The following is a 60,948-nucleotide window of genomic DNA, read 5'->3' on the forward strand; positions in this document are numbered from 1 at the left end:
AAGGTGTTGAAGATAATATGAAAAAACTTTGACAAAACACTACCCTAAAATGCAACGAAAAAACCATGTGGTTTTCAATACTTATTTGTGCAACGAAGTTCGTGGTCAATTGCAAGAAATAAAAAAAAATGGAAAATTTTATACAAATAACCAAATAGTTTATAAAATTAGGTAAGTGAAAATAATAAATGAAATAAAACTTTAAGGAAGTCACGAAATGTATATCTCTTTGCAGAAAACTGAAATTATGGATTCTACGTTCTTGAAAACATTAAAAAGCTGGCCGATGAAAAAATTGTGGACAATTAACTGGAACTGCTTCAAATAATTTATAATAATTGGTACGTCAATATGAAAAATTAAATCAACACTTTAGAGAAGTCACTAAATTTAAATCTCTTTGCAGAAAACTAAAATCTTTGGATGCTACATTCTTGCAAACATTAAGAAGCTGACCAAAAATGAGTGGCTTATCGACAAGAAAAAGTTTCCAGAAACATTACAAGTGCAACCTATTAAAATTGTTAAAAACAACAAATTGTTGAAATCAACAACTTCTGGATGAACATGTGCATCACATCGTCAGTTTAATTCATATGCTATTATCAGTTTAAAATGGATATTTTGTGAATTCCTTCTGCTGGAAATCAATTCTAACACGCGGTCCAGTACGTTCCTAATTTCAAATTGCCCGCATGTTAATAAATGTTAATGCTGTTTTATGACACCAAAAGGAAGGAAATCGAATTATCAATGCAAAAGTGTTTACTAATTTAAGATATTTAATGTTTTGTTGTTTGTTTTTTTTTTTTGTTCTTATTTGTTGATATGTTTAATAAGATTATTATTTATCAATTGGTAATGCAGTGTATTATGTAGTGTAGTGTATTATTATATAATTTATTTTGATGAAAATTAATAAATTATACAAAATTCATAGAATTTTGGCTTTGACTTTCAATTTGAAGTGGGGATATCATTCATACAAATTTAGGTTGAAAAGTATTTGCAGCGATGTTAATTTTGAATTTGACTCGCATCGAAAATTGTTTGACAAATTATTGAGTAGCGATGCAATTCAATTTGAGGATAACACTTGAGATATTATTGCTAATGTGTTGAATTTCACTGTTGAGGGTAATGTCTGTTTTTTGTTGAGAACGCGATTTTCTCAACAATTTCTCAACTTGAATATTACCCTAATCCTTTGAAAAAATGTTTGAAAAATTGTTGAAATTTAACATTTTTCAAACGTTTGTGTTTATTGGGCAGTAAATATTTATTACTAATTGGAGTATTTCATACATTAAAATGCAAGATTTCACTTCTTTTCTGTGATTGTTTTTAAACAGCTGATGACTGTGTTGCATATTTTTGGAGATGTATTGGATAAACGAGTACTCTGTTTTCTTTTAGTCCTTAAAGGTGTGTACTATGTTCCTTTTTCGAGTTGAAAACCACCTTATTTTCGCGATTACTTTTCCTTAAATAATCAATATTATAAATTAAAACAAACTTATTCCTGTAAAGTCTTGCCGAAATCTAGAGGAACAAGAAACTGTGCATAAATTGAGTTAATTTATCTGATTTATATTGAACTGTTTTAATAAAGTAACCGCGAAAATTTCAACGCGAAAAGCGAACATAGTACTTACCTTAAGGCCGGTATGCACCTCCAGCGAAATTTTCGGTAGCAAAAATTTATTTAAGTCTACAACAGAAAAACAGGGCTGTGTACACAAATTGTAAAGCAGCTAATCGCTTTTAAAAATTGTTAATATATGTTCCAAATATTCCTCAAATAAATTGTTTATTATTTACAGACCTTTTAAAACTTTTACGCACACAATGATTGTAATAAATTAAACGTTTGCTGCCAAAATATGCTTTTGACAACCCTGTTATTTTCATTAGAGGTGCGTACCAGCTTACGAAATTGAACGCTACCGAAAATTTCGTTAGCATAAATAGCAATGCATTTCTTATGGGAATGAAATTTTTCGCTAGAGGTGCATACCGGCCTTTACGAAATTGAACGCTACCGAAAATTTCGTTAGCATAAATAGCAATGCATTTCTTATGGGAATGAAATTTTTCGCTAGAGGTGCATACCGGCCTTTAACGGCTTAGCATATCCAGTGCTAAAAGAAAACAACCCTAGTGTTCGCGTCGAACATCCCAATAAACACAAACGTTTGAAAAATGCTAAATTTCAACAATTTTTCAAACATTTTTTCAAAGTATTAGGGTAATATTCAAGTTGAAAAATAGTTTAGAAAATCGCTTTCTCAACAAAAAACAGACAGTACCCTCAACAGTGAAATTCAACACATTAGCAATAATATCTCAAGTGTTATCCTCAAATTGAAATGCATCGCTACTCAGTAATTTGTCAAACAATTTGCGATGCGAGTCAAATTCAAAATTAACATCGTTGCAAATACTTTTCAACCTAAATTTGTATGAATGATATAGCCACTTCAAATGGAAAGTCAAAGCCAAAATTCTATGAATTTTGTATAATTTATTCATTTTCATCAAAATAAAATATATAATAATACACTACACTACATAATCCACTACAATACCAATTGATATATAATAATCTTATTAAACATATCAACAAATAAGAACAAAACAAAAAACAAACAACAAAACTTTAAATATCTTAAACATTATTAGTAAACACTTTTGCATTGATAATTCGATTTCCTTCCTTTTGGTGTCATAAAACAGCATTAAAATTTATTAACATGGGGGCAATTTGAAATTAGGAACGTACTGGACCGCGTGTTAGAATTGATTTCCAGCAAAATATCCATTTAAACTTTTAATAGCATATGAATTAAACTGACGTTGTGATGCACATTTTCATCCAGAAGTTGTTGATTTCAACAATTTGTTGTTTTTAACAATTTTAATTGGTTGCACTTATATATATATATATATATATATATATATATATATATATATATATATATATATATATATATATATATATATATATATATATATATATATATATATATGTATGTGAGACGCATACTTTGGCGACAGTAAAAATTTTACATTTTTATTACATACATGCGTAGACAAGAATATGTATCATACATGTATTTCCGATTTTGGTCCGATTTGCATGATTTTCTTTCATATATTCTACTTCTTATATGGAACGCATACTTTGAAACACATATTATGTTTTGCGCACATTTTGGCGACAATCCGTTACTTGGTTGTGTTGCCACATGTTCACATTTCGTTCCGTATTTTCACCCGTTTTCACAGGGTGTTTCATACATTTTTATTCCACTTTCTATACAGGACGGTTCATACGCTCCTTTTTTCGTATTGGTTTGATGTGGAAGTAATGAATTTCGACGCCAGTTTTGGAAGTAATGAATTTCGACGTCAGTTTTTTTTATTGAGACAAAACATCAAGTACTTGTCTCCATTAAGAAAATTTCGTCTAAAATTATTTCAAATATATATTTATACTTCATTTTTTATTTATAGGGTGGTACTTTGTTCTGTTTTGGCTCTTTTTCTAAAGATTACCTATCAATTTTTAAATATTAAATTGAGCGTAATCAATGGTTTAGATCATTTCCATGCAAGCCATGCTAAAAATATACTCATTGTCATACATACTTTTTGCAGGATTACTTACGAGTTGTGGTGAAAAAATCGAATACACAAAAAAAAATTATGATTAAATCAGGAAAATAATTGATCTAATTAGTTTTTTAATTGAAATGTCTTTAATCAAGGAAATGATAGTATCAAATTTATTGTTTTAAATAAATTTTTATTTAAAAATTAAAAAAAAAAAATGTTCCATTACTTTCTGGCGAGTTTTTTTTTTAATTTAATTTTTAATTAAAAATTTAAAAGCTTTCAAACATTGGCATATTTAACTTAATGTTTTCATCTTGATTGAAAAGTTAAGTGTTACAATTAATTTATTAATTGAAAATTTCAACTTCTACTAATTTTCTATTGGACAAATTTTGATGATATTTTTTTCTGTATAGAAGTGAGTACTATGTTCGGTTTTTTCACCAAAACACTAAATTAAAAGTACAAATATATTTATGTAGACGATTATATTTTGATCGAGTCTTGCCAAATAATGGATGGAAAAGATCCAAGCAATTGATTGCAAATAATTTTATATTTCTAAATTAGTTAATTAAAAAAAGTACCCGTGAAAACAAGCTAGTTTTCAGCTTGAAAACTGAACATAGTACTCAGCTCAATACCAAAAATAAGGCCAATACTAAGATCGTGTTTCTAAACCCAAATTACAGGTGCAAAAAAATATTTTCTAATCAAAACAAAACATCGAAGAAATTGTCCAAACTATCAAGTCCAAAAATTTTTTCCCTACAACATAACATACACTAAGCGAAAAATAGTCGAGCTATTAACTATTTTTATCTTTAATAATGGACCGATGTTGTAATTCGTTAATACAACGACTGTAAATGTTCTTTCCTTTACTCAATGAATACCAATTGTAAATATTGCGAATATTTTTATATTAACCTGCGAAACACCGATTAGAACATTTTATTTATTATTTAAAATAATTAATTCTAAACTAAATTTTACTCAATTAATGCGTGCGTTTGTATCCAACTTTAACAGGAATACGTAAATTCTCGATAATACTACACAGAAAAATGGTAAACTATATTATAGGTAGAATTTAATATCCTGGAGTACTTTTTAACTGCACTTCACGAAATTACATCCTCTCATAGAAGACAAATTAACTAATCTCAACGAACAAAAATCATTGGCGCCAAATCACGACCTTTATAACCATAAAGTAGTTCGTTCTTACTAGTTTTGGGAATCACATGAAAATTTTCTTCTGAGTTAGTTCATATTGAACTTATATGTACGGTCAATGAACTATATACCTACGATTAGTTCATAAAATATTTGAGACAAAAACGGAAAATTTCATTGGGCTGTGGAAAATTTCGAAAAAAATTATACAATTTAATTACAAATATTTTTGGGCAATAAAAATAAGTTAAATTTAGCGTTAGTTTTACTATGTAATTTTTTAATGTGTAATAATTCAATTCTTTAGTGTATGTCCATACTAAACTTTTAATGTGCATTATTTTGAAGCCCACGTTTTTAATATAAATTAAATAAGAAGGAATCACCCTGTAATTGGTGAATCTAATTCTACTTCTTGGAGATATGTGCCTTTGAAACTATTCTATAAATAGAACACATTGTATGTATTTGTGTACAAATACACATAATTATGTATGAATGGTAAACAATGGTAAACCGTATTTGGTTGGCATTAACCATGTTGGTAGTGTGGCTCGGTGGCTAATTCATTCATTTTGTAAACTGATGGTACGTGGTTCGATCCTCCGTCCGGTCGAAATCTTAAATTTTTTGAATATTTCTAAATTCTAGTTAATATTTCTAAATTGTTTGTTATTGTAGAAGATAAAGTGCAAAATAGGTCATTGGTCTTCCCCCCATGCGCGGTGAATTACTTTTGACTCACTTTTAGTGTGTCATACCAATGGCCAAGGATCACATATAATAATTAATTTCTATATACACTGAAAAAAATATGCAAATTTTGCTTAGCACAGAAGACGCATTTCTCTAATAAGTTTTTTCCTTGTCCAAAAGTCAATAAACTTTTCAATAAAGTCGTATTGTCCTTATAATTAAGTGATTTCACTTAAAAAAATGTTGGGGCTAAGGTCAACTTGACTTTAATAATTCGGATAAAATTCTTCAAACTTAATAAAATTGTCTTTAAATTTGTGGCCTTTTGGTATCTTGTCTACAAAGCAAAAACTCGTTCAAATATAGGACATGTTTTTCAACACTTTATTTTAAAGACGTTTTTTACTTGAAACATTGCATAATTTCTACTGGAAGTCGAGTCTTAATTTGGAAAATAAAATTGTCATCAACTCGTTTTTAAAGGTCTTTGGTAGTATATGAATAAAAAAGCTGAAAAAGCGGAAAATTAAAATTTGCTTCCAAGAAGCAAGGACACAAAAACGCAATTTTAAAAGAGAATTGTGTCTTAAAAGTATCCTTATTGTATTCTCCGCTTCTTTGTATTCTCCGCTTCTTTGACTCGGAATCAATACCAAAATTTTTAAAGTAAAGACAAAATCTTTGGAACCTGGCATGCTTTTTTTCAGTGTAATGAGACATATTTCATATATAAGTTAAAGTTCTGTGGCTAACCAAGCTGAATTTAGAATTTGCAAATTTATAAGAAGCATTTTCCTTTGAATTCTAGAGAAATTATAAAATTCTAATCTAAGTGTTCAAGAATATTATCGATCTTAATTCTGCAAATTTTTTATCGAATTACGCATTAAAAGTAAAATTTAGCAATTTTACTTCTAGTTTCAGGCAATTTGCGATATTTGCGCCTATTATGCCCGTAGAAGTCATATCGGAAGGTGTACACTGACACGATATTGACGTGACTCACGAAAATTTTCGTGAATCACGCATGAGTCACACTAATGGCAACGGCGTGAGTGTGATTAACAAACCAAATGTCGTGTGTGAGCGTGAGTCACGAATATAATTTCTTCGTGAGTGTGCGTGAAGAACGAATTTCAAAATACGCTCACGAAAAAAATCCCGCTCACGGCCATAAAACGCTCATGGTGTCAAACACCATGATTATTCGTGAGTCACGACATTTTCGTGCTTGAGTACAAAGTTTATTTTTGTGAGTGTACGTGAGTCCCACCAAACAACATCGTGCATGAGTAAGATTTTTCCGTTGTGAGTGAGCGTGAGTAAAATATTACTCACGTGCACACCTAATATAGACCGATCTATACCAATGAACAGGTTTTTATTACACTGCGCCACACTGCGGAACAAGAGGGCTAAATTTGATTGAAATCGTTAAAGAGTTAGATATAGCTGCCATAATAATGTTTTTCCGAATTGCATTTATATAGCTAAAATACCTCCATATTCCTTGTAAATCGCCACTGCAAATGTAAATCAAATTTGAGTAAAAATCAAAATTGCCTATACCTCTAATACATAAATTGTAAATGATGTTTTACGAAATTGCATAAAAATATCTGTAGATTAAAAATTTTCCAATTTTTTACTAACATTGTGCTTCGCTCCAGGACATTAGTCGATTTGAATTCTAAGCCATGAGATCTTGCAGAAGTCCAAAAAATTTTGGGAATATAAACTTTAGATATAAAACACAACTAACTGGAAGGATTTGAGATGGTATCGAAAATATGAATGCACAAAGTGGTTCAATGCAAACTTTAGACTTTACTTTTTTGTTATGGATTAAAAAATACTTTTAGATTTCAAAATTTAGGCAAATGGGATAAAAGTTGCGGCTTTTATGTCATCAAATCGGGATATTTGGCTACATGGGGCAATATAAAAACATGTACCGATATAAACCAATACTTCCATATTTCAAATTTGCGGCAAATCGGAGATTGGGCTACTTGGCAAATCGGATGAGAATTTCGGCATCTATACTCTTAACAAGTCAAATCGAGAGTATCGGTCTATTTGGTGGATAGGTCTATATGGAACCATACACACCATATTTGACATATCTTTCTTCATTTAAAATTTCAGGCGAAACTTTGGGGTATATGACTTCAGGAAGTCAAGTCGGGAGATCTGTCTATATAGAGGATTTGTCAAAGCATGGAAAGATACCAAAATTATCTTTCTCGTTTCCGATATCTTAACAAACATATTCATACAGAGATACAGACATTGTGTATGTGGCAATAAGGTTTAGGGCCGACCACTGAGTCGATGGCTAGATCGTCTGACTGTGAACACATTTTTGTGATCAAAGTCTAGGTCGCATTTTAAGTCCAATCGACTTCAAATTTCGCACAAGTTTGATTTGAAAGAAACCGCCTCAATATAGCTTCGATATATCTTTCGCCCCAGAAGGTAAGTTTTTGCCGTGTGTCAAATTTGGTTGAAATCAGTTCAGATTTAGACATAGCTCCAACATATATCTTTCGCTGGAGGTACACCCATATGAGTACATAGGTCTAAGTTTTACAACGATTTACATAGAATTTTACACAGGGTGAATAATTCTTACAGTTAGATATAGCTTTCATATGTATATTTGACCCGATTTATACTCATATGAACACCGTAGGTTAGGTTAAGTTAGGTTAAAGTGACAGCCCGATTAAGTTTCAGGCTCACTTCGACTATGCAGTCCATTGTGATTCCACTTTTAACTAAAAGTAACTTTACATATGGGCACTTCTAGTTTTATCCACTGAACCTTCTCTATTATTTTCATTTGTTGAACGAACCAGATTGTTCCAAATACATTAACAGACTGCTTAAGTTAACGTTTTCTAGGTTCGCCAGTAATCTAAAGCTACACTGAAACAAAAGCATGTCCGGTTCCAAAGATTTTCTCTTTACTTTAAAAATTTAGGTATTTATTCCGAGCCAAAGAAGCGGAGAATTAATGTAGGGATACTTTTAAGACTTTTAAATTTGGGTTTTGTGTACTTGATTCTAGGAAGCAAATTTTAATTGTTCGCTTTTTCAGCTTTTTTTCTTCATATGCTACCAAAGTCCTTTAAAAACGAGTTAACGACAACTTTATTTTCCAAATTCAGACTCTACTTACAGTACAAATTATGCAATGTTTCAAGTAAAAAACGTCTTTAAAATAAAGTGTTGGAAAACATGTCCTATATTTGAACGATTTTTTTCTTTGTAGTCAAGATGCAAAAAAAGAACAAATTTAAATACAATTTCATTAATTTTAAAGATTTTTTTCTGAATTATTAAAGTCAAGTTGACCTTTCCCAAAAAAAATGTTCTTTCATGTTATGATACCCATTTTTAATTCAAATTATAAGGACAATACGACTTCATTGTAAAGTTTATCGACTTTTGGACAAGGAAAACAACTTTATATTAGAGAAATGCGTCTTCTATGCTAAGCAAAATTTGCATACGTATTTTTAGGACATGAAATCATTTATTCTAATAATATCCCTCACATTCTTAGATTTACTAATTCGGTCTTTCTAGTTTACTCACTTGTTTGTTAATAATAAAGAACTACTCGAGTAGTTAGAATATTATGCCTTGATGTCGTAATGCGAACATATCACAAATCTCGCAATTGAAGTTTGTGGTTCAGTGTATTATGGCGTTCTTTTGTCGTTCCAGCAGGCCTAGAATTCTTCTATTTTCTAATTCTAAAAATTAGATAGTTGTTGTTTTTTTATTTTTTACTAAAGACATCAAGACGAAATAAGAAATAAATAATCATCAAAATTACCATTTCATGGATACACCACCACCCAGGAACGTAAGGGTTGGTGTACATCATCTAGAGCGCGAAAATCCAGCGCTACAAAAAAAAAGAATTTTTAGATCAAGCAGCGTACCAGGCTGGTTTAGCAGGATTCCTGAGCATACTGTAGCTGAAGCGGTGAGAAGCTACAAGGTCAATCCAGTTATCGGAGACCGACTACCGCCCATAGCACCGGAGGAAAGAGAACTCCCACGGCTGATAATTTTAGCCCAATTAAGATCTGGCTAGTGCTGCCGCCTCAATTCCTACACTGAAAAAAATATTGTCGTGAGGCCAAAGATTTCATGTCCTTAAAATACGAATGCAAATTTTGCTTAGCATAAAAGACGCATTTTTCTGATAAAAAGTTTTTTTCTTTGTCCAAAAGTCGATAAACTTTTCAATGAAGTCGCATTGTCCTTATAATTAAGTGAGTAATAGTTTACTCACGCTCACACACACTCACGACTGAAAAATCATACTCACGGAAAATATTGTTTGGTAGGACTCACGCTCACGCACACACATTAAAAGAAAATTTGTACTCACGCACGAAAACGTCGTGACTCACGAAAAATACCGTGACTCGCAAAAAATATCGTGACTCACGAATAATTTTATGAGTAATTTACCTTACCGAAGTGTCTGAAAACATGAGCATTATTAAAATCGAGAGTGCTACTAAAATTGTAATTGTGTCACTAAAATTGTAATTGAATTTAACTCTTAAGCGTTTTATGTTGGTGAGCAGGATTATTTTCGTGAGCGTAATTCGTTACTCACGCACACTCACGAAGATATTATTTTCGTGACTCACGCTCACGCACGACATTTTGCTTTGTTAATCACGCTCACGCACACTAATGCCGTTGTCATGAGCTTGACTCAGGACTCACGCACGAATCACGAAAATTTTCGTGAGTAACGACAATTTCGTGTCACGTGCACACCTCTAAACCAAACACGCTAAATTCTCAAAGATACCATATACTTACACAATGTGCACAATTTCAACTGAGTCGGATGAAATTTTGCTCCGTATACCACTTCAAACAGATCGGAAAAAATTTGAACCTCCAGGAAGCTCCGGAAATCAACTGTCCGGAAAAGAATTGTATCGGTGATAAAAGTGGTCAGTTTTTGGACATTTCTGCGATTTTGAGCATGAAAATGAAAATTTTCCGTACTAATGTATTCAGCATATTTGTTGGCCGTTCAAGGGCTACAACTTTGCTAAATACATCAAACACGAATTCATAGCTTTTTTCGAGATATGGCCATACAAAATTGCAAAAAAAGTGCTCAAAATTGAATTTGGCGACTAAATTTTAGAGGCTCATAAACGTGAACTGCAAAATCCTTTTGCGCTGCTGTTGAAGTTGTACTCTGGTAGTTGATTTGAATGAAGAAATAAAAAATTGTCTAATTTTTACAATTTGAAAAAGTTTTCCAATCCAACCGAGGGTCGAACCCGGGTCTGAAGGCACTTTAACACAAAGCCTTAACATACCGAAACGTCAACTCAAATGTAACAGGTTGGCTGATTTTTTGTTCGTTTTTATTATTCAACATAGTGCCCTTCAAGAGCGATACAACGATTATAACGACCTTCCAATTTTTTGATACCTTCGGTTTTGCCTCAAAATAGGCCTCAGTTTCGGCGATCACCTCTTCATTGCAGCCAAATTTTTTACCTGCGAGCATCCTTTTGAGGTCTGAGAACAAGAAAAAGTCGCTGTGGACCAGATCTGGAGAATACGATGGGTGGGGAAGCAATCCGAAGCCCAATTCATGAATTTTTGCCATCGTTCTCAATTACTTGTGGCACGGTGCGTTGTCTTGGTGGACCAACACTTTTTCTTCTTCATATGGGACCGTTTTGCCGCGATTTCGACCTTCAAACGCTCCAATAACGCCATATAATAGTCACTGTTGATGGTTTTTCCCTTCTCAAGATAATCGATAAAAATTATTCCATGCGCATCCCAAAAAACAGAGGCCATTACTTTGCCAGCGGACTTTTGAGTCTTTCCACGCTTCGGAGACGTTTCACCGGTCGCTGTCCACTCAGCCGGCTGTTGATTGGACTCAGGAGTGTAGTGATGGAGCCATGTTTGATCCATTGTCACATATCGATGGAAAAACTAGGGTGTATTACCAGTTAACAGCTGCAAACACCGCTCAGAATCATCAACACGTTGTTGTTTTTGGTCAAATGTGAGCTCGCGCGGCACGTTCCTTTGATATCTTCAAGGCCTCTGCTATCTTGATCAACTTCATTTTACGGTCATTCAAAATCATTTTGTGGATTTTTTTGATGTTTTCGTCGGTAACCACCTCTTTCGGGCGTCCACTGCGCTCACCGTCCTCCGTGCTCATTTCACCACGCTTGAATTTTGCATACCAATCAATTATTGTTGATTTCCCTGGGGCAGAGTCCGGAGTCATTTTACGGTCATTCAAAATCATTTTGTGGATTTTTTTGATGTTTTCGTCGGTAACCACCTCTTTCGGGCGTCCACTGCGCTCACCGTCCTCCGTGCTCATTTCACCACGCTTGAATTTTGCATACCAATCAATTATTGTTGATTTCCCTGGGGCAGAGTCCGGAAACTCATTATAAAGCCAAGTTTTTGCTTCCACCGTATTTTTTCTCTTCAGAAAATAGTATTTTATCAAAAAACGAAATTACTTTTTTTCACAATAACAAAAGTTGCTTCACAGAAGACGCTCTATCCCACAAACTAATTGACTTACAAACGTCAAATTTTGACACGAATCATTTGAAGGTTGGTACTATATAAAAATAACATGCATTTAATACTAGCGACGCCATCTATGTGTCAGACCGGGGACTTATCAGCCAACCTGTTATGTAGTATGTTCGCATTACGGCATCAAGGCATAATGTTATAACTACTTCTCCAGAAGTTCTTTATTATTATGAACAAATATACGGTTCTTAGGGCCAAATTCTGCAAAATCGGCAGAACCATTTGTACATTTCTAAGTCTAAATCAACGATATTTTGAATTTTTTGTTGATAGCACAAAAGATTGCGATCTGCCAAATTTGTGATCAGTTAATAAAAAAGGGAGCTATATGTAAATCTGAACCGATTTCAATGAAATTTTGTACACTTGAAAAGTATTTTGAGTTAAATCTCGCGACGATCGGTTAGAAAATAAGCGTTTGTTGAAATCGGGCAATACATATACATGGGAGCTATATGTAAAAAGTAAACAGCAATCAATAGAGCCAAGAAAACACCATGTACCGAATTTAATCAAAATCGATTAAAAATTGCAACCGGAATCCTACAACATGACGGACAGATATCAAGGGTTTGATCGACTCAGGAGGTGATTCTGAGTCTATCGGATATATTTGCAATATCTCTGGCAGGACAGATCAAAGTTATTAAACCCTGACCACTATGTGGGCTAGGGCATAAAAATTAAAGAACGCAGGTTCAATTCTCATGTTATTACACTAGTTTACAAAAAAAATCATATAGATTTGGATTCAGCGTAATCTTAAAAATGATATTCCATTCTTAATCAACAGAACCGTAACAAAAATAAACTCATTACATGCAATAAACTTATTACCTATTAGAAAATATTATTTTTGTATGGAAATCAATTCAGTAAATCGTGAATAAAATCAAAAGTTGTGCACCGATTGTAATGAAATAAAGCTCATTTTATTGGAAATATATTTAACTAACTGTTTTTGGAATAAAACTGTGATTTTTGACCCATTTTTATTTTTTAGGATTTTTTTTAAATCAAAAAACAATTTTTTTTGTTAAAAATTTTATTTTTTTCTCTCTAAAACTACTTAGAAAATTGAAAAACAATGTATAGACGGCTTAAAGAGTTTATTGTAAGGAATTTTCTGAATTTGTTTTTATTTAATAAGTTGAACCGTTTTCAAGTTATTCCAATATATGTGGCGGAAGTGCCTTAATTTTGAAAATAACAGTATATCTCGAAAAATCGAGCTGATAGAAAAAAAACCAAGAGCAGATTTGGATTCAGATTTGGTAAAAATTTCAAATCAACACGAAAAAAGTTCAATTTTGTTCCCCTGTGTTATTGTATAAATACACTCAAAAAACAGTTTTCTGTTCTGAGGAACGATGTTTTAGACAAGCAAATTTTTTTAAATGCAATTAAAAAGTATTGGAGACTATGGGTGAATCGCATATCATAAATATGGGTTTGTTTCGTCTAAAGGAAAATACTTGACAATATTGCAATTAAACAATTAAGTGATACAATTAACTTTTTAATCAAATTAAAATATAATAGAATTTAAAAACAATGAAAATTTTTACGTTAACATAGCATTACATTACAATGGTGCCACATCATGACCATTTTAACCATATAGTAGTTCATTCTTGATATTTATGATTCCCATAAATAGTAAATGTTTGTTTGCGGTAACGTGAACTAATTAAAACCAAGAGATTTCAAGTTAGCGAATATGAACTTCAGCGAATTTTAGAACAAAACATCGCCATATTCGGGAGTTTTACAGGTTCTAGCGTGATAGTCTTTTATTTGTTGTTGTTATTATCTTATATTAGTAGTATTAAAACTTAATTTAATTTCATGAATAAAAAAAAATAAAAAAAGAGATCGGAAAAATATCAGTGGGTATGGAATTATAAATCAATTTAAATTAATAATTTAAATTCACCAAAGTACATCACTAAAAAATTCCGTAGGTGTGTTTGAAACCGTATTTGGCATTGTGAATCTGCCTTTAACGTCAAATTTCATGTTTTTCAGCGTTACGGAGTAGTGAGTGTCAGAAAAATCCGTCCATGTTATGCGGTGTTTACGTTAGGTGGAGTTCACGTTACCGCGAGTGCACTGTGCTTAAAAAAATAAGATTTCATTAAGCTGCGCAAAATTTTAAAAAACAAATAATAATAATAAAATATAACTACAAACAAATATTTTTTGTAATAAAACTAAGTGGCGTTTAGCGTTAGTTTAACTATGCAATTTTTTTCCGTGTAATAATTCAATTCTTTAATGTACAGTGCACTCGTGGTAACGTGAACTAATTAATGGAATTATAAAGCAATTTAAATTAATAATAAAAATTCACGAAAAACTAGATTATTAAAAACTTCCGTAAGTGTATTTAAAATTGTATTTGGCATTGTAAATCTGACTTTAACGTCAAATTTCATGATTTTTAGCGTTAAGGTGAGTTCTATGTTCGGTTTTTTCATCAAACTACTAAATTAAAAAAAGTAAGGAAAGTCTAAAGTCGGGCGGGGCCGACTATATTATACCCTGCACCACTTTGTAGATCTAAATTTTCGATACCATCATATCACATCCGTCAAATGTGTTGGGTACTATATATAAAGGTTTGTCCCAAATACATACATTTAAATATCACTCGATCTGGACATAGTTTGATAGACTTCTACAAAATCTATAGACTCAAAATTTAAGTCGGCTAAAGGTGGAACACAATGTTAGTAAAAAACAAGTAAGGAAAGTCTAAAGTCGGGCGGGTCCGACTATATTATACCCTGCACCACCTTGTATATCTATCCGTCAAATGTGTTGGGTGCTATATATAAAGGTTTGTCCCAAATACATACATTTAAATATCACTCGATCTGGGCAGAATTTGATAGACTTCTACAAAATCTATAGACTCAAATTTTAAGTCGGCTAATGCATTAGGGTGGGACACAATGTTAGTAAAAAATAACTTATAATACCCTGTTCCACAGTGTGGCGCAGGGTATAAATATGGGAAACATTTAAATCTGAAGCAATTTTAAGGAAACTTCGCAAAAGTTTATTTATGATTTATCGCTCGATATACATATACAGTTTGTCAAGAAAGTGTTTTGACAATGGGATCAAAATTATGTTTTGTTCCAAAATTAAATATAATGAAATTTTAAAATAATATTTTATTATGTATTTTGCAAAGTATACATACGTACACAGAATTAAAAATTTAATAAAATATTTAATATTTCAATTATCTCTAGAATTTGAAATAGTTGGCAATGTCAAAAGACTTTCTTGACATACTGTATGTATTAGAAGTTTAGGAAAATTAGAGTCATTTTTACAACTTTTCGACTACGCAGTGGCGATTTTACAAGGAAAATGTTTGTATTTTGACCCTTTTTGTCGAAATCGGAAAAACATATATATGGGAGCTATATCTAAATCTGAACCGATTTCAATCAAATTTGCCACACAAGACTATATTACTAATTGTACTCCTAGTGCAAAATTTCAACCAAATTGGGAAAAAAATCTGGCTTCTGGGGCCATATAAGTCCATATCGGGCGAAATAGATATATGGAAGCTATATCTAAATCTGAACCGATTTCAATCAAATTTGGCACACATAGCTATAATGCTAATTCTACTACCTGTGCAAAATTTCAACCAAACCGGAGCAAAAAATTGGCCTCTGTTGTCATATGAGTGTAAATCGGGCGAAAGCTATATATGGGAGCTATATCTAAATCTGAACCGATTTCAATCAAATTTGGCACGCATAGCTACAATGCTAATTCTACTCCCTGTGCAAAATTTCAACTAAACCGGAGCAAAAAATTGGCCTCTGTGGTCATATGAGTGTAAATCGGGCGAAAGCTACATATGGGAGCTATATCTAAATTTGAACCGATTTCAACCAAATTTGACACGCATAGCTATAATGCTAATTCTACTCCCTGTGCAAAATTTCAACTAAATCGGAGCAAAGAATTGGCCTCTGTGGTCATATGAGTGTAAATCGGGCGAACGATATATATGGCAGCTATATCTAAATTTGAACCGATTTCAATAAAATTTGGCACACTTGTCTACACTACTAATTGTACTCCTAGTGCAAAATTTCCACCAAATTGGGGTAAAACTCTGGCTTCTGGGACCGTATTAGTCCATATCGGGCGAAAGATATATATGGGAGCTATATCTAAATCTGAACCGATTTCAATAAAATTTTTCACACTTGACTAAAGTACTATTGTTCTTCTTGTGCAAAATTTTAAGCAAATTAGGGTAAAACTCTGGCTTCTGGGGCCATATAAGTCCATATCGGGCGAAATATATATATATGGGAGCTATATCTAAATCTGAACCGATTTATTCTACACTAAATAGGGATCTATTCTGAGCCAAAACACATACTTGTGCCAAATTTGAAGTCGATTGGACTAAAACTTCGACCTAGACCTTGATTACAAAGTCTCTCAGGAGCCCACCCTGAGCATTTTTGCCAAAGACACCATGTGTCTATCTCGTCTCCTTCTGGTTGTTGCAAACATATGCAACTTATAATACCCTGTTCCACAGTGTGGCGCAGGGTATAAATATTTTCTTAATTCCGAAAATCCTAAATCCTCAAAACAAGTCAGCCTATATTTGAAGCTTAAATCTCTTAAATCTAAAGATTCAACATTTCAGTTAATTTAAGGACGATTTCTTTAAATCAAAAATGTGTTTCTTTACATTAAGGAAAAATTTTCCTTAGTTTAAAGACATGCATTTTTAACGAAGGGACGCAAATTTTCAAAATTTAATGAAAAAAATTTTTGAAGCAAAGATTATAAACTTTCTTTTAATAAAAATTTCATTATTAAAAAAAATGTCTTTAATATAATGAAATTGCGCATCCCAAAATTGAGGTTGCGTAATCTTTAATATCGCGTAAACATTTTTTTCAGTGCGTGTTCACGTTACCGCGGGTTCACTGTATATCCATACCACACTTTTAATGTGCATTTTTTCGAAGCCCACGTTTAATGTAAATTAAATAAGCAGGAATCACCCTGTAGTTGGTAAATTTAAACTTCTTGAATATATGTGTTAGTTTTTGCCTTTGAAACTATTCTATAAATAGAACACATGATTGTATGTATTGTATGCTTTTCTCCCATTTTGAGCAAAGGGCTTTCTTATTGTCTTACACGATCTTACTCGATGATTGTTGCTGAAAACTACACCCAGAAAAAAGTGAACCCACTATGAAAGAAAATTTAAATTAGAAAATTTACTAGAATATTTGAGCAATTGCAACATTGTACAAATTAGTTAATCATTTTTGTCAAATTGAAGATAATTTATTAACAATAAAACATTAACATTTTTTACGTAAACATAACTACACTGAAAAAAATATTGTCGTGAGGTCAAAGGTTTCATGTCTTTAAAATACGAATACAAATTTTGCTTAGCGTAAATAAAGTTATTTTTCTTGTCCCAAAGTCGATAAACTTTTCAATGAAGTCGTATTGTCCTTACAATTAAGTGATTTGACTTAAAAATGGGTATCTTAACATGAAAGAAAAAATTTATAGGCTAAGGTCAACTTGACTTTAATAATTCAGAAAAATTCTTTAAATTTAATGAAATTGTCTTTAAATTTGTTGTCTTTTTGCATCTTGACTACAAAGCAAAAAATCGTTCAAATATAGGACATGTTTTTCAAAACTTTATTTTAAAGAAGTTTTTTACTTGAAACATAGCATAATTTCTACTGGAAGTCGAGTCCTAATTTTGAAAATAAAGTTGCCGTTAACTCGTTTTTAAAGGACTTTGATAGCATATGAAGAAAAAAAGCTGAGAAAGCGAAAAATTAAAATTTGCTTCCTAGAAGCAAGTACACAAAACCTAAATTTAAAAGAGAATTGTGTCTTAAAAGTACCCTTACTTATATTCTCCGCTTCTTTGGCTCGGAATCAATACCAAATTTTTTAAAGTAAAGACAAAATCTTTGGAACCGAGTATGGTTTTTTTCAGTGTACCCAGCAAACAGGGCTTCCAAAATTTTACATGAGCTTGCCATAGGACGGAAGTACTCTATTGCGCTGCTGTAGAAATTGTACTCTGGTAGTTGATTTGAATGAAGAAATAAAAAAATTGTCTAATTTTTACAATTTTAAAAAGTTTTTCGATCCCACCGAGCGACAAACCCACGCATCTGCCGTCACAAATACAATTGAGACGGTTGTGATATGTTCGCATTACGTCATCAAAGCATAATATTCTAACTATTTCTTGAATAGTTTTTAATTATTATGAACAAATAAGAGAGTAAAGTAGAAAGTCTGGCGGGTCGGTTCGCATTATCATTCCCTAAACCATCCCGTCCTAATTAGTAAATTTACGAATTTATTATTAGTATTATTAAAATAAATTTGGGATATAAACTTAACATTCGATGATATTTTAGAGGTTTGGTTGGTACTGCAGAAGGTTAGATCTATTAATATACATATATTATTATATTATGGAAAAATATACGGTTATTAGGGCCAAATTCTGCAAAACTGGCCGATAATTTTTGTTTGGGAGCTATATTTAAGTCTAAACTAATTGCGATGACATTTTGCATGTTTGGTTGATACCACAAAAGATTGCGGGAGCTATTTGTAAATCTGAACAGATTACAATGAAATTGGAAATTAAAATTGAATTAAACAACAGAACCAACAAAACACCCTGTACGGAATTTCATTAAAATCGGTTAAAAATTGGAAACGGAATTCTACGAACAACAAATACATGGACGAACGAACTCAAAAGTCAGATCGACTCAGGAGGATATTCTGAGTCGATCGGTATATATTTTCAATATCTCTGGTAGGACAGATCAAAGTTATTATGCCCTGACCACAATGAGCTTCAGGGTATAAAAATAAAGAACACAGGTTCAATTCTTGGCGAAATTTGTATTAGATAGATTATCGAAAGATTGTTTTTGTATTTGTACCTACCAGAAATATTGATTATAGACCCCATAAAATATATACCGATCTACTCGGGGTCACCTCCTGAGTCGATCTAGCCCTTGCTATCCGTCCGTCTGTCCATGTATTTGTTTTTCGCAGGATTCAGGTCGCAATTAGTAACCGATTTTGATGATGATTTGGAAGAAATCGGATCATATGTATATGTATCGCTCGATTACGACAAACGGGATCACGTTGCGCTTTACTACTTACCGATCGTTGTCAAATTTGGCACAAATTAATATTTTCCATAACTTTTCAAGTCTGCAAAATTTCATCGAAATCGGTTCAGATTTAGATATAGCTCTCATATATATGTATCGCCCGATTTTCCCAAATTTGGCCATAAAACCCTGATTTATAAACCGATCTTACTCAATCTTAGCATACTATAATATTTTATAACACTAGTAATATGTGCACAAAATCATCGAGATCGGTTCAGATTTAGCTATAGCTCCCATATATATGTATCGCCCGATTTCCATAAATTTGACCATAAAACTGTTATTTATCAACCGATCATACTAAAATTTAGCACAAGGTAACCTTCTGTGCTATCAACTAAACCTGCATAATATTATCAAAATCGGTTCAGATTTAGATATAGCTTCCATGTAGCACTCGATTTTCAAAAATCCCCCCCCCCACCAATAACTTTATTTTTGACCATAGTGGCCTTATTTATTAACCGATATTAGTCAAAGTTACCACAAGGTAACCTTCTCTGGAATCAATAAAATCTGCAAAATATCATCAAAATCGATTCACATTAAGATAAAGCTCCTATATATATGCACAGCTCGATTTTCCCAAATGTGTCCATTATTCTCTTATTTTTTGACAAATGTTACTCCAATTTCAAATTTAAATGTATTGTCTGATCGAACTTAGACGTACACATAGCTCTTACATAAATATATTGCCCGATTTCACAAATTTGGCTACATTATCCACACTAATTGTGCCGATTTCCTATTTTGTTAATAATAAACTCAATATTAGTGACCTACTAACTCTGTAGTGCAATGGTTAGTATACCCACATTGCATACAAAGGGTCGTGGGTTAAAACCCATTTCGACCAAACACCAAAAACGTTTTTCAGCTGTGGATATCCTCACCTAAGCTTCTCTACACTAACAGAAAAAAATCGCGTTCACAAGAAATCAAAACGATTTCGTCCACGGGCGTTCACGATTTCATGAACAGCAATCGTTTTTCTTTGGCCATGTAAAGTCTTAAAATAATCTTTAGACGTTGTTATGACAGCTTCGCCGTTGGTGCAATGTGCTAAGGCGACTGTTAATGTGTATCGTATAGGCAACGCAGGTTCGAGTCACGGTGGCGGGGATCTTTTTTTAGTTTTGTTTACAAATTCGTAACCATTACGTTTTCAGATCATGAACGCTGGGGGCTAATCACGGCATTCGATATCGAGAACTTTTGATCGAAATCTAAATTTTTCGGATCACGGGTGTCGATATCGAGTTTTTTGGATCGACAATTTTTTCGATTGGTAAATTGCAATCGTATAACATTTTTCACTTGTTTTTTTACATTGTTTTCGCCATATAGGAATAGAAAATATATTACTTTTAGTTCGAATTGTTGCTAATTTGTAGTAAATTTACATATAATGAACATATTTTGAATATTTAGGACTAATGCAACTCCAATAAAAGTTAATCAAAACTTGGTCATAGTCGAGTCCGGGAGCGAGCATCCTAGCTTGGCAAAGAACCATATATTAAGTGCACATGCTAGATCGATATTCGATATCCAAGAGATTGTGATCAACCAAATACCGTACCATTCCGTGACAACATAACGCTTCTGGACCACCTTGTAAGAATAGTGAATTATGAAGGTTTCCACTCGCAACAAATTGTAAGACGGCAGACAATTGTAAAGTGAATTGACATGCCACCAAAAATTATTTCCCATTTGAACGCCAGCCGAAATCGTCCATTGAGGCTGCAAAAGGTGACTTTCTAACAGTGCACACCATTTCAAACCCATGTACTTACACCAATAACAATGTGCACTTTTATTCCTTATTTGTCGCTGAATTATTTTATATTCATCTCATCCTCCAATTAGGAAGGAATTCGGAGGAATGTATGGGTCCATAACATATAATGCAATACAATTTACTTTTTACTTTGAAACCTCCAAAAACATGTTTTTTCTACATTCTATTTTGTGACGCTAACTTAATTTTGTCATTTCATTTTGTTCTGCTTCGTTTTTTGCTGTTGGCAACGCTTAAGAAATTGCATCAAATTTCAATCGAATCCCGTGATCCAAACTTTTAATCGTATCGACAATTTTTTCGATACGATTATGTATTCGATATCGAATGCCGTGATTAGCCCCCTGGTTGTTGTTTTGACAACGTATGGTGTCATTTTTGCGTTGTCAGATTGACCCCATCTGTTCTCAGTTTGACAACACATGTGTGTGATTCACTTTCATGAACGGGTCGTTTCGAAATGACCACGCCGTCCATGATTTTTTTCTATGGGTATAGGTGGTTTCATTGCAATGTGGAACGTCATTTGGACTCGGCTTTCGTCACTGAGCTTAACATACAATCTGGCAGCACTCAGTGATAAGAGGGAAGTTCTAATGAGCCTGATATATCGAGCTGTATCGACCTAACCTAACTCTGTAGGTGTACAACCAAGTATAGTTCCTAATACTATACTTGGTTTAGATTGTGATGAAATTACAATAAACAAGTACTCCTTACTTTTCATAATGTTATCCCACAAATGCTTATGTTTACTAAATCAGTAGGTGTGGTTTAGGGTGTGATATAGTCGGCCCCGCTCGACTTTCTACTTTACTCACTTGTTATTTTATTATTTTCGGTATTTATTTTTGTATAACTATGTTTTTTCCATTTAAAGTCTACAAAAAATTGATAATGCACACAATTTTCAAAACTTTCCAAAAATAACATCGATTGAAGTAAAAAATTAAACGGCGGTGATGAAATTTTTATTATTTTTTACATGTTTATTGATTTTTTATTATTTTGTGAGATTTAATTAAATCGAAAACTGACGATGTTAGTCGAAATATTGGAAAAATAAATTTTATAATTAATCAAAACCAAATTATTTTTTAAAGAACCTTAAGCAGAAATAAGAAGTAAATAAACAAAACTATATATTTTTATTCTGCTTTTACATATTCAGTTTTGATTTTAGCGGCTAAGCTCGAACTTAGAAACTCAGAAAATCTCGCATTTGGTTTTCTTATATGCGTTTTTTTTCTTATAGACAATTATTGCATATAAGAAAAAAAGTTTCTTATATTCATAAATCCCGGGATTTTTATTTTGAATCCAAATTGACAAATTGAGTTAATAATCATTTATGGTACACCTTGAGTAAGAATTTATTATACGAGAGGTATACTAAACAGCACAATTTCATCAAAAATCGAAGTAAACGATAAGGCCCTTCAAATAATGAGTTCATGTGAAATGGAATTCGTGCACATAAAATAAAATAAAATAAAATAAAATAAAATAAAATAAAATAAAATAAAATAAAATAAAATAAAAAGCAATTATAAGATGGCCATCGAAAATATGACAAGATTGCGTTTAATTAAATTTGGATGCCATGATATTTTTACCTAAATTGATGAATTAAAAAAGGATTATCACAAGTATACGAAAACACGGCTAATCTAATCTAATCCTTAAAATAGTTTGCTGAGTAGGATAGCGATATAGAATGCCTTTTTTTTATTAATTTTGTCATAATATTGTTGTGTTTCTTTTCTTCACAATATTGAGTTGGACTAAGTGTTTCTTAAGTATGATAGCAATTTAAAAAGCAATTTAATATACTCTTATCTTCTTTTGTTTTTGTTAATAAAATTTAATTAAACTAACTGGTTTAATGTACAACAATTTTTTGGCGCTGTAGATTGTTATTAATTAAAATATTTAAAGAATCCCGAAATTTTTTTCAATCCCGAATCCCGAGATTTTTAGAAATCAATCCCGAATGACGGCCCTAATGCATATACATTTATAAAAGAAATACAATTTTGACAAAACTTTCTATAGTAATAAAATTTTGACAAAATTTTCTATAGAAATAAAATATTGGCAAAATTTCCTATAGAAATAAAACTTGGAAGGTTAGGTTAGGTTAAAGTGGCAGCCCGATTAAGATTCAGGCTCACTTAGACTATTCAGTCCATTGTGATACCACATTAACTAAAAGTACCTATAGCATATGGGCACTTCTAGTTTTAACCGTTGAACCTTCTCGATTATTTTCTTCTGTTGAACCAACCAGATTGTTCCAAAAACATTAGCAGACTGCTTAAGTTAACGTTTTCCAGGTCCGCCAGTAATCTGAAGCTATATGCCCCTAAAATTTGCTTACGCCTTACACAAAATGCAGGACACTCACACAAGAGGTGTTTTATTGATTCCTTTTCCTCCGCATCATGTCAGGTCATACAATAGTCATTATACTTCGCACCAATAGTTTTTGCAAAATCGCCTATCAGGCAGCGACCCGTTATAGCAGATATCAGGAGTGATACCTGGCGTCTCGAGAACACTAGCATATCTAGTGTGCGGTTTAAGTTTAAATGGGCCATATTTGCTTGGTGTCGTTACAACCCTTACAATTCTCCCATCGAACATTTGCCATCATGACAGCCTTCTCACGCAGTAAGAGCTTGCAGGTAGCCAGAGGCATACCAACAGATTCTAGTTCCCCTGGAATATGTAAGGTAGTTCCTAGCCTTGCTAGCTCATCTGCTTCGCAGTTCCTCGGTATGTTCCTATGGCCAGGCACCCATATTAGGTGAATATTGTGCTGCTCAGCCATCTCATTGAGAGATTTTCGGCAGTCGATGGCCGTTTAAAACTTGGAAAAAAATTATAGAAATAAAATTTTGACAAAGTTTTATATAGAAATACATTTTTGACATTTTCTATAGAAATAAAAATTTGACAAAACTTTCTATAGTACTAAAATTTTGACAAAATTTTCTATAGAAATAAAAATTTGACAAAACTTTCTATAGTACTAAAATTTTGACAAAATTTTCTATAGAAATAAAATATTGACAAAATTTCCCATAGAAATAAAACTTGGACAAAATTTCTCATAGAAATAAAACTTGGAAAAACAAATTGTAATAGAAATAAAATTTTGACAAAATTTTCTATATAAATAACATTTTGACAAAATTTTCTATAGAAATACAATTTTGACAAAATTTTCTGTAGAAATATAATTTTGACAAAGTTTTCTATAGAATTAAAATTTTGACAAAACTTTCTATAGTAATAAAATTTTGACAAAATTTTCTATAGAAATAAAATTTTGACAACATTTTCTGTAGAAATAAAATTTTGACAAAGTTTTCTATAGAAATAAAATTTTGACAAAACTTTCTATAGTAATAAAATTTTGACAACATTTTCTATAGAAATTAAATCTTGACAACATTTTCTGTAGAAATAAAATTTTGACAAAATTTTCTATAGAAATAAAATTTTGACAAAGTTTTCTATAGAAATAAAATTTTGACAAAGTTTTCTATAGAAATAAAATTTTGAAAAAAAATTCTTATAGAAATAAAACTTGGACAAAATTTCTTATAGAAAGAAAACTTGGAAAAAAATGTATAGAAATAAAATTTTGACAAAATTTTCTATATAAATAACATTTTGACAAAATTTTCTATAGAAATAAAATTTTGACGAAAATTTCTATAGAAATAAAATTTTGACAAAACTTTCTATAGTAATAAAATTTTGATAAAATATACTATAGAAATACAATATTGACAAAAATTTCCTATAGAAATAAAACTTGGACAAAATTTTCTATAGAAATAAAACTTGGAAAAAATGTATAGAAATAAAATTTTGACAAAATTTTCTATATAAATAACATGTTGACAAAATTTTCTATGGAAATAAAATTTTGACAACTTTCTATAGTATAAAATTTTTAAAAAATTTTCTATAGTACAAAATTTTGACATAATTTTCTATAGAAATAAAGTTTTGGTAGATTATTTTTAGCGATATGGACCAATTTTTGTGTGATTGGCCATCGGCTATATATAACTAAACACCGATAAGGACCAATTTTTGCATAGCTGTTAGCGGCCATATACTAACACAATGTACCAAATTTCAAACGAATTGTGCTCCTCCAAGAGTTTCCGGATGTCAAATCTGGGGATCGATCTATATGGCGGCTATAAGTAATTGTGGACCGGATGTATTCTGATCCTTCAAGAGGTTCTGGAGATCAAATCTGAGGGTCGGTTTATATGGGGGCTATATATAATATGGACCGATATAGACCAATTTTTGCATGGTTTTTAACACCACGTACCAAATTCCAAACTAATCGGTTGATTTTTGCTCCTCCTAGGCTCCGGAGGTCAAATCTGGGGATTCGTTTATATGGGGGCTAAAAGTGGTCCGATATGGCCATTTTCAATACCATCCGACCTACATCAATAACAACTACTTGTGAAAAGTTTCAAGACGATAGCTTGTTTCGTTCGGAAGTTAGCGTGATTTCAACAGACGGACGGACGGGCATTCTTTGATCGACTCAGAATTTCACCAATATGGACCGATATAGACCAATTTTTGCATGGTTTTTAACACCACGTACCAAATTCGAAACTAATCGGTTGATTTTTGCTCCTCCTAGGCTCCGGAGGTCAAATCTGGGGATTCGTTTATATGGGGGCTAAAAGTGGTCCGATATGGCCATTTTCAATACCATCCGACCTACATCAATAACAACTACTTGTGAAAAGTTTCAAGACGATAGCTTGTTTCGTTCGGAAGTTAGCGTGATTTCAACAGACGGACGGACGGGCATTCTTTGATCGACTCAGAATTTCACCACAACCCAGAATATATATACTTTATGGGGTCTTAGAGCAATATTTCGATGTGTTACCAACGGAATGACAAAGTTAATACACCCTATGGTGGAGGGTATAAAAATAAAATAAATTTCGTTTTTGTAAACTCTTCACAGTAATCATGTTGTGCACACTATTTTACATGTTTTAATTTTTACAATAAATTTAAAATACAAAATAATCATTTATTTATCTAAATTTATTTTCTCCACCATGACTTGAACCCGAGTATTCCGTTTTACACGTATTAGCGTTCGCCTTAGCACACTGCACCAACGACTGAGCCAACGCGATGACGTCTAACGATTGAAATAATCGTACTGTTATGATACATCCAGTATAGAATTTTACCGCCATCAGAAAATACAATTAATTTATTATGAAGCACCCTGTATTCAATATTTTAATGAAACAATGCCACATGTACGCAACAGTAGTTTCGTATTACCAGTGCAGTGAACTCAGGCAAAGTACATAATTGTCAATGTGGTAACACTGTCATGCAAATTCAAATGGAGATGTGGAATTTTTGTCTGTTTTATTTCGTAATTTTCTGAATAGTCCTTGTGTAAAATGCAAAAATGTTAACATACAAGTGAAGAGCTTGTTCAAATGTACCTAAAAACAACAATTGGTATTAAAAACTCAAAATGACCCAAAATGCAAAATGTCGCCAAAGTATGCGGTACATATACGAAAATTATGGAACCTGGTGCCAAAGTATGCAAATGTCGCCGAAGTATACATTAAATGTAAAAAATGGCGTCAAAGTATGCGCACCACATACATATATATATATATATATATATATATATATATATATATATATATATATATATATATATATATATATATATATATATATATATATATATATATATATATATATATATATATATATATATATATATATATATATATATATATATATATAGTTTCCGGTACCACGTCCTCGACGGCAAGATGCTGGATGCTATCAAGGACGATATAAGTTAATAGCAATTGCGAACCAGAGGTCTATGGATGGCTTTAAAACTGCTTGGATGCTAATTGGAGACGTTTCGGAAGGAGCCGATTTGGAGTTAGTTGATAAAAAAGGCATACCGGCTAAACCTAGGGCCCATGAATGGATACCTGCAAACACTCCTGATCCTGACTAAGGTAACGACATCAAAAAGAGGTAATCCCTCACGAAAGAGATTCAAAGAACGCAGAAATGCTTTGTTTATCCTAAAGAAGTTAGGATCAGTCGACCCAAGCATGCTGTCGGCTAAACAAAGCGATTCCTTAAAATGGGCTCAAGGAATTCTTGAGGCTGGAAAAAGGGAACGATCACCGGATGAGCTGTCATCCTCCAAAAAGGATCAAAGATCGTTTGCCTCAGTTGCTAAAGACAGCTTTGTGATGGCTATCATTAATAAAGGAGCATTGGACGGTATGGTCCCAAGGCAAAAATGGGGGAAATTGAGAATGCTCTGTCTGTCGTCTACTCACAGGTGCTGGAAAAGTTTCCCGGTCCAGATCCTCGACACCAAGAGGCTGTTTGGTATCAAGCTAGTCGCATTTGAGGACCAGAGGTCTATAGAATGTTTTAAAGCTGATCTAATACTAATTGGTGAAGTTTGGGAAGGAGCTGCTCTAGAGTTAATCGAGAAGAAAGACATACCGGCTAGACCTAGAGCATATGCGTGGATACCTGCAAACCCTTCTGACCCTGAATCTATTTTAAATAGACTGAAACGATGCAATCCAGATCTTCCAACAGCTGATTGGAAGGTTGGCCGTTTGGATGAAGTGGATGGACCAAGACGGCATGCAGTGTTTATATTGAACACTCAGTCTTTGCCACATCTAGCAAAGTCCCAGGGCAGTGTATGTTATGGCTTTCATTATATCCAAATGAAGGTATATAAAAACGATCAGCTAAAGGATTCAGAAATGGACAAGCCTCTGTCTGAATCAGACGTAAGCGGATCCTCTTTGCGAAGTCGAGGGAGATACCAAAGTTGAAGACGTGGATAGACACCGTATGCGAGAGGAGGTTTCTATTGCCTCAGAACTCACCAAAGTTGAACCTATGGTTATTGCGAGAGTCACCGAGATCTCTGAAGAGGACATTCTTGATGACTCGATTGAAGCGGCTGATGTGACGGTTGTTGAAAATCTCGATGGTCCTACGGATCCTCCAGATAAATCTTCATCATAGTAAGGCCGCATGTGCTGCCTTAAAAGTTCTCCTGATGAAAGGGGACATAGATATAGTTCTTATTCAAGAACCATATGTTTATAGAAACAAAATATGTGAATTAAGTACTCCGGGGTTCAAACTATTGCAGTATACTGGTAATGATATAAATCGAGCCTGTATAATTGCTAAAAACCAGCTCAACTTGTTTCTGCTTCCTTCAATGTGCAATGCAGATACTGTCGTTGCCAATTTAGAAATAGCCAAATGCAAATATTGGGTATCTTCTGTCTACATGGGACATGACAGGGAGATGCCTCCATGTGCCATTAAGACCTTAGTTGAGGAGTCACTGAAAACAAAGACGAAACTCATTATGGGAAGCGATGCGAATGCGCATCATAGTATATGGGGAAGTAGTGATACTAATGCAAGAGGAGAGTCGCTAATAGAGCTTATTTTGCGTACTAATCTGGTAGTCTGCAACAAGGGAGATGCCCCAACCTTTGTCACTAAAAACAGGCAAGAGGTTTTGGACATCACCTGGGCCTCGCAAGAACTGAATGAAATGATATCTGAATGGCAGGTTTTAAGTGAACACAGCTTCTCAGATCATCGCTACATCAGTTTCAAATTTGATGTTCATATCACCAAGACCATATTTCAGCCAAATGTTAGGAAAGCTGACTGGAATAGGTATAGGGAATCGTTCAATATGATGATACCGGAAAGAGACAAATATGAGAAATGTGCAAGATATCGAACACGCAGTGGAGCGGATTACTAAGGCCTTCAACATCTCACTGAAAGCTGCATGCCCTAGAGGGAAGCCAAGGGGGAAAATCGACCACCATGGTGGTCTACGGAATTAAGTAATATGAGGAAATCCTGCAGGAAGCTCTTTAACAAGGCAAAGTCCCCCAGAGCCCCTGAGGACTGGAACGCTTACAAGAAGAATCTGAGAGGATACAAGCGAGAACTGAGAAATTCTCAGCATAACTCTTGGAATGATTACTGCAGCAGTATTGAGAATACGTCCGAGGCTTCCAGACTACGGAAGGTTCTAGCATCCACCAACTCCGCTCCAGGTTTCATTAAACATCGGAGGGCAATTGGACAACGTCCAGTGAGGAGACGCTGGAGGTACTATTGGATACACATTTTCCTGGAAATCAGACGGTTTACCATGTACTGGCGTTGCCACAGTTGCTCAGCGGTCGTTTCCTGTCGAGGAAATTGTATCGGAAACTAGAATAAGATGGGCGCTAAATAGCTTTGGACCATTCAAATCCCCCGGACCTGATGGAATTACTCCGGCGGAGTTACGAGCAGTAACTGACAAAATTATCCCCTGGTTGTCGGCGATATATAAAGGATGTATTAACTTATCATATATTCCAGGAAAGTGGAGGGAAACAAAAGTCGTTTTCATACCTAAAGCGGGAAAAGCCTCTCACTCGAGGGCGAAGGATTTCCGACCAATCAGCTTATCCTCATTCCTACTTAAGACTCTGGAGAGGATGATAGATATTTATCTTAGAACTAGCATCGATTCAAGTTTGTTCTCGAAACGACAGCATGCATACTCGAATGGCAGGCCTACTGAGACCGCATTACATGAACTAGTCGGCTTTATTGAAAGCTCACTATCTGTCAAAGAATACACAATCGTGGCGTTTCTAGACATCGAAGGGCGTTCAATAATGTCCATCCGAGATCGATATTAAATGGACTGACAACTCTGAATGTTGATCCATGTATACTCAGGCTGTTAGACGAACTGCTAATGAAGAAACGTATTTCAGCCACACTAGGACAAGCAAACATACAAAGGTATGTGAACAGAGGCACTCCCCAAGGAGGAGTTCTATCACCTCTTCTTGGGAATGTTGCTATAAATAATGTTGCTGGTTACCCTAGAAAAAGGAAGGATAAAAGTGGTGGCATACGCAGATGATGTGGCTCTGGCAGTCAGGGGAAAATTTCCGTCCACAATCAGAGATATTATTCAGAGGGCCCTCCGGATGACTGAGAAGTGGGCGAAAGACAATGGTCTTGGGGTAAATCCTGCAAAGAGAGAATTAGTCATGTACTGCAAAGATCGCAAAATTCCCATGGTTAGGCCTATTCCTTAGAGGGTATTGGTGAGTGTGCAAAATAGCTTGGCGTTATTTTGGACAAGAAGCTGAACTTTAAGCTTAATATTGAAGAAAGGGCGAGAAAAGCAAAGGTAGTTTTGTACTCGTGCAAAAAAGCAATAGAAAAAAAATGTGGGGACTAAAACCAAAAATTGTGCATTGGCTATACACGGAGGTGGTTAGACCTATAATGCTATATGGTGTTGTAGTCTGGTGGCCGGCACTTCAGAAACCGACTTGTTTAGATAAAGTTCGGCGTATGGCGTGTTTGTGTATTTCAGGCGCATTCAGCAAGACAGGAACAAATTCCCTTAATGTCATGCTGCATCTATTGCCTTTAGACATTTTGGCCAAACAGTCAGCTGCAACAACGGCTGTGCGGTTGCGCGAGCTATCGCTGTGGTCGGGAAAAAGTTACGGTCACAGTTCGGTCCTCAAAATAATGCCAGATGTGCCTAACGTAGTGGATTACACTTTGGCGAGACCACTTTTCGACAAAAAGTTTGAGACTCTAATCCCCAACAGTGAGGCGTGGTGCACACAGACCCCGGGGAATAAAGAATATATAGATTTCTTCACTCATGGCTCCAAATTGGATGGACAAGTGGGGTTCGGAGTATATTCTAATGATCTGGAACTTCGAATAGCGATTACCTAATCAATGTAGTGTTTTTCAGGCTGAAATATTAGCAATAAGAGAGGTGGCGAATTGGCTGAGAAGTAATGTTCCAAAAAATGTGGGCATTAATATATACTCAGACAGTCAACCTGCAATAAAATCCTTGGACTCTGTGTTCCTCAACTCGAAAACGGCCATCGACTGCCGCAAATCTCTCAATGAGATGGCTGAGCAGTACAATATTCACCTAATATGGGTGCCTGGCCATAGGAACATACCGGGAAACTGCGAAGCGGATGACTTGGCAAGGCTAGGGACTACCTTACATATTCCAGGGGAACTAGAATCTGTTGGTATGCCCCTGGCTACCTGCAAGCTCTTACTGCGTGAGAAGGCTGTTATGATGGCCAATATTCGATGGGAGAATTGCAAGGGTTGTAACGACACCGAGCAAATATGGCCCCATTTAAACTTAAACCGCACACTAGATATGCTAATGTTCTCGAGACGTCGGATATCACTCCTGATATCTGCTATAACGGGTCGCTGCCTGATAGGCGAGTTTGCAAAAACTATTGGCGCGAATTATAATGACTATTGTATGAGCTGTCATGATGCGGAGGAAAAAGAATCAATTAAACACCTCTTGTGTGAGTGTCCTGCATTTTATGTAAAGCGCAAGCAACTTTTAGGAGCATATAGCTTCAGATTACTGGCGGATCTGGAAAACGTTAACTTAAGCAGTCTGCTAATGTTTTTGGAACAATCTGGTTGGTTCAGCGAAGAAAAATAATGGAGAAGGTTCAGCGGTTAAAACTAGAAGTGCCCATATGTTATAGGTACTTTTAGTTAATGTGGTATCACAATGGACTGAATAGTCTAAGTGAGCCTGAATATTAATCGGGCTGCCACTTTAACCTAACCTAACCTTCCATCAAGATATCCGCACTATAGAGGAGCGGTACCAGGGACACTGGAATAAGCATATGATGGCGGACTATTGCTGGAGCATTAAAAATAATCCCTCTAAACAAGATTATTTAAGAAAATCTTATAAAAGAAAATTTTTCGATGAGTTGTAATTACATTGTAATATTTGTGTATTCAAAGTTTTTATTTTTCTTAAAATTTATCTTTTTGTGTTAAATAAAAAAGTATAGTTGATAGAAATGAAAAAAAAAATCAATAGTTGTGGACCGATTATAATGAAATAAAACTAATTTTATTCGAAATATATTTAACTAACTTTTTTTGCAATATATGTACATCCTCACAAAAATCGCTTCTGTAACATATACTCCCAAACATATTTTGCTTCAAGCATATACATTTTTGGGTGTTGCCCAAACATTTATATGTTTGATCTCTTCCAATATATAATATGTTTGAAACCATATTGGTCTAAACAATATATGTTTGGGTAGTCTAAGTTCCAAACATTTTGTATTTTTGCATCCAAATTCAATAATGTTGTCTTCCAAAAAACAATATGTTATTATGTGAACATAACATAAAAATATTATATGCTTAAAAAAAATTCTCCCAAACAATATTGTGCTCAAAATTTTATTTATTTATTTATATATTTACAATCATAATGAATTATGAAAATAAACAGGTAATATAGGTGCTAACAACATAGGTTTTCGACCTGAATGCTCAAAATTTTGTTTCTGCCTAATTGTATATTCCCTCAAATCTTTCTCACTTCCACGAGAGTTTTTAGTTCTTAGCACCTTTTTCTGTAATACAAACATTGTAGAAGAAATTATTCAATTTTATAATTTTTTTTATTTTAATTTTACCTTTTGCCGGACGGGGATTCGAACAGCGGACCACACAGTTTGTAAGGATCAAAGAAGTAGCTGATCAATTGCCCAAGGGAAAATAAAATGTTAATTTTGTAATAACAAGCAACAACCACCAACATAATTCAATATCGTTCCCTGTTAAATAGCGCTCCAAGCTACTAAACACATATATGTTTATAGGCTATTTCCAAATTAATATATGTTTGCATCCAAGCTATTATATTTACAAACATTTTATGTCCCAAACATAATATGTTCTAACATATTAACATATATGTCCCAAACATGTTATGCTAGTTTATGAACATTATATGCTTGCACTCAAAAATATTGTGTTTAAAAATTTGTGTTCCAAACATATAATGTTTATAGCCAAACATATGAAAAACAGTCTTTTTCATCCGTGTAGCGGAAGTGCCTTAATTTTGAACATAACGGTATATCTCGAAAAGTCGAGCTGATAGAAAAAACCCATTTGCAGATTTGGATTCAGCGTCCCAAATGAAGGTGAGTATTAAGTTCGAGTTTAGCCGCTAAAATCGCTAAAGTGAAAACTAAATCAGTAAGAAAAATGCATGAAATTATACATAGTTGTTGCAAATTTTTTTATTTGATGGGGAAAAGCCCAAAGCAAATTTTCACAAAGTTTGTATTCCTTAAAATGGATTATTAAAGAAAAGTAATCGTGAAAAAATGACGTTTTTAGCGGTTAAACTCGATCTTAATACCCACCTTAACCTTAAAACTGATATTCCATTCTTAATCAACAGAACCGTAACAAAAATAAACTTATTACATACAAACACTTACCCATTAGAAAATGTTATTTATGTATGGAAATCGCGATTTATATCAATTCAGTAAATCGTGAATAAAATCAAAAGTTGTGCACCGATTGTAATGAAATAAAGCTCATTTTATTGGAAATTTATTTAGCTAACTGTTTCTGAAATTGTTGTTCCATTTTGATTTTTTAGGATTTTTTAAAGATAAAAAATTTTTTTTGTCAAAAAATTCTTTTGCAAAACTTGAACGATATCTCTAAAACTATTTGGAAAATTGAAAAACAATGTAAAGACAGCTTAAAGAAAATATTGTAAGGGATTTTCTCATTTTTTTAATTTAATAATTGAACCGTTTTCAAGTTATTCCAATATGTGGCGGAAGTGCCTTAATTTTGAACATAACATAAATCGAGCTGATAGAAAAAACCAACAGCAGATTTGGATTCAGCGACCCCTAATTACTAATAATTTGGTACAAATTTCAAATCAACACGAAAAAGTTCAATTTTGTTCCCCTGTGTAATCCATTTTAAGGAATAGAAACTTTATGGCAATTTGCTTTGAGCTATTCCCTATCAAGTTATAATAAAATATGCTACAAATATGTATAATTTTATGCCTTTTTTTACTGAGTTTAGCCGCTAAAGTGAAAACTATTTCACTTTAGCGGCTAAACTCGAACTTAATACCCACCTTTAGCCGCTAAAATCGTAATTTTTTCACGATAACTTTTCTTTAATAATCCATTTTAAGGAATACAAACTTTGTGAAAATTTGCTGTTGGGCTATTCCCCATCAAGTTATAATGAAACCTGCAACAAATGTGTATAATTTTATGCCTTTTTTAATGATTTAGTTTTCACTTTAAGGTGGGTATTAAGTTCGAGTTTAGCCGCTAAAATCGTCATTTTTTCACTAAAATGAAAACTAAATCAGTAAAAAAATGCATAAAATTATGCCGATTTCATGCAGATTTCATTATAACGAGATAGGGAATAGCCCAAAGCAAATTTTCACAAAGTTTGTTTTCCTTAAAATGGATTATTAAAGAAAAGTAATCGTGAAAAAATTACGATTTTAGCAATTTGATGTAATCGATTCATCAATACGATGTCATCAAATTGATAAATTGATTATTAGAAATATTTTCTACGACACTTTTAATAAAGAACCATATTGTTTTTTTATTTTAATTAAATTTAAATTTTATTTATTTGAAATATGTACAACTAACGAAGTAAAAACGTATACAAAATTTTTCATACACATCTACCAAAGCTGTTGATTTTGATAAATTGACCATCTTGACACACAAACATTCTGTTACCTTAATTAGTGTTTATATTACCAAGTTTTATGGGTTCATCCTGTGGAGTAAAAAAATAATAAAGAAGAATTTAAAAATGGAAATTTTAAATTATTGTAAAATATATTCGATATTTTTAGAACAAAATTTAACTCACTGTTTAAGTTCAAATTCGTATGGTCAAAATTTATTCGTTAAGGTAGGTACTATGTTCTGTTTTCATGTTGAAATTTTCGCGGTTACTTTATTAAAACACTTCAATATGAAGCAGATAAATTAACTCACTTGACGCGCAGATTCTTTTTCCTATAGATTTCGGCGAGACTTTACAGGAATATGTTTATTTACATTTATAATTTTGATTATATAAGGAAAAGTAATCGCGAAAATAAAGTGGTTTTCAACTCGAAAACCGAACATAGTACCCACCTTTAGATGGGGACTTAGAATATTGTAAAATGACAATTTCCCCCTCGTTAGAAAATGTACCCTAAGCTCAGGATGCAGCTGTGCTTTCAGCACAATTCGTTACATTTTTTCTAACGAGTCGCGCCATTACCTTGCGGCGTCTAAGTTTTTGTTATTATTCGTTACTGGATTACGTCCGTCCAACGATTGTTTTGTAAAGGCCAGTACTCTGTTCGGTTTTCGCGTTGAAACTCCATACAAAACCAAAACATGCGAAAAACTAGCGAAATTTTTTCCATTTGTGGTACTTGGTTTTTTTTTCGAGTTGAAAAACTGACGTAACTCGCGTAGTCAGTATTTTCATAACATGGCGCCATTTGCAATGTGAATTAAGAAATAATTTATTTATTAAATTGATTTTTGTGAATTTATAACATAAAAGTGGATCTGATTATTATTTAAAAATGTAATCTGATGATTGATAAAACAAAGTATAACATGGAATTGTATTTCCATAATAAACTAGCAACAATATCTAGCCACTCCCTACTATATGGTAGAATATAATGTACATATATAACATGAAATTTAAACACAAATGTTAACAAAATAAAAGCTTATTATATTTTGAATTATATTTTACAATAGTTTCATTTGTACTGGACATCGGGATAATAAACACAAAACATAATTTAAACAAAAGGAGGCACAGCAATTGATGTTCCAAAACAAGCATTAGCACTTCAACCAACATGTATAGTACCGAGGTTGCAATGAATGGAATCACAAGAATTAATTGCTATGTTCCAAAAAATAAAATGCAGCACTGTAAAATTAGTTTTTAAATTCCAAAGATATTCGTAAAATAACTTTGCCTGCTTCTTCTTTTTCAAATTATTTATTTTGTATGCGTGTGTGTGTAAATCGAGCCACTAGTTGCGTATGTATATGTAATCATTTCGTGACAGTCTGCGATGTTGTCAATACATTTCGACGAAATAAACGCAAAATAGTCCCAAAATGGCTGTTTTTTCCCCTCAAAATATATTGTCAACACTATCATTTTTCAACGCGAAACAATGATTGAGTGGAACTTTTTTCGCACCAACAAACAGAGTACCGACCTTAAGGTGGGTACTATGTTTGTTGGCACGAAAAAAACTTCACTTAACCATTCTTTCGCGTTGAAAAATGAGAGTGTTGACAATAGATTTCGAACGAAGAAAACAGCTATTTTGGAACTATTCTGCGTTTATTTCTCAGCAATTTAATTGACAACATCGCCAAACGTCATAATATTTTTACGTATACATACGCAGCAGCTGATTGTTTACATACACGCATTCATAATAATTTTTTTGAAGTGTTTTTCTACCAGTTTTTGAATTGTTTTGAACCAAATCTCACAAAGCACTGGACAATAATAATCCAAATGGATTCCGTCAATTTGTTATGCAAACTTTTACATCTGAAGCAATTGACAATCCGTTCAGCAACAAACTTAATTCAGCAACAAAACAATTGGTGAAAAACGCTACTCGTTCATTGGAATATGCCGAAAAGAAGACACATAAGGAACAAAATCATCATAGTTTGAATAAAGTCAAATATCTTAAAATCGTCGTTATCACACCACCATGGAAAGACAAATGCGTGTGAGAATTTTCAAGCAAAATCTAAAAATCATACAGGATTTGAATGCAAATGAGCGTGGTAGTGCCATATATGGTATCGCTGAATTTGCTGATTTGACCAGTACCGAATATAAACAACGTACCGGCATATGGCAACGATATGAGGGTAATGCTGCTTTAACTCCTTAAACTGAAATTCCAGACATTGAATTGTCCAAAGAATTCGATTGGAGAGAAAAGGTCAATGTGGCTTTTGCTGGGCTTTTAGTGTTACCGGCAATGTCGAAGATTTGCATGATTTCAGGACTGATAAACTGGAACGATATTCCGAGCAGGAATTATTAGATTGTGATACAATAGATTCAGCTTGTAATGGTGGTTTGCCCGATAATGCTTATGATGCCATTGAGAAAATTGGAGGTTTAGGACTTGAACTTGAAATGAATTTCCCTATCATGCACGCAAAGAACAATGCCGCTTCAATACATCGAAAATCCATGTTAAAGTAAAAGGTCATGTTGATTTACCCAAAAACTCATACATGTGGTGGCTGTCTGCACAACTCTTTGAAAGGTTTTTGTGCAGCCATCATGGAAATACAAACCATACCATTTCTCATACTTAGTACCACCACTCCATACCCAATAAATTTTCATCTAGTTTTTTTTCTCACATATATAAAGGGTGATTCTTTTGAGGTTAGGATTTTCATGCATTAGTATTTGACAGATCACGTGGGATTTCAGACATGGTGTCAAAGAGAAAGATGCTCAGTATGCTTTGACATTTCATCATGAATAGACTTACTAACGAGCAACGCTTGCAAATCATTGAATTTTATTACCAAAATCAGTGTTCGGTTCGAAATGTGTTTCGCGCTTTACGTCCGATTTATGGTCTACATAATCGACCAAGTGAGCAAACAATTAATGCGATTGTGACCAAGTTTCGCACTCAGTTTACTTTATTGGACATTAAACCAACCACACGAATGCGTACAGTGCGTACAGAAGAGAATATTGCGTCTGTTTCTGAGAGTGTTGCTGAAGACCGTGAAATGTCGATTCGTCGCCGTTCGCAGCAATTGGGTTTGTGTTATTCGACCACATGGAAGATTTTACGCAAAGATCTTGGTGTAAAACCGTATAAAATACAGCTCGTGCAAGAACTGAAGCCGAACGATCTGCCACAACGTCGAATTTTCAGTGAATGGGCCCTAGAAAAGTTGGCAGAAAATCCGCTTTTTTATCGACAAATTTTGTTCAGCGATGAGGCTCATTTCTGGTTGAATGGCTACGTAAATAAGCAAAATTTCCGCATTTGGAGTGAAGAGCAACCAGAAGCCGTTCAAGAACTGCCCATGCATCCCGAAAAATGCACTGTTTGGTGTGGTTTGTACGCTGGTGGAATCATTGGACCGTATTTTTTCAAAGATGCTGTTGGACGCAACGTTACGGTGAATGGCGATCGCTATCGTTCGATGCTAACAAACTTTTTGTTGCCAAAAATGGAAGAACTGAACTTGGTTGACATGTGGTTTCAACAAGATGGCGCTACATGCCACACAGCTCGCGATTCTATGGCCATTTTGAGGGAAAACTTCGGAGAACAATTCATCTCAAGAAATGGACCGGTAAGTTGGCCACCAAGATCATGCGATTTGACGCCTTTAGACTGTTTTTTGTGGGGCTACGTCAAGTCTAAAGTCTACAGAAATAAGCCAGCAACTATTCCAGCTTTGGAAGACAACATTTCCGAAGAAATTCGGGCTATTCCGGCCGAAATGCTCGAAAAAGTTGCCCAAAATTGGACTTTCCGAATGGACCACCTAAGACGCAGCCGCGGTCAACATTTAAATGAAATTATCTTCAAAAAGTAAATGTCATGGACCAATCTAACGTTTCAAATAAAGAACCGATGAGATTTTGCAAATTTTATGCGTTTTTTTAAAAAAGAAAGTTATCAAGCTCTTAACAAATCACCCTTTATTTTTTCTTCGTCTTACGATATTGTTATTTCCTTATTATTTTTTGTCAAACGAAAGTATAGTGTATAATGTAAAGTTCATATTCAAATTCAATAAACTTAAGCCCATAACTCACGTTCAAGGGTAGTTCCTAAGCCAAAGTCACTGTTCCCGACTTATAATTCGTCACAAAGGGATGTTAGAGATCTATACCAGAGAATATCTCAGTCACGTAATAAAATTGAATTGATAAAATGCAAGATATATGGACAATGAATGTCGCTGAGTGAAATTTAAAAGCAACAAAAGTCTAAAGTCGGGCGGGCCGACTATATATGCACCACTTTGTGATCTACATTTTCGATACCATCTGAAATCCTCCAAATTTATTGGGTGATATATATGAAGGTTTATGTTCCCATATACATACTTTTAAATCTGAACCGACAATATATTTAAGACTTCTTAGACATTTTTTGACTTAAAATTTAAGTCGGTTAAATCGGTTAACGCCCTATGGCGATAGATATTTATTAGAAATAAAGTTCAATTCGAGTCATTTTTACAAGTTTTCGACTAACAGTGACGATTTTACAATGTATTTTGATCATTTTTCTCGAAATCAGAAAAAATATATATGGGAGCTATATCTAAATCTGAACCGATTTCAACCAAATTTGGCACGCAGAGCAACAAAGCTAATTCTACACCCTGTACAAAATTTCAACAAAATTCGAGTAAAAACTTGGCCTCTTTGGTCATATGAGTCTAAATCGGGTGAAAGATATATATGGGAGCTATATCTAAATCTGAACTAATTGTTTTCCTAGTGCAAAATTTTAAGCAAATTGCGCTAAAACTATGGCTTCTGTGATCATATAGGTCCAAATCGGGACTTAAATCTGAATCGATTTCAATAAAATTTAGCACACTTGACTTTACTGGTAATTGTAATCCTAGTGCAAAATTTCATCCAAATCAGGGTAAATCTCAGGCGTCTGGGCCCATATAAGTGCATATCGGAAGAATGATATATATGGGAGCTATATCCAAATCTGAACCGATTTCAATAAAATTTGGCACACTAGACTATACTACTAATTGTTCTCCTAGTGCAAAATTTCAACCAAATTGGGGTAAAACTTTGGCTTCTGGCCCCATATAAGTACATATCGGGCGAACGATATATATGGGAGCTATATCTAACTCTAAACCGATTTCTTTCAAAATCAATAGGGTTCTATTCTGATCCAAAAAACATAATTGTGTCAAATTTGAAGTCGATTGGGCTTAAATTGCGACCTAGGCATTGATTACAAAAATGTGTTCACAGACAGACGGACATGGCTATATCGACTCAGGAACCCACCCTGAGCATGTTTGCCAAAGACACCATGTCTATCTCGTCTCCTTCTGGGTATTGCAAACATATGCACTAAATTATAAAACCCTGTATAGGGTATAACTTTTTATTTATGTGGCATAAACATTTACCATATATTTTTGGTATAACTTTGTTCAGAACAACTAATTTTATTTTTGGAACATAGAAAATTATTCTTGTGATTCCATTCGTTGCAACCATAGTACTGCATCATCAATAGCACTGCCTCCTTTATATTTACCATGAAATGACAGCATAAATTGTGTTTATTATCCCGATGCCCAGTAAAAAGAAACGATTGTAAAATGAACTTCGCTAAATAGAGCTAACATAGAGTTAACATTTTTCTATAAATTTCGTGTTATATACATTATTTCTATTCAATCATGTAGTAGGGGCGGCTAGATGGTGGTTGCTAGTTTATTACGAAAATACCACTCCATGTTATATTTATTTCGTCAATCGATCTATACAATTTTAAATAACAACGCGAACCACTTTTGCATTATAATTTAACACAAATCATTTGAATAAATAAATTATTTCTTAATTCGCATTACAAATGGCGCCATGTTTTCAAACTAACTAATCTCAACATATGGAAGGATTTAACATGACCTAATTAGGGACTATGCGCTTTATGTCACTTTTTCAACTCGAAAAAAAAAACAAAGTATCACAAACGAAAAAATATTTCGGTAGTTTTTCGCATTTTTGGTTTTGTATGGGATTTCGCTGCGGAAACCGAACATAGTACCTACCTTTAAAAGGTAAATTAATCTTCCAAAAAATTCAATAAAATTACGTTTTATTGAAACATTATTAAAAAGAAAAACTAAATCCTTGTGTTTTTATTTATTTTATTTCTCGGTGCTACGCATTCATTGGTCCTTCGAGCCGGATCCTTGCTTGCAGCAATTAATAAAGGGTTTTCTTTTTCTTTTCCAAAGGAAGGTGCTCATCATTTTGAAGCAACAACAAAAAGCAGACAGTTTGCAGCCATATTTGTGGAGAATTTAAATTGAAAATTTATTTAAATAATTATATATCAACACACAGGTGCGTATGTCAGTGTTTTATTAAAATAATTCAGCAAATCGCGAGTGTTTTAAATTTAAACCGCGGTCGTTTTACAACATCGATTCAATTATTTCATTTTGCCGACGGCAAATTGCATTTCAAAAAACACACATTCGTTGCTACATACGTACGTACGTTTCTTTCGTTTGTTTAATTTCGTTTTGCTAAAAGATATTCAAGTGAAAGAATAATCAAAATAAAAAGTGAAAAAATCTATTGTATATATTGGTGTTGTGTGGTGAATTTAAACGTTGACAATTGCTTACACAGAAAAAAATTTCACGAAAATTTTTCCAATTAAAATTTTAATTGAGTTTTAAAAAATATTCAATTAAAAATTTAATTGATTCAACAAATTTTTTAATTGAAACAAAAATCAATCACAAAAATTAATAGTATCAATTAATTTTTTAATTGGATCAATTAATTTTTTAATTGACCTTCAATTAATTTTTTAATTGATACTATCATTTCTGTGATTGAAGACATTTCAATTAAAAAATTAATTGGATCAATTAATTTCGTGATTGAACCAGAAAAAAATTTTTTGTGTGTATTTACTTCAAAACATTATTTGCAATTACGTTGCCATTAACTTGAAGTAAGTAAAACAATAACAAAATACACGCAGACTCCAAAGGCTCTGTTGGTCGTATTACCATTGTAAACAAACATCAATCGTCACTGCAGTCAACATTTGAATTACATACCTACGTATGATCAGTGATACACACACGTATATACATACATATTTTTTTTTTGAGCTGTGTTTCTTTGGTTTATTTGTTAACCCTCACGGTGCCGCGAGTCGTAAATTTTTTTAGGAAAATTATAAAAATTTTTGAAATTGAGTTTTTTGGGTTTTCGTGTTGTATGACCCATTAGCGTTACGCGCATTAGTAAAAATTATCGTTTTGGTCACTGTGCACCCTACAGGCGGTCCGGTACGATCGTATAATTTTTATTTTATCATATATATTACGTATATATTTTTAGTTCTATATTTTTATTATTTGCGATTTTTTAATTTTTTTTGGGAGATTATTTGGCGTGGAAGTGTAGAGGTGTATTTTACAGTCCGTGCACCCTACATTTGGTCTTACAGACATTTTTTATAATTTCTTATAATTTGTTGAATTTTTTGATCATCTGGTTTTCGTGTGTGAAGTTTTGATACAGATTAGCGGCAGTATTCTTCGATACACTGAGCGTAATTTTCGTAAATTCATTCATACACTGAGAGAAATAGTTCGAAGATTTTAGTAGAATTTTGAGATTTTTAGAATTTGACTTGAATAATTTGCCCATTTTTTTGTACACGGAGAAAAATATTTTGTGGTTCGGTACACTGTACGAAAATTAATTGTTTCTACACTGAGAGAAAAATAGTCCAATATTATGAACATTGTTTGGAATTTTTGATTTTAAGTTTGAAGTAGTTGTTTTACGAACAATTGTTTACACTTCAAGAAATTTTGTGGTAATTTCGGTGCAGTTTGATAATTTGATACACTGAAAGAAAAATTTTGTTAATTTTTGTTTTCGCATTTTTGGGCATTTTGTGCAAATTTATTGATTTTTCGATAAGTGCGTTTTCACATACTTTACGAGTTTTTGTAAATTTTTGCGACTTTAAATTATTTTCGATATGCCAGGTACTTCATTCGCTCGATTCATTAGAGCCGCTGATGCGGTTGTGAAGTTTGGGACACGGGTTAGCTCATTGAAGGAGGAGAATTTAGATGTTTATTCTCTAAGGGCTCAGGACGAAGAGGCGAAATCACTCTGGGCGAAAGTGAAAGAGAGGTATGAGGAGTGTTTAGACGATCTTCAGGAAGAGTGGGATAAGGGAACGATAGAATCTGCTGACGGCAAGTATGAGGCAACTTATGATGCCTATATTCGTATTGTTTTCTCTATCGAAAGGAAGATAGACGGTCTAAAAGCCGTTCCTAGGGCGTCAACTCCTATACAGCAGGCCGAAGTGGCGGATATTTCTGCTCGTTCTTGTTAATATTTCGAGTAGTTCTCTTTTGTTAGGTGTTGACCATGGTGCGGTCCATAGATTGGCTTTACCACCATGCGATATTGAGGTTTTCGATGGGGACTTTCAGTCTTGGCCAACATTTAGGGATTTGTTTACTGCTGTTTATGTCAGAAATTCCCGTATGAGTGATATTGAGCGCTTGTGTCATTTGCTCAAAAAGACTAGTGGCGACGCCCGTGAAATTGTAAGAAGATTTCCTCTCACCGATAAGAGTTTCGAGTTAGCTTGGAGGACGTTAAAGGAAACTTATGACAATTTGAGGATTCTAGTCAGCAATCAGTTGAAGCTGCTTTTTGACCTTCCGCTCTTAGACACTGAGACAAGTTCTGGATTGAAGAACTTGCAGCGTGGTATAAACGCCTGTATTTCGGCGATGGCTGTGAATAACGTTCCTACGAACGATTGGGATCCGATTTTGATATTTTTGTGTGTACAACGTCTACCGAAGATTAGTGTTACTTTGTGGGAACAGGGTATAAGTGATAAGTCTGCGTTGTCGTCTTGGGTGGACATGGATCGTTTTCTTACGGAAAGGATTCAGACACTCACGTGTCTCCGCGATTTGAAGGGTATCGATGCTTCAAGGAGAACTGATGGCAGGAAACTACGAACGCATTTTACGAATGCAGCTCCGAAATCTTCGCCATCTAGGTCGCGTAATTTGCAATACACTTCCCATTCTTCAAGAGATTCCGTAGATAAGATATGTGTTCTTTGTCCACGACAAAGCCATCATCTTCGTGTTTGTCAGAGATTTAGGAATCTTTCTGTGAATGATCGATTGACTGCTGTGAAGCGGCACCGCTGTTGTTTCAATTGTCTATCGCGTAGACATGACGTTAACAACTGTGCTACATCTCGCAGTTGTGAGAAGTGTCAAGGAAGGCATCATACTTTGCTTCATCGAGATTCTTACCATTCTACGAATGTGGCGACTACGTCTTCGACAGTTTCGGCCGCTCGTCCTACGGATTCTAGCGGTTTGAGTGACCCGCAGCCTTCCACTTCGTCTGGAATTGTGTCTGGTACTTCGGCCAGGCAAGTGAACATCGTTCATCGGGGTATGACGTACCCGGCTCGGGCTCTTATTGACCCAGCATCAGAAGCCTCCTTTATTACCGAAAAGATGCAAAAGTTGCTTAGGATTTCGACAACGAGTGCGACGTCTGCAATATCGGGCGTGAATCAAACGGTTTCTATAACTTCTCGCGGTGTTTGCCCTGTGAGTATAGGGTCACCAATAGATGAATCGGTCTTGGTTGAGGCGACTGCGTTGGTCCTGCCTAGGATTTCTGGGAATCTACCGTCTTTCCAAGTGAGTCGGAATTATATGTCGCGTTTGCCTGGCTTACGTTTGGCTCCTAACCTGTTCGATAGCCGTCCGGTTGATTTATTGTTGGGGGCAGACGTGTATCCCAGAATTATATTACAGGGGGTTCGGTCCGGTATTTTAGGTTCGTTGATTGCTCAACAGACAGTCTTCGGTTGGCTCATTACTGGTTCAATTCCCACTTCAAGTGTGACAGTTTTTTCAACGACTGTTGAATTTATGGAGGAAGATGGTCTTGACAAGACTCTTCTTCGCTTTTGGGAATTAGAGGACTTAAAGAATATTTGGACTTGCAACATATGAGACCAGTGTCGTCGACTTCTCCTGTAGATCAAACTGTGTGTTATTTGCCACACCACCCGGTAATCAATCCGGACAAATTGACGTCCAAACTTCGAGTTGTCTTTAATGCTTCGCATAAGACATCAAATGGTAAAAGTCTGAACGACATTCTTTATGTGGGGCCCACATTACAATTGGAATTGGTTTATTTGGTTTTGAGGTGGAGATTTTTCAAATATGTTTTTAATTGCGACATCACACAGATGTATCGCCAAATTAGGGTAAATTCGGCCCACACTTCTCTGCAGCGAATTGTCTTTAGGGACTCCCCTCAAAAAGATGCACAGGACTATGAGCTGCAGACCGTGATATTTGGAGTGAATTGTGCTCCCTATTTAGCCATACGGACGTTATTGCAATTGGCCGATGACTCCGAAGATTACTATCCCCACGCGGCACATATTCTACGAAGGTGCATATACATGGATGATGTTTTGACAGGGTACCATGACGTGGATACTGCTGTTGAATCTAGGGACCAATTGATTAGGGTATTATCATCGGCAAAGTTCGAACTGAGGAAGTGGACTTCTAATGAGCTAGCCATTTTGGAATCGCTTCCAGCTGACCATTTGGTTGACGCCAAATTACTGGAATTTGTTGAGGCTAGTAGTTCGAAACCGTTGGGCATTAGGTGGAATGCGCAGTTAGACTTGTTTTATTTTGATATGAAACCGATTGGGCGGAAATCTCGGTTTACGAAGAGAGAGGTTTTATCGGCTATAGCTAGGCTATTTAACCCTGTTGGCTGGCTGGGGCCAGTTATTATAGTGGTGAAGATAGTTATGCAACAAGTCTGGTTGGATAAGATAGGATGGGACGAGTCACTTCCATTACAAACTGAGCGACAATGGCGAAAGTTTGTCGAGACCTAACAGGATGTGAATCACGTTCGTATTCCTCGATGGGTCAATTACTCCACAGACTGTCAAGTAGAATTACATGTTTTTTCCGACGCCTCGGAAAAAGCATATGCGGGGGTAATATATGTTCGTGTGGTTACGCCGCAGGGACATATCTTCACCCATTTGCTATCTTGTAAGACTAAGATAGCCTCCATCAAATCTATATCGTTGCCACGTTTGGAACTTTGTGGGGCAGTTTTGGCCTCAGGACTTTACAAGTCTATAGCCAGGGAGCTAGATATTAAGTTTCGCCGTGTTTATTGTTGGACGGATTCTACGATCGTCCGCTCTTGGCTTCGAAAGACGCCATCTACGTGGTCTACTTTCGTTGCGAATCGCGTATGTAGGATTCAGGAGAATATTGGGGGGCAGAATTGGTACCATGTTCGCTCTGAGGACAATCCGGCCGACTTGGGAAGTCGCGGAGTGTCGCCTGCAGAGTTGGCTGTTTCGACGCTTTGGTGGCATGGACCAGATTGGCTCTGCTCAGATAGTTCTCGGTGGGATATTGGTGATTTGACCCCTCTTGAGACTGACGTTGAGGTACGGGCGGTCAAGACTCACGCATCGTTTTTTACGAACGATGAGGATATTTTAGAGAGGTTTTCTTCTTTAGATAGGGCTCTACGAGTCATCGCATATATATTTAGGTTTTATCACAGGACCCATTATTCACATGCTAGTCGAAATGTGTATCACGACACGACGTTGACGGCAACCGAACTAAAGACAGTGAGATTACGTCTAGCTGTACTTTCTCAAAGGGCTCATTATCCAGATGAGTACGGTTGTTTGATGGGAAAGAAACCGTTAGGTTCCAGGAGTTCGTTGTTGTCATTGAATCCATTCCTGGATGAGGAGGGGGTTATGAGGTTGAATGGTCGTTTGAGTAGGTGTCCTACCCTGTCGTATAGTGAGCGACATCCAATTATAGTGCCGTATAATAGTAGATTCGCTAGGTTACTAGTGAAATATGTTCACGACATATCTATTCACGGAGGGAACCAGTTGGTTCTACGTCTTATTCGGATTGAGTATTGGATTCCTCGTTTAACATCTTTGATTAGATCGACTATTAACCGGTGTAAACGGTGTCTGTTGGATAGGAAGAAGTCTTGTACGCAGATCATGGCGGCTCTCCCACCGGAGAGAACTGTACTTACCAGACCGTTTACTACGACTGGCGTTGATTTTGCGGGGCCTTTCGAAATTAAGTTATTTATAGGGCGCGCATGTAAGATAACAAAGGGTTATGTTTGCGTTTTTGTATGCTTTTCGACGAAGGCCATACACTTGGAAGCCACATCAGACTTGTCTACGACAACGTTTCTGGCCGCCTTTCACAGATTTATATCTCGACGTGGTTGTCCCAAGACCATTTTTTCGGATAATGGTACAAATTTTGTAGGCGCTTCACGCGAAATGGATAAGGTTTTGGGATGTGTTTTTAAGGAAGGACGTGATAAGGTGTGTTCCGCATACCAGTTTCAGCAGCTTTCCTGGCAGTTTATCCCTGCCGGGGCGCCACATATGGGTGGTCTCTGGGAAGCTGCTGTCAAAAGCTTCAAGACGCATTTTAGGAAGCATGCATCAGGATTCAAATTTACATTTGAAGAGTTTTCGACTGTTCTTTCGAGAATTGAGGCTTGTTTAAATTCTAGGCCGTTGTGCCCAATGAGTGAAAGTTCTCAAGAATTGGTAGCACTTACGCCTGGCCATTTTTTGGTAGGATCTCCGATCTTGGCGCCTCCTGAACAGTTAGAGGAGGAATCCCCACTTCATTTGGTGCATCGATTTAGGAAAATGAAGGCGCTGTCGCAACAGTTCTGCTTACGGTGGAAAGAGGAATATTTGAAAGGTATAAATGGAAATTTCCGCAGCGTGATATCGAAGTAGGGGACTTGGTAGTAATTCGTGATGAGCAATTGCCTCCTACATCGTGGAAATTAGGTCGTGTGGATGACGTCCACACAGGATCTGACGGTCGCGTTAGAGTTGCAGACGTGAGAACGGCAAACGGTGTTGTAAGACGACCGGTGGTAAAATTGGTCATATTGACCGAATAGTTTTCGATTGTTCATATAGTAAGCGTCATCTTTCTTTTCGAAGTACCATGGAAACTATGAGGGAAATTGTTAAGACTCTCCCTGACTACGAAGATGACGTCCCGATGTCCGATGAGGAAAGAGAGATTTTAGAAAATAATGTTGCACCGGTTCTTCGCGAGCCGTTACCAGCCATCGAGCAGGTCCCTGACGTCGGGATGACCCCAGTCGTCGCCTCTTCACAAGGGGTAGTACCGACGCAGAAAGTTGTCCCTCCGTCGGGGGCGGATACGGCTCCCGCTGACGTATCCGCAACCAACGTAGCCAAACCATCGTCATCCCCTACGTGGACTGCCCAAAAGAATTCAGGTGCGAATAAAAGAGTGCACTCGAATGTATGTGTGTTATGTAGGCGAAGTCACAGTCTCAGGTCGTGTCGCAAATTTTTGAACATGCGTTTAGAGCAGCGATTGCGCACAGTAGTGTTGCATCGGGTGTGTTCAAACTGTCTGGGCAGGTCTCACGTGCGATCGACCTGCAATAGTCGCGAAAGGTGCCGCGAATGTGGAGAGAGCCACCATACGCTGCTACATTCATTTGACCAGCAACGACGTCCTTCCGCTCAAACCTTGTCGAAGAGAAAGTCAAAGTCAAGTTCCGTTAACTCGTCCGCTTACTGTATCACGAATACCGCTCCCACATCTGGTCCGATGTTGGTTCTACAACCAACCGTCACGCTTGGTCCCACTATGGTCCTCTTGCTTGTCTTGTCCGATCGTCGAATTCCTGTCCGAGCTGTCCTCGTCCCGTGTGCGGGGTACAGTATGATTTGTAGCAGTCTAGCCCTCAGCCTACGGCTTGTCTCAGCGATGACGACGCAGGACGCATTTTGTCCGCTTATTGCTGACTCCCGACACAATGCTGGAAGTAAATTGGTGTTTTTCTGCCCGGGTAACAGACCTGACCCGTGTTGTCACCCCATCGTCGTTGGCTCCCGATTCGATACGGGAACATTTCGAGTGTCTCCAGCTGGCCGACCCAATGTTTTACCGTCCTTCCGGGGTGGGGTTGGTTTTACGGCCCGATGTCTACGCACGGGTTATAAAGACACAGATGTTTTCGAGTCCTGGGTTCCCATTGGCGCAGCTAACGATGTTTGGCTGGGTAGTGTCAGGTCAATGTCAACCATAAGTGTCGTAGGTCATCCTGGCCAATAACCCAGACACTGCAGACCCTCCGGGTCAACGGCTCTACGAGCATTTAGTTAAGTTTGAAGATGTTTGAAAAAATGAATACATGAACTCATAATAAAAAAAAAATTGCTCAATTTGAAAATGAAACTGACATCGCATTTTATATTTATTTTGATATTAATATATTGTATATATGTAATATTCTATGAATTAAGAATTTCAATTACAACATGGCTGGATGTTGCAAGGCGGGCGGAATGTTTAAGTTCAAATTCGTATGGTCAAAACTTATTCGTTAGATGGGGACTTAGAATATTGTAAAATGACAATTTCCCCCTCGTTACAAAATGTACCCTAAGCTCAGGATGCAGCTCTGTGCTTTCAGCACAATTCGTTACATTTTTTCTAACGAGTCGCGCCATTACCGTCTTGCGGCGTCTAAGTTTTTGTTGTTATTCGTTACTGGATTACGACCGTCCAACGATTGTTTTGTAAAAGGTAAATTAATCTCCCAAAAAATTCAATAAAATTACGTTTTATTGAAACATTATTGAAAAGAAAAACTAAATCCTTGTGTTTTTATTTATTTTATTTCTCGGTGCTACGCATTCACTCACCCTTTTTGTGCCCAACTGTTCCTTTTCGTTTTGAATTGTTTGCTCATCCAATTCATCTTTATTCTTTAATTTCTTTATCTTTATCTGTAAATTTAGAAATACTTCCATAAACATATAACATATAAATGTTAAAAAAAATAAATTGACCAAAAAATAATAAAATCGTCATTTTGGTTAAATTTTTTTCCATATATAATACTTCATGTTTTTTTTATTTTTACTCACATTTTTGTTTTTCTTTTCACTTTCACATCTTTAAGCATTAGCCCACCAAGAAAAAAGTGCCTTCGGAAAAAATGTTCATCAATTTAGTTTAGCCAATTTATTTCCATTAAGTTAAATTTTTATTTAAAATGATAAAATTTACTTGCTTCAGTAAAAACGTCCTAAACTTAAAGCAGTTTGGAATAGTTCATTAACTAGAATAAGGCATGGAATTTTACTAATACTGTTTTCTTCGCTGGGTATAAGAATTTACTACTGAACAAGAAAATTTTATTCACTGACAACAAAGAATTCGTAAAAATAAACAAAATATGAACTAAAACCAAGTTTTCTCAAATTTAGTAAAATTTCTTACAAAATGATAATTCTGACTTCCTTTATTATAGAAAACTTATCATACATACGAATAACACTTGGCATAGAAAAATATTTTAGTTCGTTCGTACTAAGAAGTATTCAATCCTTTCAAAACTTAAGGAAACATACTTGTTAGAATATAGGAAATTTTCCTATATCTCTTTGGCCTACCTGTCATCGATATGTTTGCGCGTGGGTTGTTTTTTAGTTGGAATCGCGTTGTTATGTTATACGGAGGGATTGTTAAGAAATAATATAGTAAAATAATATAATAAATAACAAATAAAATATATAAAATATTTGTTATTTTAAATTAGTGAGAAAAATATTCGTTTTTTGAAAATTGGTTTATAAAAAAAGAAAACACCAGCAGTATAACAACCCCTTCATTCGACTTCATTTTGGAATCTTCAATTATCAGGTAATATTCAGTGACGCTAACCTTTTGTGAAAAAATTGGATTAGGATTTTTTGTTTATATTTGTTGGTATTGAAATTGTAAAAGGTGGACAAAATTGGTAGGCAGCAACTTTTTCAAAGTGAAAGGTACTAGAAGAAGAAAAAATGTGTTTTAATATTTCTAGGGCAGTCGATGCTGTTGATTCTAAATAAATATATTTAGTATATTAATAAAACATGTATTTTATTGAAGAAAAAATTGATTACATAAATACAAAAAATTGTATTTAAAAACGAAGGTAAGCAGTTCTAAATTTGAAGTAAAAGGTTTACCACAAATATGTAAGATTTGTCCAAATGAATGAAAAAAGTTCAATAAAATCATTCCATATATGAATTCAATTCATTTAAATTTTTTCATTCTTTAGTATAGTCGTACATAAATATAGGAAAATGTTAACTAATATATGGAATATATTCTAATTAATTTCTAAGAAAATCACATCGTTCAAACAAATAAAAATGTCTTTGGCGCTATACGAAGTTCAAGTTTCTTCACAATGAGTTCATTTTAACTTAAAGAAGGGGTCACTTTTTTCTGGGTGCCCTTTATTTTCGCCACGCGCGACCACCTTTACAGTTTGGACTAAACTCAACAACTGAGAGGAACCATTTGAAATATTCTTACCCAGAAAAAAAAGACAATATTTCTACCACACAACTACGTATGGATGTGTTATTGCATTAGTATTTGAATACATGTCAACGGAGTAGATGAAACTTTTCGTCTATTTGATTACTATTTTCGTTAATTTGATGACTTTTATTGTTCTCATATGTCTTGGAAGCCAATTTAAAAACAAACGTGTGAACAAATGTTTGCTCAAATACTCGTTTGAGTTAAGTTAAATGTGGAGAGAGCATGAAATACCCAACAAAAATAACTTAGCTCTCATTAATAAAAGCTGTGTACAGTTATTTTAAAAACAAAACGTAGCAAGCGCATTTGGTTGTGTGTGTGTTTTTTTAGGTAGAGAAATAAACACACATCTACAGAACGTATGAATTTTATCATCACATTGAACACTGTTTCGTCACATTGACTATTGATTCGACTTTTAGGTGTTTCACTTTAGTACTAATGGAAAAATGTAAATTACAAACATCTATATACTATATACACCGTATATCGTTTTATGTTTTAGTTAGCATTGAGATTTTTTGATACACATTTCAGAGAAAAATGTGTTTCATCAATTTGAAGATTATTTCATCGCTTTGACGAAAACCAGCATCCTTGATACATCATGAAAATAAAACACTTAAAACTTTTGTCCAACTTCTATTAATATGTGTAATTCATATATTGGGACTTCATATAAACGAAATTAATTTAAATCAAATGTTAATTTTGGTTAACTTTCGCTGAATCGGGAAGAAAATAATTTCGTCTCATAGACAAAACTAGATCATCAATGTGACGAACTATGAAAAGAACAAAAATTGACTTTGATGATTGGTTTCGTCACGTGGACTACCGAAATACTCCCATGGACGAAACTTTTCATCGCATAGACGAAAACGCATTGATGAAACTCAATCGTCAAGGTGACGAACGCTTTTTCTTTCGGTGTAGCAATGAATGGAATCACAAGAATTAATTGCTATGTTCCAAAAAATAAAATGCAGCATTGTAAATTTAGATTTTTTTAAATCCAAAGTTATTTGTCATTTTGCGATGTTGTCAATACATTTCGATGAAATAAATTCGAAAAAGTTCCAAAATAGCTGTTTTTTCCTCCAAAATACATTGTCAACACTATAATTTTTCAACTCGAAACAATGATTGAGGGGAACTTTTTTCGCACCAATAAACGGAAACGAACTTAGTACTAAGAATAAGCCTCTAGATATACACTCATAGAAAAAAGTCTGCTAAAAACAGCAGTCGATGTCTGCTGAAAAAAAATTTATAACCTAAAAATTTTATAAATTGTTGTTCATTAACCCTTGAAGTACAAAAATTTCAGGGGTTAATGAACAACAATTTATAAAATTTTTAGGTTATAAATTTTTCCCCAAAGCATATTTAAGAATCAAGACTAGTTTTTGGTATATTTTTGCACTGTAATATACTTACAAGCTCCTAAATACGATCAGCAAACATTTTGTTTGCTGTTATGCCTTAATTCGATAAATATTCAGATTTTTGGTCAAATACTATAGATATGCATAAAATATTGTGTTAATTATGTTAGAATAGCTCCTAAGTTGACATTTTTATTTGTTTTAGCCAAAATAAAATATGTTTTAGTGTAATAGAGCTTAAAAAATAGTAGGAAATGTTTGCTATTTCAGCAAACAATGACTGCTGGCCCTTTTTCAGCAGACTTTCTGCTGTTTTAGCAGACTTTTCTGCTGTCCCTACTAACAAATTTCTTTGTGTGTAGATACAGATCGACTTAGAACCTCCATTTACTAGTTCTAGAATTTTATGTGCTTAATACAATAAAAAAGCTCGCTTGCCATAAAAAGTATTTGTATTTGTTGGTGTATGAAGCCTGCTAATTTTATGGAAACTTTTATAAAATTCTGTTTTTACTAAATCGGTACGATACTTACCATAACCCAAATTCTAGTCTACACTTGTTAATGCGAGAAATTTTATTAAATTTATTGGGGACTGTTAATAAGTAACTTTAATGACGCTGTTACCCATTTTACAAATTTTGTAAAATGGGGAAATGGGGTCATACCATTTGCAATGTTGACATTACTATTTATTTGTTGCACAACTACCTTACGTGCGTTCCATCATTGAACTAAAATTCTTTTAGTACACTCATCTTTTGGTTATACTAACCATTTGTTGATTCCCATGCTGTAGGCGTCACTATGCTGGTGGTTAGGTCATCAATTTTATGAAACATAAAACTAAATTGATCGACATTGGTTATTGTAACCAATTGAATGGTTATGGGAATTCCTATTTGATTTTGTGAACTTTTTTACAGTTGTGTTACATATATAATGGGGAAAATAAAAACATTGTTCTTGTAACAAAAAATAAGTTACTGTCATTATCTCCTTATTGTAATGATCGAATTGCAACCAAACATTTCTCTGGGTGCACCTTTAAGCCTAGTACTAAGATCACGTTTTCGCACGAAAAATTGTTATACTCCATATAAAAAACGTTAGCGCGGAATAAATGCGAAATCTTTGTTTTGAGCATTTTCAGACACATATTTATACAACCCTGGATTTTTTTCGCACGAAAAAATAGGCAGGCATATTATTTCGCATAAATAAGTTAACATTCCTGGGATTGAGACCCTATTTACGGAGATATATGAAGATATTCGTTTTTCGCAGAAACGAACTTAGTACTAAGCATTAGTGAAGAAATGACGATTTTAGCGACTAAAGGTGGGTATTAAGTTCGAGTTTAGCAGCTAAAGCCGTAATTTTTTTTCACAATTACTTTTCTTTAATAATTCATTTTAAAGAATATAAACTTTATAAGAAGTTGCTTAGGGCTATTCCCCATCAAGTTATAATAAAATTTGCAAAAAATATGTATAATTTTATGCCTTTTTTTACTGATTTAGTTTTCACTTTAGCGGCTAAAGGTGGGTATTAAGTTTAAGTTTAGCCGCTAAAATCGTCATTTTTTCACGATTACTTTTCTTTAATAATCCATTTTAAGGAATACAAACTTTTAATGGTGGGTATTACGTTCGAGTTTAGCCGCTAAAATCGTCATTTTTTTACTAAAGTGAAATCTAATCAGTAAAAAGGCATACAATTATACATATTTGTTGCAGATTTCATTATAACTTGATGGGGAATAGCCCAAAGCAAATTTTCACCAAGCTTTTATTCCTTAAAGTGGATTATGAAAGAAAAGTAATCGTGAAAAAATGACGATTTTAGTGGCTAAACTCGAACTTAATACCCATCTTTAAGGTGAGTACTATGTTCGGTTTTCCACCAAAACAATAAACTAAAAGTGTAAAAATATATACGAAGGCGATTATATTTTTATCATGTCTAGTCAAGTTTTGGATGGAAAAGATCCAAGGCATTGATTGCGAAACATTTAATATTTCAATTTTAATTAATTATAAAAAGTAACCATGAAAATGAGCGGGTTTTCAGCTTCGAAACTGAACATAGTTCTTACACCCTCAAAAAAAAAAAATCGCTTCTGTAACATATACTCCCAAACATATTTTGCTTCAAGCATATAGATTTTTGGGTATTGCCCAAACACTTATATGTTTGATTTCTTCCAATATATAATATGTTTGAAAGCATATTGGTCTAAACAATATAATATGTTTGGGTAGTCTAAGTTCCAAACATTTTGTATTTTTCCATCCAAATTCAATAATGTTGTCTTCCAAAAAACTATATGTTCTTATGTGACCATATAATATGTTTGGAAACATTTTGAACCCAAAAATATTATATGCTTAGAAGAATTTTCTCCCAAAGAAGATTGTGCTCAATTTTTTTTTCTTCCTAATTGTATATTCCCTCACATTTTTCTCACTTCCACTAGTTTTTAGCACCTTTTTCTGTAATACAAACATTTTAGAAGAAATTATTATATTTTATAATTTTTTTAATTTTACCTTTTGCCGGACGGGCATTCGAACAGCGGACCACACAGTTTGTAAGCCATCACACTAACCACTGGCCTACGTAGCTGTTATGGTCATCAAGAGATAATTATCGTTATAAGTTATATTTATATAGCATAGCTTGCGGCGCCCACGAGCCGATGCAAACATAACATTGTTTAACAACATAACATTGTTAAACATACATTTGTTGGCAGCGTGGAGCAGTGGTTGGTCGTCCGCCTTGCGTGACAGGGGACCTGGGTTCGATCCCTGCTTCGACCAACACCATTTTTTTTAAAATATATTTTTTAACATATATTCCAAATACGTTTGGAAGTTCCCGAAAAGGTGTTCAGCATTACATACTGTTTATGTATGTGGGAGCAATCAATCTGTTGGAGGGAGAATCTCATGAGCCAAAACAAAGTTCACAACTATTTTGAATAGTAGGTGACTTTGTACTCCGGATGATATTAAGAGTTTGAAAGAAACCAATAATCAGAGAATGAAACGAAAAGAATAAAAACACAAATGGATTTCAGATGTGTGGAATAATACAGGATTTATTTTCTGTATAAAGGTCTTACCAGTATGGATTGTAAATTTGAATAGAACAGAGGTTTTTTAGTTTCTGCGGAAATTGTACTTTGACATTGTTTGACAAGGTGGTGAATTTATGTTGTTTTCAAAATTTATCGATATCATTTTTACATGTATCTTTAAGGCAATTGGCCATTCTTAAAATCTCAATAGGGAATGCATTAAAGAAAAAAAATATTATTTATATGAAAAAATTAGGTGTTTATGTGGCATAAACATTAGCGCCCGCCTTGCAGTACGCCTGCAAAAAAAAAAAATTTGAAATTGTCAAACTATGTTTTGAGTACTAGTTTCAAGAAATTTCTAATGAGAACTCATATCAATTGTAATTCATTTTGCTAACTACACCCTCAAAAAAAAATCGCTTCTTTAACATATGTTCCAAACATATTTTGCAGGAAGCACATATATTATTGCATACTGCCGAAACATTAATATGTTTGTTTTATGTGAACATATTATATGTTTGGAAGCATTTTGAGCCAAAAATATTATATGCTTGGAAGAATTTTTCCCAAACACGATTGTGCTCATTCCCTAACATACTCGTAATTTTCACTTCCACGAAATTTTTTAGTTATTGGCACCTTTCTCTGTAATACAAATAATGTTGAAGAAATTATTCACTTTTATAAATTTTTTAAATTTTACCTTTCGCCTGCACGGAGAATCGAACCGAGGACCATACAGTTTGTAAGCCAACACACTATCCACTGGGCTACGTAGCTGTTATAGTCACCAGTAGATAATTATCGTTTTAAGTTACATTTATATAGCATAGTTTGCAGCGCCCACGAGCCCATGCAAACATAACAATATTTAACAGAAACATACATTTGTTTGCCACGTGGAGCAGTGGTTAGCATGTCTGCCTTGCATGCAAAGGGTCGTGGGTTCAATCCCTGCTCCGACCGAACGTTTTTTTTTGTTTTTTTTTTTTTTGTTTTTTTTTTTGTTTTTTTTTTCTTAATTTACACATTTATATTTATACTATATTAATTTTTTTAAATGAAACATCGAAATGTGCGTTATTAAAGATTTATAGTCAGTAACAGTGCTTGATATAAACGAAATTGAAAGATTTTTGGATAAAATATTATTTTTTATTGCAAAAATAACAATCTTGTAATAAAAAACTGTTTTTGTACAAAACTTTAAAATTTGGAAGGAATTCAAAAACTAACAAAAGAATTACGTGGAGTCGAGTATAAACATACATACATAATTTTATAATATAAACATAAATTTATTTAGGAGTGAACAATTTTTTACTAGCATTTAACACCATCGCTCTAAAATTCCTTTTATTTTTCTTTAATAATTCATTTTAAAGAAAATAAACTTTTTAAATTGTTTTAGCTGTAAAAGTCGAACTTAATGCCCGCTTTTTATTTATTGTGTCCGTCAACTCCTCGTGGACTACTTTTTAATAAAGAGAAACTAAACTTTGTTTTTTTACATTTTACTGTGTAATTTTTCACTATTTCCTCCTTATTTCATTTTTCCGTCCCAACTCTAAAAAGAGTATAGTGCCCTTTCGTTATTTTTATGAAGACCCCTGATTTCTTTTAACGAACCAAGAAAAAAATAATGCCAAAATGATAAACAAAACACATGTCCACACATACATAAAATGCTGCTCTCAAGGCGAAAACATAAGCTGTTTGTTTTTCAAATGTCTATTCTCTTGGTTCAGAATGTATATTCTCTTTATTCAAATTAAATAATATTTAGACTTAAACATATCAAATTTTTGGCCTTATCATAAAACAGTTTTCCGAAACAACATACAAGCGGTTTCACAGAAATTGTTCTCTTTTGACTCTTTTGCTGTGTTATATTGATATCTTTCGTCAACTCTCCCGGTTTCCATCTCTACTTCTCTCTATACTCTCTCTGTCGCTTTGAATAAAATATCACAACATATGTATGTTTAGTTGAAATTTGTAAATTTATATATGTTTGTATTCACACATATGATTTTTATGAAACATTCATGCCCCAAACATAATATATTCTAACATATTAACATAGATGTCCCAAACATTTAGTGTTAGCTTAGGAAAATTACATGTTCGCACTTAAATATATTGTGGTTTAAAATCGTGCCCGAAACACATTTTGTTTATATCGGAACATATGAAAAACATATTTTTCTAACAGTGTAGGTACAATTTTTACTTTCATGCAGTTTTAATTTTAATATTAATTTAATTTAATAGTTAATATAATATAAGGTAGTATTGTTATTATTTTTTTTTTATTATTTAAAAGTATAGTTTAAGGAAGTTCACGTTTGCATTAATTCTCAAAATTCAGTGCTTATTTCGGTTGAGTGTCTTCAAAAAAAAACTCCAAAAAATTCAATTAAAAGTTTAGATAATAATGATTAAATTAGTTAGGACATATTCCATAAATTGACCAACCAAAAATAGTATTTTGGGCAGTGGGTAGCCCACTTCTATTAAGGAAGCCCTCGCTAATAATTCTAGAATACACATCCACCCCTAAAATGATTGATATAGGGGCAGATTTGTAAAAATCTTTATCTGCTAAAACAAGATTAGAAAAGTGTTGGACATAGGATTGTGGAATCGACTTGCTGGGTGTATGCATAGATATGCGATTGTTGACCTTCAAAACAGTATCGATAGATATATCGGAGTTATGTGTGGATGTCAATGTGAGTGGGCAAATAGTTTCTTCTTCTAATGTAAGAGTAGTTAAATCCAATTTGTCCACACTTTTAGAAGAAATGCTGCTAGAATTAGAGCCGGAATCCAGTAGGCAACGTAGAAACCACTTTCCCTTTTTTGTAGTAACAGAAACTAAGGCTGTTGGAAGCAAAGTGACCGCATTTTGTTTCAGTATAGCTGAAAGGGTTGTGCTTGCTGAGTTAAATGCCGTCGATGGCGTTGAAGATACTGTAGCCTTTTCAGTTTTCAAAGAAGGCTTTTAGACGAAGATAATGATGAGTTTTTCCTTTGAGTATTCTGCAATTTTGGATGGGCATGGAGCAAGCTATGGTGATCCTTTTTGCAAAACCGACAACCAGTCGTAGTAAAACACGCATTCCCTGAATGTTCGTGTGCCAAGCAGTTTTTACAATAGCCATATTTTTGAACTGTCACTTTGCGTTTCGTAATGTTCATACTCAGAAAACGCTTACATTTCCGCAACGGGTGGGATTGCCTACATAGGCGGCAGATATATGAAGAAGTCCTTTTTTGTCCACAACGGTTGGTGTTGCTGTTTTTAGGTGACATTGTCTTAGCGAGTTTATGGAACTATAAACAAAAATATGTTGTTGATAGGAATTCGGAAATATAAATAAGGTATATTGTCGAAAGTGCTATTTATGGCGTATTTTCAAATGGGAGTACAACGAGTTTGGTGATGGGTCTGGTTATGATCCCTTTTTGAGTCCTGACTTCTGCAACTCGGACTCTGTTGTCCGCCCCAGGGTGTACTTTTGTAACGCGACCAAGACGCCAACAGTTTGGTGGTAAATTTTCTTCTCGTATAACTACCATAGCATTTTCCTGGAGGTTTTCAGATTTATGTCGCTTATGGAGTTCTTTAAGGTATTCCTCCTTCCATCGCAAACAAAAGTGCTGATGGATTACCTTTAGCCTCTGCCAGCGATTTACAATAGACATTGGATTGTCTCCGATAGACGGATCAATCGGCACTAGAATTGGGGAGCCTATTATCTGATGGCTCTTCGGAGCAAGGGGAAAGTGGACGTGAATTCAGACAAGCTTCAATTTTGGACAAGAGTGTTTGAAATTCTTCAAACGTATGTTTAAAATTTAAAGCAACTTTTTTAAAGTGACTCTTGAAGCTTTTTACCCCTGCTTCCCAGAGACCACCCATGTGTGGAGCCCCTGGAGGGATAAAATGCCAAGTAACATTTTGGTGGGCGTAATTGGATGTGACAGATTGCTGTGAAGTTTGTAGAAATTCTTTAGCTAGTTTCCTGGATGCGCCAACGAAGTTAGTCCCATTGTCGGAATACAAATGTAAAGGGCAACCACGGCGGGAAACGAATCTACTAAAAGCGGCCAAAAAGGCGGAAGTTGAAAGCTCGGATGTGGCTTCCAAATGTATCGCTTTTGTGGAAAAACATATAAAAACACAAGTATATCCTTTCGAAATGCGACACGCTCGGTCAGAATATGACTTAATGTCAAAAGGACCGGCGAAATCTACACCAGTATGGGTAAAAGGGCGAGTAAAATCTGATCGTTGAGGTGGTAAGGCGGACATTAACTGCGTTTGACATTTACGTCTATAGAGCACACATGGCTTGCACTTATTTACAGTGGCTTTTATCAAATTCTTTGCCTTTAGTATCCAGTACTGCGACCTGATTAATTTCAGTACCAGTTGGTTGCCTCCATGAAGGGAAACTTCATGGATAAACCGTACAAGGAGGCGAGAATATTGGGAATTATAAGGCAAGATGATTGGATGTCTCTCATTATATGTTAGAGCTGGTGAAGACGAGAGACGACCACAGACACGCATTATACCTTCGTTGTCCAAAAATGGATTAAGGTTTAATACACCCTCAAAAAAATCGCTTCTTTAACATATGTTCCAAACATATTTTGCAGGAAGCACATATATTATTGCATACTGCCGAAACATTAATATGTTTGTTTTATGTGAACATATTATATGTTTGGAAGCATTTTGAGCCAAAAATATTATATGCTTGGAAGAATTTTTCCCAAACACGATTGTGCTCATTCCCTAACATACTCGTAATTTTCACTTCCACGAAATTTTTTAGTTATTGGCACCTTTTTCTGTAATACAAATAATGTTGAAGAAATTATT

General features: G+C 34.3%; 3 protein-coding genes and 1 pseudogene across 3 annotated transcripts; 3 read left to right on the top strand and 1 right to left on the bottom strand.

The window, feature by feature from the left end:
- The first annotated feature begins 36,548 nt into the window (after positions 1 to 36,548).
- Positions 36,549 to 37,589, top strand: LOC142223358 (cathepsin F-like; annotated as a pseudogene).
- A 5,991-nt stretch (positions 37,590 to 43,580) lies between these two features.
- LOC142224803 (uncharacterized) lies at positions 43,581 to 45,092 on the top strand. Its single transcript, XM_075294587.1, has one exon. The coding sequence runs from the start codon at positions 43,581 to 43,583 to the stop codon at positions 45,090 to 45,092; it is 1,512 nt and encodes a 503-aa protein (XP_075150702.1).
- Positions 45,089 to 48,102, top strand: LOC142224804 (uncharacterized). Its single transcript, XM_075294588.1, has 4 exons — positions 45,089 to 45,291; positions 45,352 to 45,990; positions 46,384 to 47,761; positions 47,836 to 48,102. The coding sequence occupies exons 1-4, from the start codon at positions 45,089 to 45,091 to the stop codon at positions 48,100 to 48,102; spliced, it is 2,487 nt and encodes an 828-aa protein (XP_075150703.1).
- An 11,682-nt stretch (positions 48,103 to 59,784) lies between these two features.
- Positions 59,785 to 60,633, bottom strand: LOC142224805 (uncharacterized). The gene has a single exon (XM_075294589.1). The coding sequence runs from the start codon at positions 60,631 to 60,633 to the stop codon at positions 59,785 to 59,787; it is 849 nt and encodes a 282-aa protein (XP_075150704.1).
- Between the last annotated feature and the right edge of the window lie 315 nt (positions 60,634 to 60,948).

Source organism: Haematobia irritans, chromosome 2, assembly GCF_050003625.1.
Source record: "Haematobia irritans isolate KBUSLIRL chromosome 2, ASM5000362v1, whole genome shotgun sequence".
Classification (NCBI taxonomy): domain Eukaryota; kingdom Metazoa; phylum Arthropoda; class Insecta; order Diptera; family Muscidae; genus Haematobia; species Haematobia irritans.

Coding starts and splice junctions, on each gene's coding strand:
- LOC142224803 (XM_075294587.1), top strand. CDS start 43,581: ATGAGTGATATTGAGCGCTTGTGTCATTTGCTCAAAAAGACTAGTGGC.
- LOC142224804 (XM_075294588.1), top strand. CDS start 45,089: ATGAGACCAGTGTCGTCGACTTCTCCTGTAGATCAAACTGTGTGTTAT. Junction 45,292..45,351: donor TTGGTTTATTTGGTTTTGAG/GTGGAGATTTTT, acceptor TCGCCAAATTAG/GGTAAATTCGGCCCACACTT. Junction 45,991..46,383: donor ACTGAGCGACAATGGCGAAA/GTTTGTCGAGAC, acceptor TCGCGTATGTAG/GATTCAGGAGAATATTGGGG.
- LOC142224805 (XM_075294589.1), bottom strand. CDS start 60,633: ATGCGTGTCTGTGGTCGTCTCTCGTCTTCACCAGCTCTAACATATAAT.